The following is a 60948-nucleotide window of genomic DNA, read 5'->3' on the forward strand; positions in this document are numbered from 1 at the left end:
AGGGGGTCAATTTTAGAGAGGGCATCAACTTTTATATACTGATAGTGTACAAAATTATTACTCCTTTTAGAAATAACCACTATTTGTGAGTGCGGATTAGTAATCTAAAAATAATTAAGATAAATAATGTATATTATACTCCTGATGGATTATAAGTTGTATTTATTCTGTAAAATTATTTTACAGTGTCCGTGCATATAATTTTAATATATTTGAATGTGGCATGAAATGAGTACGTTTGAGGGATGCTCCTCATGAGGAACGTCTAAAACAGGCAGCCCACATTTATGCATGGTCAGACGAAGGATAGCACCCTAAGGGTGTAATGTAGACAGTTTACTCTAATACAAGTATGACAGACTATTTTTACGGTTCGAATCCAGTAAATATATGTCACATGAAGATCAATTTACCATTGCTCCAAAGCAATAGTGGCTCCTCGCAAGGGACTATGACTTTGTATTGCTGTGGTGGCTAGTTTACACCCAGCTTAAGGCTAAAGTAGATTCAATTGGATTCTGAGCTAGAAATGTTCTTCTATTTCTGTATTTTTTTTCATGTATATATCATTATAAATAAGAAAATGATGAACCTTATTCAGTTTCTCATTTTCTATTAATTTAAACTCTGTAAATCACTTTACAAGATAGGAAAATGAAAGTGAAACAGTAATACCTTCTTTCATTGAATTTATCTGACAGTTTTATTTTTGAAATATTTCAAAGTATTTGCCAAGTAGTACTTTTGTTTAATTTTATATATTTAAGAATTATGATTCATTAATTATTCAAATTTTAACCGTTAACGTGACATTTTGTCTATCAAGTTAATCTTCAACTAGTATTTTAATCTTTTCTTTAATGATAAGCAATACAATGTAAAAGTCAAATTACTCCATATATTTCAGTTTATGTAACACCTTTTTATTTTCGAACGGTTCAAAATATTTGATACGCACATTTAATTTCAATATGTAACTCTTAGGTTTCAAATATTAAACTATTCACTCTTTAACCATTTGAGACTTGCATCATCTGAACCACATATACTAAATTTTCGTAAATTTAGAAAATTATATGTGCTTAACAATAACAACAACAACAATCAATGTGATCTACAGATTACAAGTGAGGTTTTGGAAGGATAAGGTGTGTATACAGTCAAAACAGGGCTTGCCCTTTCGTATGACTAATCGAGACTGGAACATGATAGGCCAAGGTTCAACCTCGTGTTAAATCGAATCATGGTGCAAAGTTAGATTGCCGAGCTCGTGACCCAGAAACCGATCAAGATCGAGATCAGCCAAGATCGAAACCGAGCAAGATAGAGATCGAGCGAGATCCAGGGAAGCTTACCGAGCCAAATAACGGAAAGCCAAAATATCCGCAATCGGGCGAGAATCACGGCGGAAATCTCGGCACGTATCAAGAAGATACAGACTAATTAGCTAATCATGAGAGTTCTTACTGTATTTAGAATTGTATCAAGGGTAGGACTCCCTTACTATATAAATAAGGTCTGATCATTTGTAAGACACATCACATTAACGCAATATATACAAAGCAATACACCGCCTTTCTTTAGTTTTCATTATCTTGTTATTCTGTTCTTATATCAGTTGAAACTTCACTTAGTTCAAGGGTGATCAAACTCGAAGGCCAAGGCTGTTCGATTCGTTCGGTTTGCATTTATTTCTTTTGTAGTCAATTTCAATATTAATATATATTTTCTTAATTTGTGCCAAGTTATATCAGGTATCCTTAAAACCACTAATAAATTCAATTGTTATCCGATTTTAGGGTAAATAAGGTGTACTCAAACTTTACCCCTACTTTATTATTAGGTAGAGAAGTGGTTTTCGATAGACTGTTGATTTAATAAAAGTATTTTCAAAATAGGTTTAAAAAATATAAGAGTAAAAGAAGGTAAAATAAAAATAACAACATACAATAATATATCCACTGTAGTCCCATGAGTAAGGAGGGTAGTGAGTACATAACTTATTCCTTACTTTTACTCAGGTAAAAACTATTTTCGATAGACTGTCGGCTCAAAGCTAGCATATATAATCATAACAAAAAGCTCAAATGAAAATACTAAAAGAAAGTAATGACAAAATAATAACAATACCCAAATATATATAAAAGAAATAACAAACAGTATACTATTGGAGAATAAAACATTTACTGAAAAGATGGGAGTGCAAATTCCCAAGAGACGAATGAAATGAACGATCCCCACTATTGGCTCCAAAGCCAGCGCACAAATGATTCCACCTTCAGGAACTTTCACTCGCAAACTATGTACAACCCTCTTCCGCTATCTCCCACCTACCCGTAAAACCCCTCGAAACTTCCAAACCTCACGCGCTCACTCTTCCAGAAACTTCCACTCACTAAACTCTCACCCTACTGCAATTCACACTCTCATCAGGCCCATTTCCATCATTTCCATTACTCGACAGTCTACAACCGTCGCGCGCGGCAGACGAAGATCGAGTATCGCCGGCGTTTCAACCATGGCCAACGGCGGAGGTAACGGTGACGGTGAAGGTTCCGTTACGTTTCAGTTAACTCCGTCGAGCTTGTTGAAGATTCAAAAAGGTGATATCACTCAGTGGTCCGTAGACGGATCCTCTGACGCTATTGTAAGTATTGAGTCTCTCTGCTTTTATATATGCTTTTGAATTTAGCTGAATCATTTCTAACTCTAATTATTCGATTTTTTTTTTTTTTGATATAAAGATGTTGTGTACCACCATGTACAGACTGAGTAAAAATACAAGTTTAATATTTTGATTTGGAATGAAATCAAATGCTGCTACAGTCCAGTGGGCTGGTCCCGAGCTCGGTGTGGAAAGAAGCCTCTTTAGATGAGAAGGAGGTTGCCCAAGAGCTTTCCAGCTCGTGAAATGAGGATTTTGCTTGGAAGCCTATAATATATTATACTGATGTTTAAGTCTCCGACTTGATTGTTCTTAGAGAAGTTTAATCCTTCATAGAGAAAAAGTCGAAGATCAGATAATGAAATAAAGCAGGTTGGCTATATCGACAGCTTACCCTACTGAGCAGTATTAGCTCTAACTTGACTTCAGGTTTACCTTGTGTTGTAAATATCAGAAAAACTTTGGATTCATTTGTGACCTATGAACAATTCCAAGTACAATAGAGGAGGAAAGCAGTACCCCTATGTATTTTTAAGAAAAGTATATCCAATATAATAGACCTTTTCTCTTTAGGCTGATGATATTATTCAGTTCTGCCTATGACATTTCCTTGGGGTTTATGATATACTATTTGATTCTGTCTATTTTTCATGACACTTAGTGTAATTGTGGTCTTTATCTTTGCACCATTCTTATACAGGTCAATCCTGCCAATGAGCGAATGCTGGGTGGTGGTGGTGCTGATGGAGGTAATTCTTTAATTATACTGTGATTACAATTTCTATGGCATATGCAGTCTAATTTCATGTTTCCCCATTTCTAGCCATACATCGAGCTGCTGGCCCAGAATTACGAGATGCATGCTACAAAGTCCCAGAGGTACGTCCTGGAGTTCGCTGCCCAACAGGAGAAGCAAGGATTACACCGTATGTTCTCTGTCGCTGGCTTCAATAATTCATTAGAACCATCAGTTTTATGTAGTATGGTGTCAGTACACTTACATTGTGGGGAAAAACTATTGCAGAGGTTTTAGATTGCCAGCTTCTCATGTAATCCACACTGTTGGACCAATATATGATGCTGTCCCAAATCCTAAAGCTTATTTGACAAATTCATATAGGTTTGTGAATGATTGTTTTATATTCCTCATAAATTGGTTTAAATGTCATACCTTATTTGATTCTCTTTTCTCTTAACTATACTGCAGAAATAGCCTGCGTGTGGCAAAAGAGAACAACATTCAGTATATTGCTTTTCCTGCCATATCATGTGGGGTCTTCGGGTGAGTTCATATGGATTAACCATGCATTTTCAAGTTTATAGGGAACATCAGCTGATTTAGCTATGCTTGTGATGGTTCCTTCTCAAAGCTAAATTGTGCACCAGCTATTGAGTATGAAAGACGTATATGTTGCGACTACTACAGAATGAGTTTGCTGCATGATCTCACACTTCATTACCTAGACAATAGTTATCTTATTTTTCTTGTATGTTCTGTTGGAGGGACTGATTATATGAAACTTGTTGCTTTAATGAAGCTACAGTGCGAAATTAATCTAATTGTTATGTTAAGATCACAGCTAATTAATTCTGTCTTCTGAATCTTTTTTGTGTTTTCTTCTCGCCACCTAAAATTTGCTAACCCCTCATTTTTTTTTGGCACAAGTTGTCACTTAAAATTAGGGAATCACTTAGAGTGTTGGAATCAATTCCTTTATCTGTTTGTTTCATTGTGTATCATGCCCTAAATTCTGCACAAATAAATTTTTATATCCTGGTGATATGTGTTGATTGTTGACTGAGAAAATTAGTTCAATAGTCTTTAGTTTGAACATATCATAGAAGTAACCTTTTTTTTTGCATAACCAAATTTACACCTTCCTGTCTCTTTAGGTATTGCCACATCGTGCATATGATTGTTTTGAAACTTCTATTTTATGAGTGCTACCTGTGCTAAGTTGTTTGCATGTTAATGCGTGAGGAAAAATGATTCTGCAGTATAATCACCTTTAGGAACAATATATAATCGTAGCAGCTATGGACGGTTAACTGTGCTCAATCTTCATTTTTTTTTGTACTTTACAGATATCCTTTTGATGAAGCTGCCACTGTGGCTATATCTACTGTCAAAGAATTTGGCAGTGGCCTCAAAGAGGTATTATCTGCTTATGGATTTTGGTTTGCTCAGAACTTGATTGCAATATAGGTCACATATCTGTTGAGACTAAAATACTTCATAGTGTTCTTATCTTATGTTGGTGAAATTGTTCGCCTGAAGCAGAAATATTGATAATGGTGGATGTGGCTCCACTGTTACTCATAGTATGTTGGCATTTTGTTCCTAGTTTTTGTTTTCTTTTTTGCTGATAAAAGTGTATATATATGTAATCACTGCGATGTTTATATACATCGCAGTGATCTATATAAACGTCACTGCGATGCGGTATTGTTACAGAAAAAGGGTAGCCCGGTGCACTAAGCTCCCGCTATGCGCAGGGATCGGGAAAGGGCCGGACCGCAAGGGTCTATTATACGCAGTCTTACCCTGCATTTCTGCAAGAGGCTGTTTCCACGGCTCGAACCCGTGACCTCCTGGTCACATGTCAGCAACTTTACCAATTACACCAAGGCTCGCCTTCAGTATTCTTACAAAAAATTATAAAAAAACAAGAAAGCTCCTAATATCACGGAGTTAATTTTTCCATGATTTAGCCCTCTGGATTTCTTTCTGTTCTTGAAGTGTCACAAAAGGCACATGGGGGACAACATTCTGTTTTATCCCATACATGAAAAACTTTTGAATTCTGGAATGAATATGGTCTATCTTTGCCCAATAGATTTTGTATCCAAACAACGAGAACAGAGAAGTCCAACGATAAGCCACTACCTTGAAATGCCACCTGAGATTATTTTTATTTTCCCTGTGGTTTTTGCCCGTGGAAAACTGGCTAGGGAAAAGCCCCCTTGGGGTCTATTGGCATGTTGCTCTGCGGTGAACCTTATGAAGTTCATTGAATCCAATATCATATGTCCTTTACTGCATACTATTCTGATTGAGATGAACAATTTAATAACTTAAACGTCATATTAAAACATAATGTTCATAGCCTTGTAATTCAAAATTCATGTGGTATGAAAGTTACCAGTTTAAAAAAAAAAGTCATGTGGTATGAATTTCTCCTGCAACTTCAACTCTATTTATTCGCCATGTACTGGACTTGACAGCTTTCTTATATACTTCTATATGAATGCACGTTTGGTACGTGGAAATTCTTTTTGTTAGCTATGACCTTACATGGAAGTTCTGGAACAGCTTGTGTGCTCTTAGTTCAGCTTTTAATCCCTTAGAACTAGAAGCTGCAGAATCTGCAGGATTGAATATAAAAGAGCCATGCCTAATTGTTGAAACACTGCAATTGCTTGAGTAACCATTCTAGTTATTCTTGCTTAGTAACTATTAATTTGATCTTGACACGTCTTTGAAAAATTTGTCTGAAAGCACCTGATATCATTTTCTGATGGAACTCGCTGAGGGACTTTTTTAGTCTCACTCGAAGGTGAGAAGACATCTTGGCTGGCTTGGGTATTTAAACTGTCTCTTAGTTTGCAGTTGAGATACTTTCATAGATGATGTCCTTTATATATATAATTTTTTTTTTCTGGAAAACATTCTTTTTCTTGGGAAAGCTAACAATACTATTATATCAGCAGCACAAAGGTTGTGCAGAAACCATATTACTTTTCAAAAGACACAAAATAATATCCTTGCTCTTCTTTCAAGGATTCTATGACATTTATGAGAGATTCAGCATCATTTAGAATATCTTCTTTACACCAAGCAAAAAATAAAGAAAAGCAGTTCATCTTGGCTTTCTGTACAGAGTTGCGGCTTCCTTCAAAGCATGTTCTGTTTCTCTTCTTCCCCACAGTCCACCATACACAAACAGGTATCATTTGCCACCATTTTTCCTAACTAGCAGTACCTCCAATATTTATCCAGCATGCCAACAGCACTCGTATATTCTTTGGCATAGCCCGCTCGATTCCTTTCATGTTGAGAATTAATTGCCAAATCTAGTCAGTAACTTTTTTGCGGAAGAGATGATTTATGCTCAGAATCTTTTCACACAAAAAACATTGAGAACACAGCTGCAATCCTCTTCTCATTAAATTTTCTCGAGTCAAGAATGCTTCCTTAGCTACTAGCCAAGAAAAACATGCCACCTTGTAAGGTATCTTCAGTTTCCATATTTCCAAGGCCATTTGAATCCCTGTTGCCCACTGTGATTGAGTGTTGTATATGCTGATTTTACTGTGTACACACCTTTACATCCTAATGTGTTACCTTATAACCTACATGTGGAAAGAGTAGATCAAAATGCCCATTCCATCCACAAATGATTTTTAATATAATCCAATTAGAAGTGATATCCTCATTTTGTAATACTTTGCAAATGCTACAGGGTTACCGAAACCATTTCTATGCTGAAAATTTGAATCTATTTGTGCATATTTTTGCTTAAAGAACTGTTTTGAGCATCAGTACAAATTTTCTTGCTTAAGATCAGATTCTGATTGTTAGAGCTGAGTGCTGACTACAATTATTTCCTCTTGCATCTGTCATAATTGCAGGTACACTTTGTGCTGTTTTCAGATGAAATTTATGATGCATGGTTGAAGGCAGCGAATGAACTGTTGCAGAATTGATTAGTATGTTTTTGAGCATCTGGAAAATGAAGTTTGTGGTGATGGATATTGGAGATGCATATGACACTTAGATATTGAAATCAATGAAATGTCAAAAAGAAGAGTCTGCTGAATATGAATTACTCCATGTAGTTGTTATTTTACTACCGATCCTTGTGAAGCAGAATAACGCCATTATGGGTTTTAGCTCTTAGCTGAGGCTGATATTAGCTAGCAAGCTTTCTATGCACCTATTTACTGGACTCTGTCAGGAGAATGATAATGTGAAATATAGTCAGTTTGGCAAGACTTCAATTACGTAATTTAAGGGATATTTCTGAAGTATAGAGTTTTGATGACCCTTAAGAAACTCTACTTATAGCCTATGTGGCCGTGTTTTTTGGCCTAAAGTATTTTTTCCCAAAGTTAAGGTTTTGGTCAAGCCTTTAAAAAGAAAAAAAGAAGTGATTTTGAGTAGAAACAGAAGCAATTGTGAGATGAGAAAAAAGTAGGTTCTGTTTTAAAAGTACTCCTTAGCTCTTTTTGATGTAATCTTGGCTTCAGTACAAAATTTGTGCCGATGATTTATTAATATATTGGATCTGTTACCATCTCAAAATTAAAAAAAAAATACTTTTGAAAAAAATATATGTAGAAGTATTTTTTAAAAACTTGATAAAATATTAATTGCTGGTAAAATTAATTAGTCAAATACAATTGCTTTTTTATTAAAAGTGCCTTCTCGAAAAACACTTTATAAAATAGATTCCCCGAAAAGTTAGGTATGGATTATAATGTATAAAGAAATTTTCACGCTGTCAATTCACTTGAAAAATATTTACTTTATATAAAATGAGATTTGTAATTTTACAAGTAAGGAAGGTTTTTGCCTATTACAGATAAAAGTTACTTTATAGTATAAAAGGTTTTACATTGATGCATATTAATTAAACACATTAAACACGGGATAAAGCACTGTCTAATAATAATACTTCGCTTAAGTATTTGTCAGATTTATTCCGCACTTGTACTAGTAGAAAATAGCCATATCGATAAAATAGTTAAAGCCTGTATAAGCTGGTTCAAACATTACTGTTGTAAAAGAAGGTACTCTGCTCACATAAAACCAAACGGTTCCTGGTTATAGTACTTTTTTTTTTAGGTGAAATCCAAAAGTAGTTAGATTTACTAAATGATAATTGAAAAATAATCATAGTTTCAAAAATAATTGAAATATAGTCACTTAATTCGAGCGAAAATACTATTCAAAATTCGGATATTATTGTAGATTCCTAAATTCTCAGATTTATATACAGGTGCATCAATCTCTAGTATATTTTGTTGGAACTTTCTATGTTGCAATAAAATAGTATTATTTTTTAATAATAGTACTGACTATTTTTCAATTACTAATCCGAAAACTAGCTAGGTCGTGGTATTTTTATATTTTTTTGGGTTTAAAATTGAACTAAATCCAACCAGGAACACCTGGCTTAAAAGAAAGAGGCCATCTTTCACCCGTCTACTCAAGTAACGTCACTCTCTCGACCACATATAAAAACGCACACGATAAAGTTGAAACCTCACACTCGGTATTAGTATTACTATAATCATCTCCTCCATTACAGTGTTGAATTCGAAAACATCGAGCAACTTCCAAATGGCACTTCGAACCGTAATGACCAAAAGGACCTTAACCGGAGTACTAGGGTTCCGGCAACAACTCCGCGGCGTACAGACTTTTTCTCTCCCCGATCTCCCTTACGATTATGGCGCCTTAGAACCTGCTATTAGCGGTGAGATCATGCAGATTCATCACCAGAAACATCATCAGACTTATATTACAAATTACAATAAAGCCCTTGAACAGCTTCATGATGCTATCACTAAGGGTGATGCTCCTGCCGTCGCTAAATTGCAGAGTGCTATCAAGTTCAATGGCGGAGGTAAGTCCACTTTTCTCTCTTTTTGCTAAATTACAGAAGATTTATACAGCCCACACTAATTAATTTGGGATTGACATGTAGTTGATATTATTCCCTCTGTCCCATTTAATGAGATGTTGTTTGACTGGTCAAGAATTCGACTGTCATAGAGTTTTCAAAAAACAATAAATTTTGTAACTTGTGGTCTAAAATAACTTATAGATATTTGTATGGTCATAAATTATTTCATTAAGGTAATATGAGAAGTTTAAAGTTAAATTATTGTTAAATAAAGAAAGTTATCATTTTTGAGACAGACTAAAAAGAAAAATGCATTCACGTAGTTGATTGATAGATATTAATTGGTAGCTGTTGCATCTATTGGCAAGAGTTGTATTCACATTGTACTGAAAATGAGGGATTAAAGTTGTGGAGAAGTTCACAGAGAATGGGGGTTGGATGGTTTCTAATAAGATGGTGGATTATCTAGGAAAAATTGTTTGATTATTATCAATCATCATTTGACCCATTATTTTCAATTCAAAGAAATTTTTAGGCATCTGCCTCAGGGATTATTATAATCAACTCTAATTAAACTAGTGACTTAAATCTGAGTATCCAAATGGTTGTTTTACTTCCCACGAGAGAAGTGATTAGATACTCCAGTGATTTTGGTTTATTTATGTACAAAAGCAATTATATGGTCCCAAAAGAAACTAAGAGTTGGCGTGAACTCTTGAACTAAAATATCAACTGTTGGATTGTTTATCAGCCTGGATATACCTTGGTTTTCTCAACCGTGCTTCTTTTCTTACTTCCCGTGGTTACATGCTGTATAACTTGTGTTCATGTGATTGTGAAGCCATTTCATGTATCATGTTTGTCACCTGTTAAAAACATATTGTTCTTTTTTGGATAGTAAAAATATATTACTCATTCATTCAAGTTAATTTTCCTGGCCGTATATTCATGCAGGTCATATTAATCACTCAGTTTTCTGGAAGAACCTTGCCCCTATTCGAGTAAGCTAACTTCCTCAGACACTCTATCATTCTGTTTTGCAGGGAAATAACTTAAAAGCTAAATCATGTTGCAGGAAGGTGGTGGTGAGCCTCCGAAGGGTTCTCTTGGCTCGGTAGTAGACACTAACTTTGGCTCTCTTGAAGCTTTAATACAAAAGATGAATGCGGAAGGTGCAGCTTTACAGGGTTCTGGTTGGGTGGTAAGTCTGCACTTTTGTTTCTTCCGTAGGATTGTATACTGCAGTATTGGTTCTTCAATGGTGACTGGTGAGTGTTTGGTCTCTAAGATTTTGATTCTGTATCATGCCTTCTGTTTACATTTCCTTCTATGCATGCAGTGGCTTGCTTTGGACAAGGAGCTGAAGCGCCTAGCGATTGAAACCACCTCAAATCAGGTAATTTATCCTTGCTTTATGGTAAACTCTTTGATAGTGAGCTTCCTCTTAATAATTGAAGCTGATTTTGTCTAGTTTATTCAAATTTCTCCGCTTCTGTTGCCACTCTAGGATTATGTAATAATCAACAAAAAGGAAAAGGAAAAGGAAAATGAAAAGGAAAAGGCACAAGACGTTAATCTTTGTGCTGCTTCAAGTTTATGAACCTGCACTCATAACTTGTCATTCATGATTAGTTGCTCCATAGTAAAAGGTGATACTATATGTTTCTGATGTTCAGATGGATTTCGTATTTTAGATCTGTCCGGTAGTTGTGGCTTCCCTTTTCTTTCTGGAATAAAAAATGCATTAAGAAAAGGTTTAAAGCTCCTTTTGACCATGTAAAGATTCAGCGAAATCCATCAAGATGTCAAAACTGTTACATTGTACATCTTACAGTTACACCAAAAAAATGTGAGCATCTATATTTGTTAATTTGTACAGGCTTAAACTGTCTTTCAAAGCATCTGCCCCCGTTCCTTCTACTATTCCCTAGAATGCATAAAGAATTAGGTGCCCGAAGAGACTTCAGTCATTTCTTAATCCTCTGTCCAGTTTCCATGAGTGCTCGTCATTGTTCTTTGGATCACCAATTGTATACCAAAAAAGGTTTTAGGCACGCCCCAAATCTATCGACTATAATGACAGTGCAAAAATAGATGTGATGGAGCTTTGCAACAACTTGAAAACAAGTAAGCATCTATTGCATATGCCCATAGCCCTTGTTTGTGGAATATCTTGAGTGAAACGTGTTCATTTGCTGTTATCCTAGCAAATAGGAGCGTTTTGCTGGAGCTTTATCTTTCCAAATAATTTTCCATGTGGCTGGACTTCCTCTGTTATTGAATTGATACAAAATACAATTGTGAATTTTCCCACTTTCCCTGCCTCCCATATAAAAGAGTCAGATCCTAACTCTCAGAGGCCTCCAGTTCTCCAAATCGTGATTTCCTCTTCCTGGTTTTTCCACTGAGTTTAGTGAAATTATGTAAATTGGTTCCTTCATTATTTGGTTTGATCACATTGACATATCAGAGTTCTGCACTATGAAGCGGGGTTTATGCACTGATTAAGTCTTTGATTTTTTTATATTCTATGCGAATTGTGTATAAGATAGCACTGCATAAGAAAGTAGATGTTTCTCGAGAGAGTGATTGATGCTAGTGAAGGTTGAATGTGATAGTAATTAGTATCTACCTTTCTGCAGGATCCTTTGGTTACTAAAGGACCAAAATTTGGTTCCTCTTTTGGGCATTGATGTTTGGGAACATGCATACTACTTGCAGGTATAATTACTATGCTGTGTAGCCTAAACATGATTTATCATATGATAACGTTTCATGTGATGCAATGAATTTCCCCAATGTTTTCAAATGAATATTTTGCCTCTTTTCTCCTTTAAGGTTAGAAACTAGATGCTCTTGATGCTAATAAATTGAATAAAGTTCAGAAAACACAGAAGCTTGATGTGCAGAATTCATTATATTGAATGAAGCACGTTGAATTATTTTTGATTTAGAAGTAAATATTTTATATAGTTATTTAGGTCTCCAATGCACCCTTTCACATGCAGGTCTCCTTTTTTTGTTTTCCTTTTTTTCCTCCTCGTGCCAAATACATGGAACTATTTTTAGTAATGGGTGACAATAAGACACGATTGTAGGAACCATTGCTTTCTTAAATTCTATATTAAATTGCGTGTACCACCTAATCTAAGAGTTTGTTAGAATAGATGCTATTGCATTGAAGGCGTATACATGCGTACTCTGGACTGGCTAATTCAATTGCTGGTGTTCTTGTCATCAAGAGTTATCTAACCCCTTGCTTTTGCTCTTCACAATGCAGTACAAAAATGTGAGACCAGATTACCTAAAGAACATATGGAAAGTTATGAACTGGAAATACGCTGCTGAAGTTTATGAGAAAGAATGCCCTTGAACAGAGATATATGACGCGATACAGAGGACATGGCCCGTGTTCGTATAAATTTTGACTGGGAATTTAGTGCTTATGTAGTCGCTGGTTGATGTACTGTGTGTAGAAACTGAATAAACTCTTTTGGTTACTAGTTTTGCCCTCGCTTTCTGCAGCTGGTCATCCAATTACAATAATACATGCAAATTTGCCTGTTAAAATCTTTAATTGCCTTGTTGATCTTTCGCTATTTTCGAAAACAATCTGCATATTTATTTGATTACTGAATAAGTAGTTTAGACATCAAATCACGATTATACCATGATACGAGCGAATGAATATGTTGGATATATGCATCATTATCGACGTCTTATTATCACATTCTATTAACTTAAGCATCAAAACATAAAACTGGGCACGGCATGTTTTGATGTGTTTGCTTATCAATAGCACTAATCGATGAGTAATTAGCTAACTGTAACACTGAAAAGCGAGTTCAATCTCATTGGTTGTACTATAGCGAGTTTTTCCCCCCTAAAAACCAAATGCAACCACTATTTTTGTAAAAAGTGGTGCATAAGATTTGGAGGGACCAAGTCTGTTCATAGTGTCTCCTAGAATTTAGATAATGTCAAAAGGTTATGGAAGCGATGAGAATTGGTCACTTGGGCATTTCCTATGGGCCTATGAAATTCCAGACCCATTGGAGTCTGTAATTTTTTTTAAAACAAAATCAGCATGTATTAATACACATGAAAAAGTAAATATAATCATAAATTCGTGTTGCATGACCCAGGAAAGCTATAGAATAAACTCGAAAGTTATGTAAAAATTGCACGGGGCGCCCTATTTGGTCGCCCCCATTTAACCTATACCCATTTTTTAAAAAACTTTTAACTTGTACCCACTTTTTAAACAATTTCAGCCCCCTTTCTCCTCCTTCATTTTCTTCCTCTTCTTCTTGCAAACAACCACAAACGTTCACAAACTGTCTGGTAGTTGAATACTTGAAGGAAACTATCACAAACGTTCAAGAAAACTCTCTATTCCTATTTCTATGTAGTTGAATAGTTGAATACTTGAAGGAAAAAGGAAGAAAAGACTCTTTTTAGAATTACATGTAAATTCAGGCTTAGCAGGTATACATATTGGTCTAAGTATTTCAATATGTATGTAGAATTCTTTTTTTCTTTTTCTGCAACTGAAACTTTTGATCGACTTGTGAAATTTGATAGAGAAGGAATATTTAAGGTTCTTTATCAGATACCTATATTGGAACTCTCAAAAACTTCATCTCTAGAGCTGAAGTTCGCCAGTTACAAAACAAATACTTCAGCTCTAGAGCTGAAGTTCGCCAGTTACAAAACAAAAACTTCACCAGTTACAACAAAACTTCAGCTCTAAAGCTGAAGTTCTCCAGTTACAAAACAAAAACTTCAGCTCTAGAGCTGAAGTTCGCCGGTTACAAAACAAAAACTTCAGCTCTAGAGCTGAACTTCAGGCCCGTCTACTAGAATGCTGAAGTTTTGCGTGATTGTCTTAGCTACTTCAGCCCCGTATGCTGAAGTTATGCGAAAAAGCGGGTACACTTGCAATTTATTTTGCAAAGCGGGCACAAGTTAAAACGTGACACAAAAAGCAGGTATAAATGTAAATGCCCCGAAAGTTATGGCGAAGGAATGAGTATTAGTCACCAGGCCGTTTCTTATGGACCTACGAAATGTCAGGCCAATCAGAGTCTGTCAAGAGAATTCTACAAAATCAGTAGGTACCAATACACACGAACAACATGCATTAATACACATGAAAAATTAAATATAATCATAAATTCTTGTTACATGACCCCAAACATCAAAATATGAACCCGAAAGTCAGGGCGAAGCGATGAGTATTGGTCACCAGGCCGTTTCCTATGGACCTACGGAATTATAGGCCAATCGGAGTCCGTCAAAAGAATTCTACAAAATCAGCATGTACCAATATACATGAAAAAGCGGATATAATCATAAATTCGTGTTGCATATCCCCGAATCGCCATAGAGCAAACCCAAAAGTCATAGCGAAACAAGGAGTATTGTTCACTAGGTCGTTTACTATGGACTTACAGAATTTCAGACATGTATCAATATTTATTTTTACAAAAATGAGCATGTACTAATACAACTCAATGAATTTTCACAAATGGAGCGTGGGGAGGATAGAGTTTACACAACCTTATCCCTACTCTAGGAAGGTAAAGAGTCTGTTTCCGATAGACTCACGGCTAAAGAAAAGAAGAAAAGAAGCAGTCGCAACAAGTAGTACCAACAATAAGATATTAAGGAAGCGAATTAAAGATAGCGATCAAACTATAGATGGTAATAGCAATCTAATGATAAAAGGATACCATATTAATACTAATGCTACCGGCTTGAGAAAGACAAAATGACGTGCTCAACTACCTACTAATATTCTACCCTAATTTTCAACCTTCACACCCTCCTATCAAGGGTCATGTCCTCGTTAAGCTCCAGTTGTTCTATGTTCTGCCTAATCACCTCTTCCCAATACTTCCTAGGCCTATCTCTACCCCTCCTCATACCCACCGAGGGCAACCTCTCACATCTCCTAACTAGAGAATCTATGCTTCTGCTCTTCACATGCCCGAACTATCTCAGCCTCGCTTCCCACATCCTATCCTCCACAGGAGTCACTCCCATCTTATCCCGAATAAATTTATTCCTAATCTTATTTTACCTGATATGCCCGCACATCCATCTTAATATCCTTATTCAGCTACTTTTAACTTCTGGATATGAGAGTTCTTGACTGGCCAACACTCTGCCCCATACAACATAGTCGATCTAACCATCACTTTGTAAAACTTATCTTTAAGTTTTCGTAGCATATTTTTGTCACACAAGACACTGGTAGTGATCCCTTATTTCATCCACCCTCCTCCCATACGATGTGTAACATCCTCATCAATCTCTCATTTCCTTGATAATAAAACCAAAGTACTTGAAACTTTCTCTCCTGGGGATGACTTGTGTATCAAGCTTCACATCTATGTATGCTCCAAGGTAACATTAGCTGAACTTGCACTCCAAATACTCCATCTTGGTCTTGCTCAACATGAAATCTTTAGACTCAAGAGTTTGTCTCCAAACCTCCAACCTCTCGTTAACACCACGTCTCGTCATTCAAAACTACACCATCTACAAATAACATCCACCATGGCACCTCTCCTTGATTGTGTCGCATCAGCATATCCATCGCCAAAGAAAATAAAAATGAACTAAGAGTCGATTCCTAGTGGAACCCCATCACAATCGGAAAGTGTTCCGAGCCTCGCTCCGGTATCTTATCTACATCATACACGTCCTAATACATGTAAAAGTGGATATAATCACAACTTCGTATTGCATGACTATGAAATGCCATAAAATTAACTTGAAAGTCATGGTGAAGCGATGAGTATTAGTCATTAGGACGTTTTCTATGGACCTACAAAAATTCAGGAAATCAGGGTCCATCAAAGAAATTCTACAAAATCAGTATGTACTAATACACACAAAAAATGAATATAATCATAAATTAGTGTTGCTTGATCCCAAAAATACCAAAAAATAAACCTGAAAGTCATGATAAAGCGATAAGTATTGGTCACTAGGCTGTTTTCTATTGACCTACAAAAGTTCTGGCCAATCGGGGTCTATCAAAAAAATTATACAAAATTAACATGTATTTGTGTCCATCAAAAAGAGGATATAATCATAAATTTGTGTTGCATGACCATGATATGCTATAAATAAATCCGAAAGTCATGGCGAGGTAATGAGTATTGGTCACTAGGCCATTACCTATGGACCTACGAAAATTTAGGCATATCAGAGTCCGTCAAAATAATTCTGTAAAATTAGCATGTACTAAAACACATAAAAAAGGTGGATATAAACAAATTCGTATTTCATAACCCGAAAATACCAAAAAATAAACCTGAAAATTATGGCAAAGCGATAATTGTTAGTCACTAGTCCGCTTTCTATGGACCTATGGAAATTCAGGTCAATCAGAGTTCGTTAAAAAAATTCTACAAAATCAGCATGTATTAATATACACGAAAATAAATATAATAATAAATTCTTATTTCATGGCCTTATAACACCAAACACGAACCCGAAATTCATGGCAAAGCGATGAGTATTGGTCACTAGGCCACTTTCTACAGACCTATGAAATTTCAGGCAAATCGAAGTCTGTAATTCGTTTTTCAAAATCATCTTGTATACACAAGAAAATGGATATAGTCATAAATTCGTATTGCATGATCCTAAAATACCAAAAAATAAATCTAAAAATTATGGCGAAGCGATGAGTATTGATTACTATGTCGTTTCCTATGGACCTACGAAATTTAAGTCCAGTTGGAGTCTGTAAAAAAAATTCTAAAAGATTAGTAGTACTAATACATATGAAAAAGTAAAAATTATTATATGACCCGAAATACCAAAAAATGAACCCGAAAGTCATGGCCAAAAGCGATTAATATTCATCACTAGGCCATTTCCAATGGATCTATGAAAATTTTGTCCGATCGGAATCCATCAAAGAAATTCTACAATATCACCATGTATGAATACATACGAAAAAGTGGATAAAATCACAAATTCGTGTTGCATGACCCCAAAACACCAAAAAATAAGCCTGAAAGTTATGGCAAAACGATGAGTATTGGTCGTTAAGCAATTTTCTACCCACCTACGACATTTCAGGCTAGTCGGAGTTTCTTTTTACAAAATCAACATATATTAATACACACGAAAAAGATAATATAATCATAAATCCATGTTGCATAACTTTGAAATTCCATCAAATAAACCCAAAAGTCATTGTGAAGCAATTAGTATTGGTTATTAGGTTGTTTTCTATGGACCTACAAAAATTCTAGCAAATCGGAGTCCGTCAATTTTTTTTGAGAATATCAACATGTACGAATACATAAGAAAAATGGATAAAATCACAAATTCACGTTGTATGAACCCAACATACCAAAAAGTGAATCCAAAATCATGGCAAAACGATGAGTATAGGTCACTAGTCCATTTTCTATGCACCTACAAAATTTCATGCCTATCGGAGTCTGTCAAGAAATTTCTACAAAATCCATATGTACTAATACACACGAAAAAACGGATATGATCATAAATTCATATTGTATGACCCCAAAATGCCAAAAAATAAGTCCAAAAGTGATGGCGAAGCGATAAGCATTGATCATTTACTGTTTCTACCGACCTACAAAATTTCAAGCCAGTTGGAGTCCATCAATTTCTTTTTACAAAATCAGCATGTATTAATACACACAAAAAAGACAATATAATAATAAATTCGTATTGCTTAACTCTGAAACGCCATTAAATAAACTCGAAAGTCATTGCGAAGCAATTAGTATTGGTCACTAGGCCGTTTCTCGTGGACATACAAAATTTCTACCCAATCAGAGTCCTTTAAAGAAATTCTAGAATATCAGCATGTACGAAAAGTGGATAAAATCAAAAATTCGTGTTGCATGAACCCAACAACGCCGAAAAAATAAGGAACGATCATGGTGAATCGATGACTATTGTTGCTTAGGCTGTCTTTGATGCGCCGCAAAATTTTAGGCAATTCGGGTCCGCTCACCTAGATGCATGCAGATGGAGTAGGCTAACACACGAAAATTTGAAAATCGAGCAAAATTTCAGTTTTATGGCCCTAAAATGCCAAAAAAAATAAAGAAAGGTCATGATGAAGCGATGACTATTGTTTCTTAGGTAGTTTTTAATGGGCCGACAAAATTTTAGGCGATTTAAGTCTGGTCGCCTAAATGCATGTAGATGGCGTGGGCTATAACATAAGGAAATCTGAAAATCAGGCGAAATTTCAGTTTTGTGGCTCTAAAATGCCCAAAAAGAGGAACGTTTATAGCGAATAGATGATTATTGATCCTAAGACATTGTGGGCCAAAATTTTTAAGCGGTTCCGGTCTTGTAGCCCGGATGCATGTAGATGGTGTGGGCTATAGCACACGAAAATATGAGAATCGGGCGAAATTTCAATTTTATGACCCCAAAATACCAAAAATAAGGCACGTTAATGGCAAAACAATGCCTATTATTCCTCAGGAAGTTTTTTACGTATTGACAAAATTTTAGGCGATTCGGGTCCGGTCGCCCGGATGCATGCAGATGACGTGGGCTATATCACATAAAAATTTGACAATCGGGAAATATTCCAGTTTTATGGCCCTAAAATGCCCAAAAATGAGGAACGATCAAGGCGAATCAATGAAAATTGTCCCTTAGGCCGCTTTTGATGGGCCGGAAAAAATTTAGGCGATTCGGGTCCGGTCGCCCGGATGCATGCAGATGGCGTGTGCTTTAGCATAAGACAATTTGGAAATCGGACCGAATTAAAATATTTTGGCCCTCAAAATACCAAAAAATGAAGAACGGTCATAATAAAGCGATGACTATTGTTCCTTAGAACCCGTTTGGAATAGCTGATTTGAATTAGCTGATAAGCATTAGTTGCTGAAAAGAACTTTTAAGTGCTGAAATTGATTTAATAAATAAACAGTTACATGTTTGGGTACAAGTGTTGAAATTGATAATAAGTTGCTGCAGTATTTGATAAAGAAGTGTTGATAAGCTCTTTTTCTATTAAAATGACTTAAATAACCTTGAAACTGTTTACACTTATAAGGGCGCAATTTCTTCAAAATTTTAGATTCCAGATCCATTCAAATACAAAATATTCTATTTGTCATTTCATTTTAAATACAACTGTGCTTAGATAAGATAATTTTTATGATAAATATAATTTATTTTATGATAAACATATAATCGTAAGTTATAATAATTAATAAAGTGGCAAAAGTTTCTCAATAAAAAATAAATCTAAATAAGACAAATTATTTGAAGAGAAACAAACATTATTTTCATCACCACAACACTTTAAAAGCAATACACCAAAAATTTGATATGTCCTCATTTATTACATACAGTTCAAAGATTAATACACAATCACATAGATATAGGTATGCAAAGGAATAAAAAATTTGCTTATGTTAAATAATCAATGAGAATTGCAGACTTGAAGAGGTAGGAAGTGGAGGGGGGGGGGATGTCTACGTTGAATACTTGAGGCAGTGAAAATAGTCAATAAGAGTTTTGTTTTAAAAATAAATATTTTAAGGATAAAATAGTAAAATTTTTTGTCAAACTTAAAGTGTTTATAAGCTAAAAATTCATAAGCTGGGGGTGACCAGCTTATGGCTTTTGACTTATTTTTTACTTATAAGTACTTGGCTTATAAGCGTTTTTAACTTTACCAAACGTGTAGATAAGGCGAAAAGTGCTTATAAGCTTAGCCAAACACCCTCTTAGTCCGTTTTCATGGGCCGATAGAATTTTAGTCGATTTGGATCTGGCCACCCTAATGCATGCAGATAGTGTGGACTGTAACACATGAAAATCTAGGAATCGGGCGAAATTTTAATTTAATGGCCTTAAAATTCCAAAAAATTAAGAATGGTCATGGCTAAGTGATAACTATTGTTCCTTAGGATATTTTTGATGTACCGACAAGATTTTAGACGATTCAGGTCCGTTCATCTGGTGGCGTAGGCTATAGCATACAATAATTTGGGAATCATGTAGTATTCCACTTTTATGGCCCTAAAATTCCAAAACACGAGGAACGGTCACGACGAAGCGATGACTATTGTTCGTTACAATGTTTTTGATGTGCCGGTAAAATTTTAGACGATTCGGGTTCGGTTGCTCGGATGCATGCAGATGGCATCACCTATAGAACATGAATATCTGAAAATCGGGTGAAATTTTAATTTTATGGACCTAATACGCCAAAAAAGAGGAACGGTCATGGATAAGCAATAACTATTGTTCCTTAGGCCGTCTTTGATGGACCGGAAATTTTTTAGGCGATTCAGGTACGATCGCCCAGATGCTTTGCAGATGGCATGGGTTATAGCACACGAAAATCTGGGAATCAAGCGGATTCCAGTTTTATGGCCCTAAAACTTCAAAAAAAGAGGACGATCATGGCGGAGCGATGACTATTGTTCATTAGGCCATTTTTGATATGCTGGTAAAATTTTAGGCGATTCGGGTCCGATCACCGGGCCGCCCGGATGCATGTAGATGGCGTGCACTATAACACACGAAAATTTGGAAATCGGGCGGAATTTAAGTTTTATAGCCCTAAAATGTCACAAAACAAGGAACGGTCATGGCAAAGCGATGACAATTATTCCTTAGGCCATTTTTGATAGGCATGTAAAACTTTAGGTGATTCAATTCCCGTTGCACGGATGTATGTAGATGGCGTGGGCTATAGCACACACGAATCTAGGAATCGGGCAAAATTCCAGTTTTATGGCCCTAAAACGCCAACAAAATAGGAACGATATGGAGAAGCGATGACTATTGTTCCTTAGTTTAATTTGATAGGCCAAACATATTTAGCTTATTTGGGTCCGGTGGCCTGGATGCATGCAAATGGCGTGGGCTATAGCACACAAAAATCTAAAAATCGGGCGAAATTCCAGTTTTATGATCCTAAAACACAAAAAATGAGGAACGGTCATGGCAAACCAATGACTACTGTTCCTTAAGCTATTTTTTATAGGGCGGCCAAATTTTAGGCGATTCGGGTCCTAATGCTTGGGTGCATGCAGATGGCGTGGGCTATACCACGCAAAAATTTGAGAATCTGGCGAAATTCAAGTTTTATGGTCCTAAAACGCCAAAAAATGAGGGACGGTCATGGCAAAGCGATGATTAACGTTCCTTACCATGTTTTTGATGGACGGACAAAATTTTTAGGCGATCGGGTTCGGTTTCTCGGATGCATGCAAATGGCGTGGACTATAGCACACAAAGATCTAAAAATCGAGCGAAATTCTAGTTTTATGGACTTAAAATGCCAAAAACGAAGAACTATCATGGCAAAGCAATGACTATTTCTCCTTAGGCCGTCTTTGACGGGCTAGCATAATTTTAGGTGATTCGTGTACGGTTGCCCAAACGCTTTGCAGATGGCATGGGTTATAACACACGAAAATCTAGGAATCGGCCAAAATTCCAATTTTATAGCCCTAAAACGCCAAAAAATGAGGAACGGTCAAGGCGAAACAATGATTAATCTTCTTTTGGCCATTTTTGATGTGCTGGCAAAATTTTAGGTGATTTGGGTCTGGTCGACCGGATGCATGCGATGGCGTGGGCTATAAGCATATGAAAATCAGGGAATCGCGCAGAATTCTAGTTTTGTGGCGCTAAAACGCCAAAAATTACGAACAGGCATGACAAAGCGATGACTATTGTTCCTTAGGATACTTTTAGTGGGCCGGCAAAATTTTAGGCGATTGGGGTCCGGTCGCCCAGATGTATACTGATGACGTAGGCTATAACACAGAAAAATCTATGAATCAGGCGGAATTCCAATTTTATGGTGCTGAAACGACAACAAAATAGGAACGATCATGGCGAAGTGAAAACTATTGTTCCTTAGGCCATTTTTGATGGGCCGAAAAAAGTTTAGGCTATTCGGGTCCGGTCGCCCGGATGCATGTAAATAGCATGGGTTATAACACCAAAAAAATCTGAGAATTGGGCGAAATTTCAGTTTTATGGCCCTAAAACACCAAAACTGAGGAACGGTCATGGCAAAGCAATGAATACTGTTCCTTAAGCAATTTTTGATGGGCCGACCGAATTTTAGGCGATTCGGGTCCGGACGCCCGGATGCATGCAGATGACATGAGCTATAACACACGAAAATCTGAGAATCGGGCTGAATTCAAGATTTGTAGCCCCAAAAACGCAAAAACAAAAAATGAAAAAATGGCCATGGTGAAGCGATGACTATTGTTGCTTAGGACATTTTTGATGGTCCAGGCAAAATTTTAGACGATTTGGGTCCGGTCTCCTGGATGCATGCAAATGGCGTGGACTATAGCACACCAAAATCTGAGAATCGTGTGAAATTCCAGTTTTATGGTTATAAAATGCCAAAAAATGAGCAACGCTCATGGAGAAGCGATAACTATTGTTCCTTAAGCCGTTTTTGATGAGCTGGCAAAATTTTATGCGATTCGGGTACGGTTGCCCCAGACATGTGCAGGTGGCGTGGGATTTAGCATACGAAAACTGAGAATCGGACGAAATTCCAGTTTTATGGCTCTAAAACGCTAAAAAAGAGGAATGGTTACAGCGAAGCGATGACTATTGTTCCTTAGGCCGTTTTTATGGGCTGACAAAATTTTAGGCGATTCAGGTCTAGTCGTCCGGATACATACAGATGGCGTGGGCTATGTATACGAATATATGGGAATCGGGCGAAATTTAAGTTTTATGGCCCAAACGCCATAAATTGAGTAACTGTCATGGCGAAGAGATGACTATTATTCCATAGGATATTTTTGATGGGCCGGCAAAATTTTAGCCAATTCGGGTCACATCGTCCGGATGCATGCAGATGACGTTGGCTATAACACACGAAAATTTGGGAATCGGGCAGAATTCCATTTTTTTGACCCTGAAACGCCAACAAATACGAACGGCCATGGCAAAGCGATGATTATTGTTCCTTAGGATGGTTTTTGATGGGCCAAAACATTTTTACGCGATTCGGGTCCGATCGCCCGGATGTATGCAAATGGCGTATGTTATAGCATTCGAAAATATGAGAATCGGGAAAAATTCTATTTTTATGGCTCTAAAATGCCAAAAAAGGAGGAACGGTCATGACTATTGTTCCTTCGATCGTTTTTGATGGACCAGCAAAATTTTAGGCGATTTGGGTCCGGTAGCCCGGGTGCATCTAGATGGTGTGGGCTACAACACACGAAAATCTGAGAATCGAAAATTCCAGTTTTATAGCCATATAACGCAATTAAACAAGTAACGGTCATCGTGAGGCGGTAACTATTATATCTTAGGTCATTTTGATGGGCCGACAAAATTTTAAGCGATCCGGGTCCGATCGCCCGGATGCATGCAGATGGCGTGTGTTATAGCACACGAAAATCTGGGAATTGGGTAGAATTCTAGTTTTAAGGCCCTAAAATGCCAAAAAATGAGGATCAGTCAAGGCGAAGCGACGACTATTATTCCTTAGGCCGTTTTTGATGGGCCGATAAAATTTTAGCCAATTCAGTTCCGGTCACCCGGATGCATGTAGATGGCTTGGGCTATAGCACACAGAAATCTTGGAAGGTTCTAATTTTATGGCCCTAAAACGTAAAAAAATGAGTAACGGTCATAGTGAAGCATTGACTATTGTTCCTTAGGTCGTTTTTTATGGCTTGAAATATTTTAGGCGATTTGGGTCCGATGGCCTAGATGCATGCAGATGGCGTGGGCTAAAGCACATGAAATCTAGGAATCGGGCGAAATTCAAGTTTTATGGTCCTAAAACACCAAAAAATTAGGAAAGGTCATGTCAATGCAATGGCTATTGTTCCATAGGGCATTTTTGATAGACTGGCAAAATTTTAAGTGATTTGAATCCGGTCACTTTGATGCATGTGGATGGCGTGGGCTATAGCACACTAAAATCTGGGAATCGGGCAGAGTTCTCGTTCTATGGCCCTAAAATGCCAATAAACGAGGAACAGTCATTGAGGAGCAACGATTATTATTTTTTGGCCATTTTTGATTGGCCGGCAAAATTTTAAGCGATTCGGGTGAGGTCGCTCGTAAGCATGTAGATAGCGTTGACTATAGCACACGAAAATTTAAGAATCAGGCGTAATTCCAGTTTTATGGTCCTAAGAGGCAAAACAATGAGGAACGGTCATGGAGAAGTAATGACTATTGTTCCTTAGACTATTTTTTGTAGGCAAAATGTTTTTAGGCGATTCATGTCTGTTCGCTCGGATGTATACAGATGGTATGGGCTATAAAACACGAAAATTCAAAAATAGGCCTGAATTCCAGTTTTATGTCCCTAATTTTAGGCCATTCGGCTCCACTCACTCTGATGCATGTATATGGTGTAGGCTATAGCACACTAAAATCTGGGAATCAGACGGAATTCTCATTTTATGGCCTAAAATATCAATAAACGAGAAACTGTCATAGAGAGGCAATGATAACCATTCATTCACCGTTTTTGATTGGCCGAATAAGTTTTAGGCGATTCGGGTCAGGTCGCTCATAAGCATGCAGATGGTATGGGCTATAGCACACGAAAATCTTGGAATCAGGCGGAATTCCTGTGTATAGTCATAAGATGACAAAAATGAGGAACGATCGTGGAGAAGCGATGCCTATTATTTCTTAGACTATTTTTTATTGTCCGAAAATTTTTAGGCGATACAAGTTCGTCCGCCCAGATGCATACAGATGGCGTGGGCACAGGAAAATCTAAAAATCGGCCGGAATTTCGGTTTTATGACCCTAAAAAGCCAAAAAATGAGGAACGTTCATGGAGAAGCGAATGATATTGTTTATTAGGTCATTTTTGATAGGCCGATATAATTTTAGGCAATTCGGGTTCGTTTGTCGGGACGTATGCAGATGGCGTAGGTTATGGCGCACAAAAATCTGGGAATCGGGTGGAATTTTAATTTTATGGCCTAAAACGCCAAAAAATTAGGAACGGTCATGGCGTAATAAAGACTATTATTTTTAGGTCATTTTGGATGGGCCGACAAATTTCAGGCGATTTGAGTCTAGTCGCCCGGATGCATGCAAATGGCGTGGGCGAAATTCCAATTTATGGCCTTAAAACGCCAAAAACGAGAAACGGTCATGGCTAAGATTTCACTATTGTTCCTTAGTTTTTTTATGGTTCGACAAAGTTAAAGGAAATTTGGGTCTGGTCGCCCGGATGCATGCAGATGGTGTGGGCTATACTACACGAGAATCGAGCAGAATTCCAGTTTTATAGCCCTAAAATGCCAAAAAACGAGGAACGGTCATGGTGAAGCGATGACTATTGTTCCTTAGGTCATTTTTTATTGGCTTGAAATTTTTAGGCGATTCGGGTCCGTTGGTCCAGATGCATGCAGGTGGCGCGGGCTGTAGCATACGAAAATATGGGAATCAGACGAAATTTTAGTTTTAAGGCCCTAAAACGCCAAAAAACGAGGAACGTCATGGCGAAGCGATGACTATTGTTCCTTAGGCCTTTTTTGATGGGCTGACAAAATTTTAGGCGATTTAGATCTGGCCACCCGATGCATGCAGATGTTGAGGGCTATAACACATGAAAATTTGAGAATCGGGCGGAATTCTAGTTATATTGCTCAAAAACACCAAAAAACGAGTAACGGCCATGACGAAGCGATGACTATTGTTCCTTAGTTGATTTTTGATAGGCCGACAAAATTTTAGGCGATTCAAGTATGGTCGCCCGGATGCATGCAAATTGCGTGGGCTATAACACACGAAAAAATTAGAAATCGGGCAGAATTTCAGTTTTATATCCCTAAATGCCAAAAAATGAGGAACGGTCATGGCGAAACGTCGACAATTGTTCCATTGGCCATTTTTTATGGGCCGAAAAACTTAGGCGATTCGGGTCCGGTTCTCGGATGCATGCAAATGGCGTGGGCTATAACACACGAAAATTCGAGAATCGGGCGTAATTCCAGTTTTATGACCCTATATTTCCAAAAAACGAGGAACGGTCTTGGCGAATCAATAACTATTGTTCCTTCAACCCTTTTTGATGGGCCGACAGAATTTTAGGTGATTCGGTCCGGTCGCTTGGATGCATGAAGATGGTGTAGGCTATATAACACACGAAAATCTAGAAATCAGGCGAAATTCCAGTTTTATGGCCCTAAAATACCAATAAACGAGGAACAGTCATGGCGAAGCAATGTCTATTATTCCTTAGGCCGTTTTTTCGATCGACCGGTAAAACTTTAGGAGATCTGGGTCCGTTCGCCCGTATGCATGTAGATGGCATGGGCTATAGCACACGAAAATCTATGAATCATGCGGAATTCAAGTTTTATGTTCCTAAGATGCCAAAAAAGAGGAACAACCATGACAAAACAATGACTATTATTCCTTAAGTCATTTTTATGGGCCGGTAAAATTTAAGGTAATTCGGGTTCGCTCGCCCGTGTGCATGCAGATGGTGTGTGCTATAGCACACGAAAATTTGAGAATCTGCCGAAATTTCAGTTTTGTGGCCCTAAAAGCCAAAAAATGAGAAACATTCATGGCGAAGCGAATACTATTGTTCCTTAGGTCGTATTTGATAGGCCGAAAACTTTCAGTCGGGTCTGGTCACTCGGATGCATGTAGAAGCCATGGTCTATGACATACGAAAATCTGGGAATCAGACGAATTTCGAGTTTTATGGTCCTAAAACGTCAAAAAACGAGCAACGATCATGGAAAAATGATGACTATTGTTCCATAGGCTATTTTGGATGGACCGATAAATATTTGGGCGATTCGGGTTTGGTCGCCCGGATGCATGCAGATGATGTGGGCTATAGCATAGGAAAATCTAAAAATCGAGTGAAATTTCAGTTTTATAACCTTAAAATACCAAAAAATGAGGAATAGTCATGGCAAAGAATTGACCATTGTTCCTTAGGTCGTTTTATATGGACCGATAAAATTTTAGGTGATTCAGGTCTAGTTATCCAAATGCATTCAGATGGCGTGGGCTTTAGCATACGAAAATCAGGCGGAGTTCCAGTTTTATGGCCCTAAAACGCCAAAAAACGAGAAACGTTCATGGCGAAGCATTGACGATTGTTCCTTAGGTCGTTTTTGATGGGTCAACAAAGTTTTAGGCGATTCGAATCTGGGTGCCTAGACGCATGCAGACGGCATAGGCTATAGAACATCAAAATTTGAAAATCGGGCGGAATTTTAATTTTATGGCCCTGAAACGCCAAAAAAAGAGGAATGGTCATGACAAAGTGATGACTATTGTTACTTAGGTAGTTTTTTATGGGTTGGCAAAATTTTAGCAATTCGGACCCGGTCGTCTGGCTGCATGCAGATTGCTTGGGTTATGGCACACGAAAATCTGAAAATCAAGTGGAATTCCAATTTTAAGACCCTAAAATGCCAGAAACGAGAAACGGTCATGGCGAAGCGATGACTATTGTTCCTTAGGCCGTTTTTGATGGGCTGACAAATTTTAGGCGATTCGGATTTGGCTTCTCGGATGCATGCAGATGGCATGAGTTTATAACACACAAAAACCTTAGAATCGGGCGGAATTCCAGTTTTATGGCTCTAAAACACAAAAGAAAAAAACGAAGAATGGTTATGACGAAGCGAATATTATTGTTCCTTCGGTCGTTTTCGATGGGCCTAGCAAATTTTAGGCGATTCGGGTCCGGTCGCCCCAATGCATGCAGATGGCGTGGGCTATAACATAAGAAAATTTGGGAATCGAACGAAATTCCAGTTTTATAACTTAAAATACCAAAAAATGATGAACTGTCATGGCTAAGCGATGACTGTTGTTTTTGTTAAAGTTTTAACGAGACACATTATAAGTTGAATAGACACTCAAGGGGAGTGTTATAAATAGTATTGTATGTAAGGTGAATGTATATCTTTTAGAAAGATTTTAGAGTTTGTTACTTTGTGGCTAAATCGAGGGGTTCTATTCCATTGTATAATTTAGGCAAAATACCTTATCACCCCCTTAAACTTGTCACGTATTATTAGTTACATCCTTAAACTATTTGTGGTCTTAATTACCCCCCTCAACTAGGTTTTTTGAGAGTCATTACCCCCTGGACGCTAATGTGGCAAATTGTATGGGTGCACTCGCCTGCCACGTGGATTTTTCTGTATATGTGGCATTTTTTTTTTGAAAAATAAAATATACTTTTACCTTTTTAAGTATGTTACCTTTTTAGATAATTTTTTTCGAATACAATTTATAATAAAACTTGGATAGAACTACATTATTTAGGCTAAATTTTTTTATTTGGCTAAAAATAATAAAGTTTTAGTTAATCTTTTTTTGAATTTGACCTGAAAATAAAGATTTATACAATTGAAATAAATAGTCAAGGCATCTAAAAAGTTATAAAAGTACATAGTTTGAAATTAATTATTTTGGCTATAATTTTTTATGTAGCTCTAAATTATGGTGCTCTAAAAATATACTTTTTACATATTTTACCTGAAAAAGTAAAAATACATAGTCGAAATAAATAGTCATTGCATCAAAAGAAGAAATAAAAAGAGTGAACAATTGCAAGAAATAGCTTATTATTTATAACATACTTATTGCTCTAAAAAATGCTTATTGCAGAAATGCAGTGTAAGGCTGCGTACGATAGACCCTTGTGGCCCGGCCCTTCCCCGGACCCCGCGCATAGCGGGAGCTTAGTGCACCGAGCTGTTCTTTTTTTTTTATTGCTCTAAAAAAGTATCCATAGATTAAGTTATTTTTTTGTAATTGTACACTCTTTTTATTTCTTCTTTTGATACAATTGTGAGCACATGATTTTTGCCTTACGAAAAACTACTCCAAAATAAATCAAAATAAATTTCTTTTACTGTGTAATTTCTGAATTTGCGTGGTGTTAAATATTTGTTTATGTCCGTAAAATGTTTGCTTTGTTATAATTAAACAAAATAAAAATAAAAATACATGTTTCATTTATATCTAGGATTTAAGTATGCATTTAATTAAGTTAATTTAAATAAAATCATAAAAATATGCATTTTGTTCTATTTTTTTCCACTGTGTGATTAATGTTGTCTATGTGTTAATAGTTGTTAAAAAGGTAGTTAATATCTTTGTAAGAGTAATTTTGTTTTTATAATTTTAATTAAGATTTTGTTATTTAATAATGAAATTAGAAATTAGAAAATAAAAAAAAAATAAAAAAAAAATAATACAAGTTGCACAAAATTGGACCTAGATTAAAATCCAGGCCCAAAACATTAAATCCCCCCCACAGCCCAATCCGAACAGCCCAAGTCTGACCCAGTCCCAAGCTAAGACCAAACGACGTCGTTTGGTCACCTCGCATCAAGGGCCGTTGGATTAAATTCAACCAACGGTCAAGATCCCCTGCCCTTACCCGCAACCCATAACCCGATCCATTAACCCGATTCAGTCCGACCCCAACTTTAAACCAAACGACGTCGTTTGGTTTAATGAATTAATCCTGGCCTTTCATCTTGCTTGATCGGACGGACGATATCGATCCACCCCACCCCTATATAAATCCCAAACCCTTACCCCGGCCCCTAACTAAACACCCCCCCATCCTCTCCTGTTCATCGTCTTCTCAAACAGACCCCTAACCCTAGCCGCCCCTATTCCCCTTCGCCTGAAACCCGGCGGCATCAACGCCGCCGGTCGCCAAAGTAACACTCTAGAACCCCCTGAGCCTCCTCTATCCAAATATGTTATCTGCTTGGTTCGAATCTCCCTGAAGGTTCTCGAATCTTCATTTGAAGATTCGAGCCAAGTTCAGATCTAAACCAAACAACATCTAGTTAACACCATAGCTTCCCCTAGTCATCCCAAGTATGGATCTGTTGGTTGTTTGGCTCGAACCAGTTCGGAACTTCTCGAATCTTCTTTTGAAGATTCGGACCAAACAAGGACGAACTCAGATCCGTTTCAAACTAACACCAAATGACCCCTAGGCTACCCTCACCCTTGTGTCATGTTTGGTTCTTCTCGAATCTGACCAGAAATGGTTAAATCCCAAATCAAGTTTTTAAGAACCCTAAAAATACCAAACTTCCGGATTCTGTTCAGATTAAGTAAAGATTGAGGTTCAATCGACCTTAGTCGAAGTATTTTCAGTGGAAAATACTTCGACTAAGGTCTGTTTGATTTCAAACAAAAATCCGAAGCCGAGTTGAGTTCGAGTCTGATTAAAATTTAGAGGTATTTTTCTATTTATTTTGTGTATTCTACGTGTATTGTTGTTTGTATTAATAGCTTGTTAATTTTTTATATTTGTGTTTTGATTAATTCTGTCATTTCTGTTTCTTACCTATCTACTTGATCAAAATATGAAACTGTTTCAGTTGGTTGTGATTGTTCATAATGTAAGTAATCGACTCGATTAAGTTCGTCGATTAGTTATATTATGAATTCTCATTTATGATAAAGATAAAAAAAACAGTCTGCTTCTATTATTTTAGGCCAATTATGGACAAATGTTGTAAATAGTCTACTGATTGATACTTGCCAATTAAATCATGTTTGTTTATAAATCAGTAAGTTCATCAAGTAGGTGTTATGTATGATTTGTGAACATTAAGTTCAGGGCAGTGTCAATACTGACAGTGTTCCTGCATTTGTTGCTCTTTGTTCGATTTTGAATTTCAGTTGAAATGTTCTTTTGAGTTCTGTGTATTGTTAATATGTTTGGATGCAAGTTCAGTGTTCAATCTGAATTTAGCTCTTGCACATCAGCTATTGCATTTCCCTGTTTATCATAATATGTAAAGACAGAATGTTTGTTTGATTTAGGAATTGGTTATTAGCTGCTAAACAGGATTAATTCAGATAATTTGGTTAAGGTTTAAGCAGTTTTGGTCTGGGGCAGTAATAACAGTAGTATTAAGGGATTTTCAGTGGGTATTTGAGAAATGAAACAGTAGGGTAATATAATAATAATAGTGTGCTTATAATGGAATGTTAGTGGCTATAATTTAGGAGATAATGGGAAACAAAGGGTAATAAAATCCTGGAAATCAGGAAAAAGTTCACTCAATGGGATTTAAAGTAGTTAAAAGCAGATTTTAGATATGATTTTCTGTTTTTAAAAGATAAAAGAGGGTCCAGGCAGCACTAAAAGAAAGGAGGCATACCTATATAAATACAGGGGCAGATTTCAGGAACAGGGGGGGGAAGTTAGAGAAGATTTTAAGAAAGAAAAAGAAAAGGAGAAGGAAGAGATTTTTAGGATTAAGATTCTGAAGAAAGGAAAAGAACTCAGATTTTGTTTAAAAGGAAAGAGAGGAAGAAAACAGAAAGAGAAATAGAAAAGAGAACATTCACACACACACACACACAATCTGAAACAGAAAAATCAGAAATAAGGAATCCGCAACAGAAAGAAACTGAAATCTGAAATGCATTCTTTCTGGAATCTGTCCGTTGTTTGCCTGTGAATGTTATTCAGAAAATCTGAAATTTCCTTAAGTCTCTGTCACTGTTCATCTGGTTCAACGGGTCTTATTCAGACTTGCTGTGTCATGGGTATATTCTACTGATTTTGTTATTGCTGCTACTGCTGAAATTTACTCCTTCTACCTTCATTTTCAGGTATATATATCCTTTTAAATTCTATGTTGGAAAGAGTTTTAGCATGACAGATAAATGAAGTTTGAATTGTAATAATGTCTGTTATTCATTGGAGCTCTTTAATTAAAAATTCAGTTTTGTTTCTTGATCAAATAAGAAATATATGTTGATAGGATGATTGTAATTTAAATATCCTTCATTGAAGACTGTGTAAGTGTTGTAATAAGATTAATTTTCTAAATTTTCATTGAAGTATAGTTATGATTGAATTGTTAAGGTAAGGAATATGACAGAAAGTTGGTTATTAGTTAAGTTCTATGACATTGTTAGTCAGGTATAGAACATTCTGAAATATCAAGAAAAATATGCTATCAGTTTATTTTGTTAGTTAATTCAATGTTGTTTAAAGCTAGATGATGATTGGTTGCAATTAATTATCTTTTGGCATAACATTGGTCGTGTTCATAATCTATAGTTGAAAGACGAGTTAGTATAATCCATTATGTTTATGATGTCAAATATGATAAGTAATATTGTATGCAATATTCATTTTTATTTAGTCAGTTAGACTTGTTCTCGTTCTTAATAATAAAAGGGTTTATGAACTTGTACGATTCGAAAGTTAATGGTTGTAATAATTCATATAGATCTAGAATCAAATGGGTTTGATTACATATATAATTCAATCATAGGCATAATTGATTAAGTCAATTTCGTCTATTGGATCAAAACAAGTATATAAAAGTAAGATATAAATTGCAAAACTTTATATCAATGGTAATTAGAATAGAACTTGCACTAATTAATAATAACAAAAGTTCTTAAAAATATTCTTTCCTTTATAATTCATTTCAGTTTTATATACAATTCATTCGTTGGCATATATATGTTTTATAATTGTCACAAATAGTGTTAATCATATTTATCCTTTCAATAAGAGTTTGAATAGTCTTGGGATGAACATAATTAATACTCGGAAGTTATAGTCAACAGGCAGCATAAAAATTTTTTGTGAATTTCTTTTAAAAGAATTTAAAGACACCCCCTTTAATATGAATTTCTTAGCATTTTCATATAAAATGTGTAGATACAACAAATAATTTGTGGAAAAATCCTTAATATCATTGCAAAATATTTTTGCGCAATTAGGGATACGTTCGCGTACCTTGATTATATTTAAAAAAAAGAGCAAAAATTCGGATTATGCGTACGCGCAATTTCGAGCGAATATTTAATAAAAGGATTTTTTTTAAGGTGTCAAGTTAATTTCATAAAAACCCGCGATGTGCGGTTCAATATTTAAGAAAAACAAATATTCTTGATTCAACACAATCTCGAAAAAAAAATGATTGCTTAATATATTATCAAAAGTTATTGGGTACACGTACGCGTGACACAATTCCGCATTTTTAAATTTGTAACACGAATATACGTACGCGTAATTCGATTCAAAGAAGGGTCCTTAATCATAATAAGTAAAAGCGGTAGAAAAATCACGTAACAAAAATGTATTTAATAAAATCAAGATAATTAAGTCAATAATAAAAACAGTTAAGCGACCGTGCTAGAACCACGGAATTCGGAAATGCCTAACACCTTCTTCCGGATTAACAGAATTCCTTACTCAGGATTTCTGGTTCGCAGAATAATAAACAGAGTCATATTCTCCTCGATTCAGGGATTATAATTGGTGACTTGGGACGCCTTAAAATTCCCAGGTGGCGACTCTGAAACAAATAAACAAATCCCGTTTCGACTGTCCTTCAATTGGAGAAAACTCCCCACGCGCCCCGCGGGCGCGGCGAAAAGGAGGTGCGACAACAATGACTATTTATTTCAACTGTGTATTTTTATTTTTTTTAGGTAAAATCTATAAAACAAAAAATATATTTTTAGAGCACCATAATTTAGAGCTATATAAAAAATTATAGCCAAAATAATTAATTTCAAACTATGTATTTTTATAACTTTTTAGATGCCTTGACTATTTATTTCAATTGTATAAATCTTTATTTTCATGTCAAATTCAAAAAAAGATTAACTAAAACTTTATTATTTTTAACCAAATAAAACAATTTAGCCTAAATAATGTAGTTCTATCCAAATTTTATTATAAATTGTATTCGAAAAAAATTATCTAAAAAGGTAACATACTTAAAAAGGTAAAAATATATTTTATTTTTTTAAAAAACGCCACATATACAGAAAAATCCACGTGGCAGGCGAGTGCACCTACACAATTTGCTATATCAGCGTCCAGGGGGGTAATGACTCTCAAAAGGCCTAGTTGAGGGGGTAATTAAGACCACAAATAGTTTAAGGCTGTAAATAATAATTTGTGACAAATTTAGAAGGGTGATAAGATATTTTACCTATAATTTATCCTAAATCAATAAGAATTTTCTCTCTACTTTTCTATGCAATACTCTTCTCTTCTTTTAATGTTTTATAACACCGTCCTATTTGTTCAAGAAAGCTTTGCTTGGTATGCATTGCCTACGTACCTAAAATAAATAAATAGAAGTCTTATCTATTTAATATTTGAACTTTTATATGAGGTATTTCATACAATTTAACGTATTTTACCACGCTACAGATTCGGTTGAAATCTCATCAAACCCATCAAAACAAAACAAAATTGTGTTTAGTCAAGAAAAAAGTTTCAAAACATACGCGCGAAAACATAATAAAAATGAGCCTAGTGCACAAAGCATCTCACATTCACGTAAGATCCGGAGAAGGACGGTACCTCAAGGAGTGTGATGTAGGCAACCTATCCTAATGCAAGTATCAATAGCTAATTCCACAACTCGAACCTGCGGCTCCCCTGCATTATGCTAGAACATATTGTAGACATGAAATATATAGTCAAACTTCATCTTTTCTTTAAAAATTTAAAATTTTGAATCAGGAGGAAATAAGTTCTTTTCCGAAATTTTTGTGTATTTAACAAGAACCATTACGATCTAAATGGTCATTGCAATATAGATTAAAATCAACTTCCTTTAGGGCATGGAATTGGAAGGAAGCCATGGTTTTAGCCAAACATCCAATGATCCAAATATATGTATATATAGCACCCTTCTTATTGCTTTTGTGGTTGATTAGTCTAGAATTATAGAAGCAGAAATCGGACCAACATAGAAGTGGGAAAAGAGGAAGTAGAAGAGAAGAGATTACTCAATGAATTTAAATCTTATGTACTAATAGTTTAAAAATATTTATATAATCAGATCACTTAAAAGGTAATTGATAAATTAACAAAAATAATCACTAACTTGATATAGAGGCTGATCCAGAAATTTGAATTAATGGGTTTTGGATTTTAGAAAAGGTTTGTTCTGGATAAATTATTTATACATATTTAATAGATTTCTTAACATAAATACAGTTTTTGGCAAAAGTTATCAAGTCCTACCCAATTTGTAGCTAAAACTCTAGCATCGTCTCTGATATAATAGATTAAATTATACTGATAGTACAAAAATAATCTAAGTGTGCTTGTCAAAAAAGGTCATGCAATGATGCACTAACATCATATATGTCTATGGCTAATACACCTTAATTATAGGCTAAAGTATGGCTCCTTAAGCTGTGATTATGACCTTCGCATGTTCATACTTTATTCAAATTACTATGATTAAGCTGTTTTAATCATTCCTACAACAAAATATCTGTATTAATTACAAGCTTCCATTATATTTGCCTAACCTATAGTTCTTCACTAAGAATCAAACATTCTCTTCTCCATTTTCTTGTTTTCTCTTCAGTAGAAAAATAATGGATGAGAGCAGGAAAATAAAACTCAGTCCACTGTTTTTCACAGTCTTGTTTTCATTTTTTATATTTTATGAACAATTTGTGATGGTTAAATCAAGAGGGTGTTGTGGAATAGGCTGGGCCAGCCCAATAACAAGAGGTGAAATAAAGCCCAAGAAATTTTTTGGTCAGAAATTTGAAGGAATATTTTCAGAGGATATCAAAGCTAAAGAGGATTATGGTGGAGAAGATGATGATTTTGATAATTTTTATAGACAACATGAAGATATTCCAAGCCCAGGTGTAGGCAACTGAAGTGAAATATATATATATATATATATATATATATATATATATATATATATATATATATATATATATATATATATATATATATATATATATAATACCTAGTTCAGCTTCTTGAAAATGCACTATACTCATATGTGCATTTACAAAATTTTGCTTTTTACTAAGCTTAAAGTCATGACTGCATAGAAATTGTACTTAATGCTCATCTTATTTTATATTTCTGCCACCATATTGATATTGTGTATGGTAAGTTGAGAATTTGAAAATGAATTGGTTCTTTTGTTTTGGTTTTCCACCAGTCTCCGCTACCCGCATTGGGGCCTTATTAAATTCGGATTCGCGCCCGAAAGTCTCATATTGAGGGGTAAAGTGCTCCCTAACAAAGGCGATTCCATACTCAGTTCTCGAACTCGAGAACTCTGATTAAGGATAATACAGTACTTACCGCTCCACCACAACTCTTATTGTTGTCGAAAAAATTCGGTTGGATTGGTCTGACCAAGAAAGGCATGGGGTTGGTACTGGATATTCCCAGAGTCGGGACTTTATGTAGGTTTTGCTTCACATGTTATAATTTAAGCTTTTTCAGATTATATTCGTACATATCATTAGATTTCATAGTTAAAAATATAAAGTTTTGATCTAGAAAAAATCTTAAGCTGCCCTTAGGAAAAGGTTTATTTCTTTATACATTTCACTTAACCCCTTAAAAGACTTGATCTCAAATGTGTAATAATATTCTTTTGCTTTTCCCCTCTTTTCTTGTTGGGCAAAATACAAAATTGTCCAGTCGGCCAAAACTAATTGTATTCGTTAGCAAGAAAGTGTATAAAATATGTATATAATATACATATATACAAATAAATATAGTATATTTTATCAGTATTATTTTTTGGAGTGATATATATATATATATATATATATATATTTTAGTGTTACAATAATGTTGTGATATGTCACAACATTTACAAATATTAGTATATAGTCAATTAACTTAAAGAGATGCTTGTCAAGGGACTTATCTATTTTGCCAAATTTGGTCATGAAGAGAATGCCTTCCACTCAGCAATTGAACAAGTCCTTATTTGGACTTTTCTATTAACTTAGTGGGCAGCCATAAAGCCATTAGACAAATATGTAAAAGAGTTGTCATGTTGCTATATAAAAACAAAGGTCCTTAACTATACAACACAAGTCTTAGTTCTTCCCTTCCCTTCTCCAATTATAGTTGGTTTGCAAAATCAAAATGACAACTTCTGGGATATTGGGACAATGGCCCCTACTTGCATTTACTTTGGCAATTTGCTTAGTAGCAACTACTGTTGTTGCTGATTACTCTTATGGCTATACTTCTCCTTCACCTTACAACTCTAACAAGTATTACAAATCACCATCTCCGTCCAAATATCATGTCAATATTCTCTTACAGACATTATCCTTCACACTATTACAAGTCGTCTTCGCCATCAAAGTACCATAGCCATTCACCAAACGTTTACAAATCACCTCTACCTTTGAAGCATGAATATTACAAAGCACCAAAACCAACAAAATATTACAAATCGCCTCTACCTTTGAAGCACGATTACTACAAAGCACCAAAACCTACAAAATATTACAAATCACCTCTACCTTTGAAGCATGATTACTACAAAGCACCAAAACCAACAAAATATTACAAATCTCCTGCTCCTTCAAAGTACAACTACAAGTCACCGTCGCCGACTAAGTATTACAAGTCACCTACTCCTTCAAAGCACTACTACTATAAGTCACCATCACCAGCAAAATATTACAAATCACCTGCTCCATCGAAATACAACAAGCCAGTACCACCAACAAAATATTATAAGTCACCAGTTTACTACAAGTCTCCACCACCACCAGCTTATTATGAGAAATCGCCTTCTTATTACAAGTCACCTCCACCCCCTCCAAAATACTATGAACATTTACCCTCCTATTACAAATCTCCCCCACCTCCACCAAAATACTACGAGCAGTCATCGTCTTCTTACAAATCTCCCCCACCTCCACCAAAATATTACGAGCAGTCACCTTCATACAAGTCTCCACCTCCACCACCAAAATACTACGAGCAAATACCTCCAACTTACAGTGCACCACCTCTACCAAAAATCTCTGAACAATTACCATCATATTATAATTCACCACCACCACCATCGACAAACTACAATAAGCAAACTTCTACCTATGCATCAACTCCCCCACTTGAAAAGTACGATCAATCTCCCACCTACAGTTCACCTCCACCTCCATTACCGTCACCTCCACCAACCTACTACTAATTAATATTCAAGTCATTCGCCTCCAAAATAGCTATCATTTCCTTGCTTTCAACTTCTTAGCAAACACTTGTTTGGAGCGTCTCCCATTATTGTTCTACCTCAGTCCTAAACTACATGTATGCTTACAGAAATGATCATCTTTCATTGGTGTTATTTTACAATTTGTATTTGATATCTAATTAAGATTATTGAGAGCTATATTGATTCGGCTCATTGTATTAAGCTCTTTTTGAATTTAATCTCTTGAGAATTCTACTTTGCTTCTTATATATTCTTTGATAAGAATGGACCTTGGACCTAACTCAACCCCAAAAGCTAGCTTATGAGGTGAGAATTACCCAAGCCATATAAGGAGACCAAGGACCTCAAATCCCTCCGATGTGGGGCAACTCAACATTCTTTACTTCTTTGTCTAATACTGTTTGTCTCAATAAAGTTACTTCTTTCACCGGCCTACCAAAAAACATCCCGCAATAATGGGCATGGAGACAATTTTCGAAATCCAATCAAACTAATCTACACTCTAATGAAATCAATATAACAGTAATAAGACAATTAAAGAGTGGATGATATCAACTTGAAATGTCATACATAATATAATAAAGAAAAAGAACAAATATGCTGGCAGAGGACCCTACTCGAAATAAGTTTTAAATGTTTTTCCTTACGGGAAGTTTCGGATTAGAACTTGTTTTGATAGCCTTTCAGAGGAGTGAAACATCAGGCAGAAGGGATATACAGTTCTAGCCAGCCTTATCTTGCAGGTGATGTCGACGTCGAGTCTTGCAGGTGACATCGACGTTGAGTTGATGGCAGAAGTGAGCCACTCGGTGGTGCAGTACATAGTGGGTTTAATAGGTCACACACAAACAAATGGCTCTGAAACAAATAAAAAGGTGCAACAATCTATACCCGGACTGAAAAATTGTTGAAATTTTAATTTGGCTCTACCATAACCATAAGCATGCATAAATTAAGGAGATGTATGAAAAAAATATCAAATAGCGAAGAAATGCATTAATTTCAAAAAAGAAATATTGCAATACTCATTTTACTTAATTGGAAATACAAGTTGCTAAATGTTTCTCTAATCCCTTTGGACAACATTTGGTTGAAGATGAAAATACATTATTCAAAATTGAAGTTGAAAAATAATTACGTTTGTTTTGTAAGCACAGCTTTCCTCTGGATCTTATATATGCGTTAAAAAATCTACTAGATATTTAAAAATAGGCCAAATACATCGACAACCCCTTAAAGTTGTCCGTACTTTTCACTTAGACACTTTATCTTAGGTCCGTTCCATTTGAATATTTCAACCAAGTCTTTACTGTGTCATTTAGACACAATATGCTGGCATGGCAAGGTAAGTGTTTCTCACATTTTCCAAGTGGTGAAATCATTTCAAAAAACAAACTCCACATACTTCTTGTCGGAAAATGTACAGCTTCTGCGGGGAAATTTTCCGACCATCTTCTTAGCCCAATTTTTTTTAGACTTGTTCACACCAATATAAGTATATCCTTCTTTAGATCTGGGCACACCATCACCACCTTTAAACCTGGCCACCTGTGAAAAAATAAAGTAAAGTGATTTTTTGAAAAAATATAGAATTCTCTAGAATGTCCTAGTGAAGTATCCTTGATATTTAGTAGACATATCTAGATGTTCTAGAATGTTGTGGGATGATAAGGTTATCTATTAGAGACATCTAGATATTCTAGAGTATTATGGAAAGATAAGGTTCACTAGATTTTTCTTGTACATGTTCTAGAATATTATCTAGAACCATCCTTAGAGAAGTATAAATAGGGGTGGTCTTAGGCATTTGTAAGCAAGCCAAAATCAAGAAAGCCTTCTTTCCTAAATAAGTTCTCCTATCTAAAATCTCTCTTCTCTTTTCAAGCTTCCTCTTCTTTAGTTGAATCCTCCAATCTTGATTAACGATCTTGGGCTAGCAGAAGGTCTCCGAATAATACTCTTCTTCTGCTATTCTTTACATGGTATCAGAGCCATAAGTCGGCTTCTGGATTTCAAGGTCGGGTTAGTGGTTGATTCAACTGGTTTCTCTAAATGGATTTGGGTGGTCGTGCTAATGGACTGGAGATGGAATTATTGAACCAGTCCAACTACAAGGTATGGAAGAGTTGTATGGAGTCATACCTTGTAGGTGAGGATTTGTGGGAAGTTGTCAATGAGAGCAACACAAGTCCTCTTGCTGACGCACCGAAAAATAGCAATGCACGTAAGAAGTGGAAGCAGATTAATGCTAAGACGGAGTTTGTCCTAAAGAGGTCCATCTCTCCTAATTTATTTGATCATATTATAAGGTGTAAATCAGCTCATGAAATATGGAGGACCTTCGATCGGCTGTTCAACAAGAAGGATGAAGCTCGGCTACAGATTTTGGAGAATGAGTTAGCTAACACCACTCAAGGTAATCTCTCGATCGCTGAGTATTTTTTGAAGGTTAAAAATCTGTGTTCTGAATTTTCTCTATTGAATCCGGACGAGGCTATCTCTGAAGCACGAATAAGAAGAATTATTATTCGTGGCTTAAAGCCAGAATACATTCCCTTTGTTACTTCGATTCAAGGATGGGTTCAACAACCATCTTTGGAAGAATTTGAGAATTTTCTATCGTCACAAGAGCTATTAGCCAAACAGATGGTTGATGTATCTATCAAAGAAGGGGAAGGAAATGTTCTAGTTGTCGATAAGAGGAACTTTAAAGGGAAATCAAGAGATAGCATGCACTTTCAATCCTCAAGTGGTTCGAGCTCGCCAGGAAAGAAGGGGGAGTCTTCCAGCAACGGTAAAAAGCCTTTAAAATATTACCGTTGTGGAAAAGTCGGGCACATAAAAAGATATTGTCGAGCCAAAGAGTGCAATATAGCTCAAATCAAGAAAGTTGTTGAAGAAGAAGAAAAAGAAGAAGACTGGGGAAAGTGCTTCACAGCAGAGACTCGAGCAATAAATGCCATGGCTTCCATAAATTTTGAAAGAAACTGGATTGTGGATTTAGGATGTGGGCACCATCTCACTAGAGATCAATCCAAATTCTCCACCTTTCGCGAATACAACGGCCATGATGTCATTGTTACAGCAGATAATACAGTAAGGTACTGTTGTGATCAACGAGAAGCAAAAAGGCACTATCACCCTCAACAGTGTCTTTCACATTCCAGGTATGAAGAAAAATCTATTTTCAGTTGCAAATGCTGGAAACTATTTGCTATTTAGCCCACGTGATGTGAAGTTCCTCGAAATATCAAGGTACTCAAGACAGATATCGTTCACTCAGGTAAGAGAGTTAACGATTTATATGTCTTATCTGCCTCTAATTCATATATTGAGAAGATGAGTAGCAATAATAATACACATCTTTGGCATGCTAGACTTGGACATCTAAGCATGGATAATTTAAATGCCATGGTAAAGTTGAATCTAGTAAAAGGTTTGCCTAACTTAAGAAATTTTGATGGAGGATAGGTTTGTGAAGGATGTCAATATGGAAAGGCACATCGTCTTCCATTTGACAGATCCTTATCAAGGTGCAATGCCCCACTAGAACTTATTCACAGTGACTTGATGGGGCCAACGAGAACTCCTTCATTTTCAAGCTACTCTTATATGCTAATTTTCATTGATGATTTTACTAGATTCACTTAAATTTATTTTGTGAAGCACAAGTCAGAAGTTTTCAGTAAGTTTGTGGAGTTCAAAGAAACTGTTAAAGGTGAACTAGATTCCAGAATAAGGCGGCTACGAACTGATAATGGCGGTGAGTTTATATCAGATAAGTTTCTTTCCTTTTGTCGTCAGCATGCCATTAAAAGAGATCTGACATGCACTGATACGCCACAACAAAATGGAGTGGCTGAAAGGAAGATCCTACACTTAACTGAGACATGTAAGAGTTGGCTTCATGCCAAGAATTTTACTAAAGCCTTGTGGGCTGAAGGTATGAAATGTGCAGTGTACGTGATTAACAAGATGCCGCTTTCTCAAAATAATATGAAGTTTCCCTATGAATTAATGTTTGGAGAAAAGCCTAGCGTGAAGCACCTCAGGGTTTTTGGTTCTATTTGTTATGTTCACATTTCGGATTCTCAACGGAGCAAGTTAGATGCCAAGGCAAGGAAATGCATCTTTGTCGGATATGATGAAAGGAAAAAGGGATGAAAGTGCATGGATCGTAAAACTCATCTCTTTGTTGTTTCAAGGGATGTCATATTCGACGAAGTCTCTTTGTATTATGGAGTTGCGCAAGAAGGGGCAGGTTATAAACCCATGAACCCTGAAACATCAAATCTGCCTAACACAAGTACTTCTTTAGATAATACAGTTGTTGAGGAGCTAAGAGAAAGTGGGAGCCCGAGAACTCAACTACATGAAACTCAACAAGAAGATGATTCATGTGGTTCAGGAAGACCAAAACGAACTATTGTCAAGCCAGCTCGTTTCAGAGATGAAAATTTCGTCAGCACATACTCATGTTCTTTTGCAAGACCAATTGAAGAACCTTCAGTATTTGGGGAAGCAAGACGAGCCAGAAATATAGTGCTGAGATCTTCACCAAGACACGTCTTAAAGAATCGGTTGAGTTCTTCCGCGACAAGTGTGAGATAGCTTCCAAAAAATCACTTTAAGGGGGAGTGTGAGAAAAATAAAGTAAGTGATTTTTTGGAAAAATATAGAATTCTCTAGAATGTCCTAGTGAAGTATCCTTGATATTTAGTAGACATATCTAGATGTTCTAGAATGTTGTGGGAAGATAAGATTATATATTAGAGACATCTAGATATTCTAGAGTATTATGGAAAGATAAGGTTCACTAGATTTTTCTTGTACATGTTCTAGAATATTATCTAGAACCATCCTTAGAGAAGTATAAATAGGGGTGGTCTTAGGCATTTGTAAGCAAGCCAAAATCAAGAAAGCCTTCTTTCCTAAATAAGTTCTCCTATCTAAAATCTCTCTTCTCTTTTCAAGCTTCCTCTTCTTTAGTTGAATCCTCCAATCTTGGGCTAGCAGAAGGTCTCCGAATAATACTCTTCTTCTACTATTCTTTACACCACCATCATAAAGTTCTCATTTTTCCTCTCATTTTGAAGATCTAGTTGGCCGCTGCAATTCTGGTCATAAAAGTAGCAACGTCCCTACCTGCCTACCTCATCTTCACTATTATCTTCCACCATGGATGGCACAAACAAGAACTGTGACAAGAGCCCTCTCATTTTCACTCGTCCGGCGGAATTTTATTTTTTCCGATGAAGTTTCATTTTTTTCTCAACAGTTAAATGTTACTTGAATCAGAACCGGCTAGATTCAGGCTGATCTGGCCGGAAATAACAAGTTTTTGGCAACCCTTTTGCATTGGTGTCTTTTTCTCCTCGTTTTTTCTTTTTATTTTTGTCTATAAGTTATAGATCTAAAGGACTAAAAACATATGGTGAAACTCCACCATTTTTTAATCCGGTCGGAATTTTATTTCCGGCAACTTTGTGGTTTGGTTGGATATTCGTTTTTTCGGCAACCTTCATGCTTATGTTCGTTGATTTTTATGATTGAGTCCCATCTTTGGTACATTTAGATTGGGTTTGATTTCACTATCCTCAACTATTGCATTATATTCTGTTTGTTTGCCAATGATTTTATTGGTCGTTTGATGCTGCATTTTGAAGGGGAAAAAAATGACCAAGGGTCATTGGGGAAGATGACAGACGGGTGGGGTTAAGGTAAAATACACGTGTCTTTGTCTTATTCGTCAATCTAGCATGTGAATTACACGTTCCTTTTGTGTTTGGCGGCCTAAGAATTTTGTGTTCAAATGACATATTTGACTTGTGCTTGGAGTTTTCAAATGGAACAGACTTAAGATAGAGTGTCTAAGTGAAAAGTTTGGACAACATAAGGAGTTGTCGATGTATTTGGCCTTAAAAATATTTAGCTTTAACATGAGTGAGCTTACCGGTGGAAGCGAAACAGTACCCTAGCCTTTTTGATCCTTTATTATGGATATCAAAACAAGGGATTACTTCGCTCCTGTTTAACCAAAACAACAACAAGAACTCTTCAAATCCAAAAAAGTTAGGATCGGTTATATGAATCCTCACTGATCATGCCACTATCTGTATTGTGAAGATACATATTAGATTGACTAATTTTAAGCTAACAACTTCCCTCAATCCGGACCAGCAATATGAGCTTGCTTACATAGGCACAGTTTACTTTTCAACGAAAGTTAGGAAAGAGAAAAAGGCACGAACATCTTCTTTCTTGACAAAGGATAAAATCAAACTTTGTGGTCTACCATAACTTTGTGTATACAACTCACAAATTAGCAAATGATTAATTATTTGGACTTTTGTATTAACTTAGTGGGCAGCCATAAAGCCATTACACAAATATGTAAGAGGTTGTCATGTTGCTATATAAAAGCAAAGGTCCTTAACTATACAACACAAGTCTTTAGTTCTTACCTTCCCTTGTCCAATTATAGTTGCCTGCAAAATCAAAATGAGAAGCTTTGGAAATATGGGGCAATGGCCCCTACTCGCATTTGCTTTGGCAATTTGCTTAGTAGCAACTACTGTTGTTGCTGATTACTCTTATGACTACACTTCTCCCTCACCCTCTAAGTACTACAAATCACCTTCGCCGTCAAAGTACCATGCCCAGGTAACGGTCTCTTACAAACATTATCCTTCACACTATTACAAGTCGCCTTCGCCATCAAAGTACCATAGCCATTCACCAAACGTCTACAAATCACCTCTACCTTTGAAGCATGATTATTACAATGCACCAAAACCTACAAAATATTACAAATCACCGCTACCTTTGAAGCATGATTACTACAAAGCACCAAAACTAACAAAATATTACAAATCGCCTGCTCCTTCAAAGCACAACTACAAGTCACCATCACCGATTAAGTATTACAAGTCACCTGCTCCTTCAAAGTACTATTACTACAAGTCACCATCACCAACAAAATATTACAAATCACCCGCTCCATCGAAATACAACAAGCCACAAACACCAACAAAATATTATAAGTCACCTATTTACTACAAGTCTCCACCACCACCAAAGTATTACGAGGAATCATCTTCTTATTACAAGTCACCTCCACCCCCACCGAAATACTACGAGCAGTCATCGTCCTCTTACAAATCTCCCCCGTCTCCACCAAAATATTACGAGCAGTCACCTTCATACAAGTCTCCACCTCCACCACCAAAATACTACGAGCAAATACCTACAACTTACAGTGCACCACCTCTACCAAAAATCGATGAACAATTAACATCATATTACAATTCACCACCACCACTATCGACAAACTACAATAAGCAAACTCCTACCTATGCCTCACCTCCCCCACCTGAAAAGTACGAGCAATCTTCCCCCTACAGTTCACCTCCACCAACCTACTACTAATATTCAAGTCATTCGCCTCCAAAATAGCTATCATTTCCTTACTTTCAACTTCTTAGCATACTCTTGTTTGGAGCGTCTCCCATCATTGTTCTACCTCATTCCTAAAGTACATGTATTATTTATTATATTTTATGTTTTGCATTTGATGTCTAATTAAGATCATTGAGATCTATATTGATTCGGCTCATTGTATTAAGAACTTTTTGAATTAATCTCTTCAGAATTCTACTTTGCTTCTTATATATTGTCTACTTCTTTGTCTGATATTGATTGTCTCTATAAACTTAATTCTTTCACCGGCCTACCAAACAAAAACATGTTAACATGTCAACACATTCCATTACGAAAACAAAGAGACATCATGTTAACATGTCCTTTTTCCTTTTGGAGCACACTACTTTGGGAATTTTGCACGTCATAGGGGCGAATCTAGTTCTTTTGACTCTATATTCATTCAAATCCAGTATTTTCAACCCAAAGTATAAATTTTTTATGTGAAACCTCACAAACATTTCAACAACTATAAAATCTGAACCCATTATTTTTGAATATACAATGAATTCATTCAATACAAAAAATCTTAAAGGTCGAATCCGTCAAGTTAATTTTGAATCCGTAATGATGTGCACGTGATTTTTCTTTTTCTTTTTGATGCTAGACTGCATTTCATTTCATTATATGGAAAATTTCTGGTTGACTTCAGGGACGGATGTAGTGTGTTACCAACGTTTTCAATTGAATCAATAACTTCCGACGCGGAGTAAAAATTTATATGTAAAAGTTCATTAAAATTGCTAAAATAGTATATAGATGAACCCACAAATTTTAAAATATAATGGGTTCAATGCTCAAAATCCTTAAAATTAAACTCATAGAACTTAAATCCTAGATTCGCTTCTGGTTGACTTGTCGCATTGCCAATTTAATGGCGAGATGGATAGTTCAGTTTTTCAAAGAAGAAAATAGGAAAGACGAGAAAAAGGATAAATTTAAGTTAGAATCTATGGCTCGTGTAACAAGAAGGCGATTATGAGTCTCCACCATAAGGCGATTCACCTTAAGGCGATTTCATTGAAAAAGGATAAATTTATGTTAGAAGTCTCCACCACCACCAGCTTATTATGAGAAATCACCTTCTTATTACAAGTCACCTCCACCCGTTCCAAAATACTATGAACATTCACCTTCCTATTATAAGTCGCCTCCACCCCCATCGAAATATTACGAGCAGTCACCATTTCTTACAAATTTCCCCCACCTCCACCAAAGTATTATGAACAACCATATTCATACAAGTCTCCACCTCCACCACCAAAGTACTATGAGCAATCACCAACTTACTATAAATCACTTCCTCCACCATACTACAAATCTCCTCCACCCCCACCCAAATACGTCAAGCAATTACCTACTACTTACAATGCACCACCTCTACCAAAAATTGATGAACAATTACCATCCTACTACAAATCACCACCAATAACAACAACAAGCTACTACAAGCAAACTCCCACCTACGCATCACCTCCCCCGCCGGTAAAGTACGAGCAGTCTCCCACCTACAGTTCACCTCCACCACCAGCCTACTAGTAATTGATATTAAAGCCATTCTCCTCTATAATTTCCATCATCTCCTTGGCTTTTAACATCTTTGCATCTCCATTTATTTTTCTACCTTGTTCCTAAGTTGTATGTATGGCTTTAAAATGATCAGATCTAAGTGGTGTGTTTTATTTTATTGTATAAGTTGTTTTGATATCGAAGATCCTTGTGATCTTCATTGATTTACCTCATTGTATCAATTTTTTTAATGTAATTCCTTGAGAATTCTACTTCGCTTCATACATTACATCCTCATACTTATGCTCCTACTTTCCTTCCAGTACTACACCATTCTTGATGGCTCCAACAATTGTCATCTTCTTGTTTCGTCGTCCTCTATATGGTTTTTGGACTAGTGATTTGTTCGCTCGATGAGTGACTATATTTATCATGTCAAAGTTGACATTTTGAACATCCTTCAAACAGCCAAACTAATTCATCAACAAAAGCAAGGATTGAACTATAGTAGTATGATGTCTTAACTAGTAGAATGAAGTATTCCTGCTTATTGTTCAGTTAAAAGGATAAAGTCAAGATACCTTAAGACCATCACTTTACCTAGACGTAATAGAAGATAGCACTTCACAATTAATCAATAGAAACCTAAACTTATTGCAGGTAATCCAAGTTACACTGATTGAATCCCTTACCAAAAAAGTTGCTCCGATTTAGGGCTGGCAAATGGGCGAGTCGGGTCAGATATGGGACTGGTCGAAAGCGGGTAATGAAAAAACAAATAAATAATATGACCCAACCTATATTTAATACGGATAAAAAACGGGATAACTGGCAGATGACTTCTTGAATATGATCACTTTTGGGAGAATTTCTAGTCTCCCAAACTTGAGAAACCCCCAATTTGAGTCTTTACAAATGTAAAAGTTAAACTCATTAGTTATCCATTTTCTAAATGGATAATATGGTTCTTATCGATATTTGACCCGTTTTTAAAAATTTCATTATCCAACTCATTTTTTAGTGGATAATATAGATAGTTAACTGCTTTCTTTTAACCATTTTGCCACCACTACTCTAATTGAATAAAGATAAGGTTTTTCTAATCACAACCTAAAGGTCTGTTAGGGCTCAATTGTACTAAGAAAATCACAAAATAATAAGTAAGATAAAGTACCAGTTGCTACAGAAAGGGGCATTCAGATGTGCACCAGATACTTTATTTGTGAGTTAAGCGATAAGCTAAGTTGCTCGACTCGGTTGCGGGTATCCGATACGGGCATGGATCTGAGTGTCGGATTCGGCAAAATCTAAATTTTAAGATTCGGGGGTGCAGATCCAGGTTGGACACGGGAGCAGGGATTCGGCTAAGAAAATTCAAAATTATAAAAAAAAAATAGAACTATAAATATTTTATAAATTTTGAGAGATATTTTGTGAAAAGCTTATATGAATATTGTAGAATTGAATTCTTGGTTTTTCTGAAACACTAGGCAACAAATATGAGACAAAAAAAACTATAATGTAAAAGGTATGTCATTTCTCATGTCTTAAATCTATTTTATTTTTAATTTTGACAAATCAAAATCTCAATTTTTCCTTCAAATTTGTCGATGAACTCGGGTCAAAGTATCCGAAGTTAGTTGACCGAATCCGGGATGTATCCCGTGTTGAAGTTTGGCAAAATGCCAAAGTCCCACATTGGTTGGGAGTTAAGTTTGGGGGGGATTTTTCCCCTATAAAAGAAGGCCTAATGTTTAGGATTGAAATACACCTCTCATTTGCCTTCTCATCTGTTTAAGGCATTTGTATCTTCTCTCTTTAGTATTATTTCACTTGTATTTTTGGAGTGAAATAAAATATTGGTTGTGTCCGAGGAGTAGGCAAAATTAGCCGAACCTCGTAAATTCTGGTGTTCCCTTTATTGTTGTTTTATTGTCTTATTTATTATTTGGTGGCTGTCATAATTTTTGGTATAGTAGTTGTGACTTATTCACACTATATACATTTGGCTTCCGCAACAATTGGTATCAGAGCCAAGGTACTGTCTAAGTATGCTCTGTGGTTGCAGCATAGTCTGATCTTCCACATCAGAAAAGATTTATCTTGGTAACTGAGTCAAGGTTCTGTCTGAGTATGCTCTGTAGTTGCAGCTTAGTCTGATCTTCTACATCAGAAAGGAAATAATCTTGATTTGTGTCGTCAGCTATTAAATAATATTTGTGTCAAATATGGGGGACAATAAACAAGAAGAATCTACATCAAGTGTCAACAATACGTCATCATTGGCATCTTCGCTTATGACAAGAATTGTGTCAAATGCGAAATTTGCGGTAGAAATTTTTGACGGGTCCGGACATTTTGGGATGTGGCAAGGCGAGGTTCTAGATGTCCTTTTTCAACAAGGGCTAGATCTGGCCATTGAAGAAAAGAAACCAGATGTTATTGGAGAAGAAGATTGGAGAATTATCAACCGTGTTGCTTGCGGTACCATTCGATCCTACCTTGCTAGAGAGCAGAAATATCCATACACAAAGGAAACTTCTGCAAGTAAATTATGGAAAGCACTGGAGGATAAATTTTTGAAGAAAAACAGTCAAAATAAATTGTACATGAAGAAGAGACTGTTTCACTTCACCTATGTTCCTGGTACCACGATGAATGAACATATCACCAGTTTCAATAAGTTGGTCACAGATTTGCAAAATATGGATACAACTTATGATGATGGTGACTTGGCCTTAATGTTGTTGGCGTCACTTCCTGATGAGTACGAGCACCTTGAAACTACTCTACTCCATGGAAATGACGAAATTTCTCTCAGAGAAGTTTGTTCAGCTTTGTACAGCTATGAACAAAGAAAGCGAGAAAAACAGAAGGGCGGAGAAGGAGAAGCACTGTTTGTGAGGGGTCGTCCTCAAAATCAAACGAGGACAAAGAAGGGAAGATCCAAGTCAAGATCCAGACCCAGTAAAGATGAATGTGCCTTTTGTCGAGAAAAAGGGCACTGGAAGAAAGACTGTCCGAAGTTGAAGAATAAGGCCAAACATAACAATGGAAAGGCTATTATGGATTCAAATGTAGCTGATTGTGATGATTCAGACTTCTCATTAGTTACAACAGAGTCATCAACATCATCAGACATATGGTTGATGGACTCGGCTTGTAGCTATCATATGTGTCCCAACAGGGACTGGTTCATGGAATTTCAAGAAGGAGAATATGGAGTCATCCACACAGCGGATAACAGCCCTCTTACCTCATATGGCATTGGTTCAATACGATTAAGGAACCATGATGGAATGATCAGAACATTGATAGATGTTCGATATGTACCGGATTTGAAGAAGAATCTCATCTCTGTGGGAGCCCTAGAATCAAAAGGGTTCAAAATCATTGCAGAAAATGGAGTGATGAGAGTATGCTCCGGTGCACTAGTGGTAATGAAGGCTAATCGGAAGAATAATAATATGTACCGCTATCGTGGCAGTACAGTTATTGGGACAGCGACAGTAACATCCAGTGACGACAAAGAGGCAGAAGCAACCAAGCTATGGCACATGCGCTTGGGACATGCTGGAGGAAAATCCTTGAAAACTCTATCAGATCAAGGATTGTTAAAAGGAGTAAAGGCTTGCAACTTGGAGTTTTGTGAGCATTGTGTTAAAGGGAAACAGACAAGGGTTAAATTTGGTACAGCGATCCATAATACTAAAGGCATTTTGGATTATGTACACTCTGATGTTTGGGGTCCTTCCAAAACACCTTCATTGGGTGGGAAGCACTATTTTGTAACCTTTGTTGATGATTTTTCTCGAAGAGTGTGGGTGTATACAATGAAAAACAAAGATGAAGTGCTGAGAATTTTTCTCAAATGGAAGACGATGGTGGAGAATCAAACAGGCAGGAGGATCAAGTGTATTCGCACAGACAATGGAGGTGAATACAAAAATGATCATTTCAATAAGGTCTGTGAAAATGATGGCATCGTCCGACACTTCACTGTTAGACATACACCACAACAGAATGGAGTGGCAGAACGTATGAACCGGACCTTGCTGGAGAAGGTACGGTGTATGTTGTCCAATGCTGGCTTGAGCAAAGAATTTTGGGCTGAGCCAATTACATATGCATGCCACCTCATTAATCGTCTACCATCTGCTGCTATTGATGGCAAAACACCATTTGAAAAATGGTACGGAAAACCTGCTGTAGATTATAACTCTTTGCACGTGTTTGGCTCAACTGCATATTATCATGTGACGGAGTCAAAATTGGATCCAAGGGCAAAGAAGGCTATTTTTATGGGAATTACTTCTGGAGTCAAAGGATATCGCTTATGGTGCCCTATGACAAAGAAAGTAATATTCAGCAGAGATGTTACCTTTGATGAATTTGCTATGGTAAATAAGGTAACAGAAGATACCAAACAAAATGAAGGTGCTTCTAAGCAGGTGGAGTTTGAGGGAAAATTTATTTTTCCTACACAAGAAGCAGAGGAGGAAACAAATGAAGATTACCCTCTGGAAGGAGAGCCAGTAGAGGAGATTCCAACTCAGGAATCTCAACAACAACTTGAATCAATAGCAACCAGCAGGCCAAAAAGAACAATAACGAAACCTGTTCGTCTCATAGAGACGGTTGCTTGTGCAACCTCAATTGTAGCTGATGATGTTCCTACTACTTATAAAGACGCTGTTCAAAGTTCAGAAGAAGATAAGTGGAGGATTGCCATGAATGATGAGATACAGTCCCTTCATCAGAATCATACATGGAGATTGGCCAATCTCCCGAAGGGAAAGAAAGCAATTGGGCGCAAATGGGTATTTGCAAAGACGGAAGGATTTCCTAACCAAGTAGATGTTCGCTACAAAGCAAGATTGGTGGCCAAAGGATATGCTCAAAAGGAGGGAATTGATTACAATGAAGTGTTTTCTCCAGTTGTAAAACATTCCTCCATTAGAATTATGTTGGCTTTGGTAGCACAATTGGATTTGGAACTAGTTCAGATGGATGTAAAAACTGCGTTTTTACATGGAAACTTGGAGGAGGAAATCTACATGACTCAGCCAGAAGGATTCAAAGTTGCTGGAAAAGAAAATATGGTGTGCAAACTTGAGAAATCGTTGTACGGATTGAAACAATCTTCTAGACAATGGTACAAGCGATTTGACGAGTTTATGTTGCAGCAAGGGTACAAGAGAAGCAAATACGATCATTGTGTGTATTTGCACAAGCTTAAAGATGGTTCCTTTGTATATCTTCTCCTATATGTTGATGATATGTTGATAGCTTCCAAGAATTCGGAAGAAATTGATAAGTTGAAGATTCAACTGAAGAAGGAGTTCGAGATGAAGGATTTGGGTGAGGCAAAGAAAATTCTTGGCATGGAGATAATTAGAGATAGACGTTCAAAGAAACTCTGTTTATCTCAAAAGGAATATTTGAAGAGAGTACTTCAACGTTTTGGCATAGATGACAAGACTAAGCCAGTTAGTACTCCACTTGCTTCCCATTTTAAGCTAAGTACTACTATGTCACCAATGGATGAAGCTGAACGAGAGTATATGTCAAAGGTACCATACGCAAATGCTGTTGGTAGCTTGATGTATGCAATGGTTTGCACAAGGCCTGACATTTCACAAGCTGTTGGAGTTATTAGCAGATATATGCACAATCCAGGGAAGGAGCATTGGCAAGTTGTGAAGTGGATTCTACGGTATATTCATAATACTGTAGATGTCGGGTTAGTTTTTGAGCAGGAAGACAATCAGTTTGTAGTTGGATATTGTGACTAAGATTTTGCGGGTGATATGGACAAACGAAGATCAACTACTGGTTATGTGTTTACTTTTGCAAAGGCACCAGTTAGTTGGAAGTCTACTTTGCAGTCAACAGTTGCTTTGTCTACAACAGAGGCAGAGTACATGGCTATTACAGATGCTGTGAAAGAGGCAATTTGGCTTCAAGGATTGCTAAAGGAGCTTGGTGTTGAACAAAAAGGTATCACAATTTTTTGTGATAGTCAAAGTGCTATTCAATTAGCGAAGAACCAAGTTTATCATGCAAGGACGAAGCACATTGATGTTCGGTATCATTTCGTACGAGAAATCATAGAAGAAGGTGGAGTCACGGTGAAGAAAATTCATACTACAGAGAATCCTGCTGATATGCTGACAAAGGTGGTGACTGCGGTCAAGTTTCAACATTGTTTGGATTTGATCAACATTGTTGAACACTGAAGATTGAAGATGAAGACACAACCAAAATTTGTTATTGAGAGAGAATTGAAAATGTGGAATTTTGCCAAGGTGGAGATTTGTTGAAGTTTGGCAAAATGCCAAAGTCCCACATTGGTTGGGAGTTAAGTTTGGGGGGATTTTTCCCCTATAAAAGAAGGCCTAATGTTTAGGATTGAAATACACCTCTCATTTGCCTTCTCATCTGTTTAAGGCATTTGTATCTTCTCTCTTTAGTATTATTTCACTTGTATTTTTGGAGTGAAATAAAATATTGGTTGTGTCCGAGGAGTAGGCAAAATTAGCCGAACCTCGTAAATTCTGGTGTTCCCTTTATTGTTGTTTTATTGTCTTATTTATTATTTGGTGGCTGTCATAATTTTTGGTATAGTAGTTGTGACTTATTCACACTATATACATTTGGCTTCCGCAACATCTTTATTCTATATTATAGAATAACTCTGTAGGGTCAAAGGAATTAAAAGAAAAAAATTGTAAGACTTCGGGGTTAGAGGAAACGCTCACTAAAGTAAAATGTGTGTAACCCTGTGAAGGTCACTTGTAAAGATTTGTTAAGCTATAATTTTTTTCTCTAAATTTAGCATGTTTGAAGTCCAAAAATCCATTACGATTAGAGGACGGGGAGGGTAAGATGTACGCAGCCTTAACCCTACCCCGGAAGGGCAGAGAAACTGTTTCCGATAGACCCTCGGCTAGAGAATCCCTTTATGTGTCATGTGGAATATTTGTCTTGAATGAAATAAAAGATGTTTTGAAGGAGAGAAGCGACGTGTATCTTTTGTTAAGTATAGGTGTTCACAGAGTGTTTGTTTGGTGTACGGAACAGGTAGTTGGAGAGGTGATAAGAGCCAAATCACCATATTTCCGAACAAAAGACACATTTCAAGGTCAAGCTTCATGAGTACGACCATTATGATACTTCCCTGTGGTTATCATCAACTTTGGCATTGACTGGAAATACTTGTGCTACTATTCCTAAATTTCATGAAGAGTGCAATAGAAGCCAGAAAAATGTAGATCACTCATGAATTACAGCAGTAAAAGAAGAGCAAAAGAACTTGAAAAAATTAATGAGATAAGTTGTCTATAATATGCTTAGACAAGTGCCTAAAACAAGCTGATACATAGTAAAATTGACAATTAGGACAAAAAAACAAACAGACAAGTACTACTGTAAAAACTGATTACTAAAGTGAAAATGACTTACAGAGTGAATATCAGGACATCAGAAGTTCTTTTTAGTGTCTCTACTAACTATTAGTTGGCTGCTCGCCTTGCCAAGACCAAACAATTTCCTCGAGAGCAGGTCTTATAACTTGTCTCAGCATCTTTTGGTACTCCACCTTATCACCATATGACCTTTTCAGCTCAACCAAGTGGAAGGACGGTGTAATTTCAAAAATTTCCACATCAATGGACAGAGTCCCATATCTAGCCACATTCAATCCCTCTAATCTTATAAATCCAGCTTCTTTTATTATTGTTTCCAGTTTTAGGTTCCGGCCGACTTCCTCAATTTTGGACAAGATAGCAGATGCAGGCTTCACTGAAATGAATTGCAGTTCCTCCTTCTGATCCTTTCTTATGAATAAACCAGATAAGTCAAATCCACTTGAAAGAGCGATTATATCAAATGCATTTAGATTTGCAGGTTTTGGAAACTCTAATTTTGATGCAGAGGGAGAGATACTGTTATGCGTACACGCATCGACATTAGCATTGGCATCTAAGCTAAAGTTTTCCTTCTCTTCTAATTTGATTCCTGCATTTCTTGAAGCCAACCCTTTTTTAAACCAGGAGTTTTCCTTTATTTTGGCTATTGAAATCCTTGTATGAGGGTTCGGATCAAGGATCTTCGAAATTAATTTCCGCACTTCTAGTGGGAACCAATTTGGGCATTTGAACTCCGCCTTCTTTATCTTCGTATACATCTCCATAAGATTTGAATCGTGGAATGGAAGATAACCAGCCAACAAGACAAATAAGATCACACCACAAGACCAGATGTCAGCTTTGGCGCCGTCATATCCTTTTCTGCTAATCACCTCAGGTGCAACATAAGCCGGGGTTCCACATGTTGTGTGGAGTAAGCCATCCTGCCTCTTAGACTCGGTCAACGCACTCAATCCGAAGTCTGATACCTTAAGATTTCCATTCTCGTCCAGCAACACATTTTCTGGTTTCAGATCACGGTGATAAACATCTCGGCTGTGGCAACACTCAACAGCACTAATCAATTGTTGAAAGTACTTCCTAGCTACATTTTCCTTGAGCCTCCCCTTTGTCAATTTTTTGAAAAGCTCACCACCTTTGGCATGTTCAATCACTAAGTAAATCTTAGATTTAGTTGCCATAACCTCGTATAGCTGTAGAACATTTGGGTGTTCGACCAGTGCCATAACAGATATCTCTCTCTTAGTCTGTTCGATCAGTCCGGCCTTGAGAACCTTCTCTTTGTCAATTACCTTGATGGCTACACTCTGTCCCGTTTCAAGATTCCTTCCATAATAAACCTTAGCAAAATTTCCTTGACCTAATAATCTCCCCAACTCATATTTTTGCATCAATACATTTCCCTTCTTCTCCTCCATTTGAACCGACAATCCTAATAACAACTACAAGTAACTTTCTCCTGCTGTAATGATGCTCGTTTATAACAGGCAGGAGGCCTTGTTACGGAGCTCAACCGTCTCCGACAAGACTGTGCTTCAGCATGACGAGATGTATAAGGGTTGTTGCTTCATTGTGCATCTGGCACGAGAAGTTAAGTGTGCCGTGAGCTGCATATTTGAGATCATGAAGGACGAGGAAGACTAACAATAATGCACACGGAAATTTAGTAGTCTCCAAAAGATAATCGCTGCTGTATAACCCCATCCTTCTGCATCCCAATTATTTTGCTTCAACAAGCACTGATCATCAATAAGTAAAAGAGAGAGAGTCAGGAACTTCCAATGCAAGCTCAGCAATTATTTCCTCAAACACAAGCAAAAATCTATGACTATGAAAACTGAGGTGTGAATTTAAAGTAGTATCCGTTGTATTAGGATCAGGGCAAAATCAAAAGAAAATTACATCAAGATGAATATCGCTTTTTTACTTATGACAATCTCTGCTTCAGTGGCGGAGTGAGGAAATTCTACAAGAGAATTGAAAAAATACTACAATGTTACACTTCGGATTTGCGCCTGTGATACACCAATTTTTTAACCCCCTTTACCACTATAATAAAAAAACTTTTTATGTCAAGGGATAAAACATTTTATACATACTAAAAAAACTCGTTTTTCTCTACTTGTGTAGTATAATTTTTCAACAAAGGGGATTCAAATGAATCCTTACTCCTACCTAGCTCCGTCCTTCTCTGCCTAAAGAATACAACTGCAATTAAAAAGGTCATTCCAAATTTAAGATTTCTTCATTAGAAACTATAATTTTCAAACTAAAGGGCATCTTGTTCCAGCACATTGGACAAATTTATCTCATCAAGTCCAATATCTAGCTAGAAAAGGAAGGGATTCACAAGCCATGGGCGGAGCTAGGGGACGGAAGGGGTTCATCCAAATCCTCTTCGCCAGAATAGCATATTGTGTATATAAGGCCAATTTTTTTTTCTACATATATATTCCACTGATGTTTGCATCAGGGCTGCGTAAATCACACCCTTGTGTGCGGCGCTTTCCTGGACCCTGCGTGATCGCGGATGTTTTGTGCACCGGGCTGCCCTTTTATATATTAGGTGTTGAATCTCCTTAACTTTTTCAAGTATTTTTTTTTTTAATTTCCTCGGTAAAAATTCTGCCTCTCTTGCTAGAAAATTCAAGAATACATATTTAGGTAGAAAAACATCATATGTCAACCAAAAAAAAAGGGGCAAAATGGGTTTAACAAACATCATATATATGCAAAATGGACGAAAACTAAAATGCAAAATTACCCAAAAACACAAACAAACAAACAAAAAGAGATAAAGGAAACTAAAAGGGATTGAAGAAAGAATAATACCTTGTTGGGGATTAAAGAACTTCGGACGGATCCGAAGTCGAGAGAGACAAGAAAAGCTCTTCGTAAAGATTGAGATTGTGAAATCTGTTTTGTTTTGAAAAAACAAGACACTTTTAAATACAAAGGTTGTTTGGTAGGAATTGGCCGTTAGGTTTGATAGAAATTTTGTGCAAGTGAAAATTAGGTAAAGCTTCTGCAATCGGCCAAAAGAGACCAAATATGTGACACGTGGTAGGTATCTCGGGAAAGGGGGAGAATTTTCTATTAGGAATCAAGAGCATCTAATAGTTTATTCCTTGGGACTACTCTAGAATAATGTTTTTCGTTTTTGTTTTGATACACTCTTTGATTGGATCCAATTTATATGGTTGTGATCTTGTCTTCTAGTAGCAAGTGCACATATAACCATTTTAGGGATATTTTTTAAGAGTTATTCAGTATTTATTTTGCCTTAAAATTTTAAATTAAAAATTTTAACTTCAGAATAATTCAAAACATTTTTATTCTGAAAAATTGAAATTCAGGACTGACTAATTTTTAATAGTAGCCCCTTAAAGTGGCTATCTGGTGTCATTTCTACAATATTCCATACAGATTTCTAATAAAAATTTTAAGAATCAAATGTTTAAAACTATTTACATTTTTCACTTGATTCGGTCTTGTTACGTTCAAATTGAACTTTTAAACATCACTTCTATATTTTCTTCCATTACTAGTTGCTAGTAATATGGTATACATGTTAAATTAATATTTTAAGTTTTGTATCTAACCAACGGATGTGATATAAAATGAATTTAAGGTCATATTTTTTAAGGTAAGAGGTGTCATATAATTAGGTGATCGTGAATTCAAACCACATAAATAGCATGCATCTAGAAAGAGATAGCAATATTGTCCAAATATGGTACAGGTAGATTTCTCTATAACAACCTCCAAGGCGTATTTAGGGGGCGGGAGGGTGTTCATCTGAACCCCCTTCGACAAAAAATTACATTGTGTATATATGGCAAAATTTATTTAGTTTTCCCCTTAACACAAGCCAAAAGCATAGCGTATTGGTCAAGGGGGTTCAAAACCTTTGAGAGGTCACTGGTTCAATTCCTCACTAGCCATAATCTCTTTTAATTTTTTAACTTTTTCCTTGTTTGAACTGTGAGCACGTGATTTTTGTTTCGCACGACAATCGCTCCAAAAAGAAATAAAAAATAATAATTGGCCCTGCTGTACAATTTCGGATTTCTGTGCGGCACCTTGTTGATCTATTTGTGACTTCGGCCCATTTTTATTTATTTACTTTAGTAAAATAAAATTCAAAAAATATATGTGTCCTGCATAATTCAAACCGTAATCCGGTCGTTAAATAGGAAATCATGAATAGGCATTTTCGTCTGTGATTTTATTTGGTTTGACTGTACCTGTTTTGAAATATTTTAGTGTGTGTGCAAATAATTGTATTGAGTGTGTATTTAATTTTAATTTAATTTTTTGGCTTAGTTTTGTTTTAAGATAAATAAGAAAAAGGAAATAAATAAAAAAAATAATAATAAATAAAAAAAGAAAAAAAGAAAGGACTTCCGGACTTGGGCCAATTTTAACAAAATTGGCCCAAACAAACAGCCCAAGACCCAGGCCTGCCCGGTCCAGGCCACCTGATGCCCGGGACGTCCAAACGACGTCGTTTGAGTCGTGCCTGATCTGGGCCGTTGATCTCAGAGTGATCAACGGCCAAGATCAATTCCCCATAACCCATCAACAAACCCGACCCGTCTCACCCAGACCAAACTCAAACCCTCAAGACGACACCGTTCCATGCAAGCCTCCAGATCCAGACCGTAGATCTAGATTGATCTAACGGTCGAGGTTCACCCACCCACTAACTATATAAACCCTTTACCATACCCTACCCCCCCTAGCCAACACCCCTGCCTTCGTCTTCACCAAACCCATCCCCTTCAAACCCTAGCCGCCCCTGCACACCTTCACCAGAAACCCGGCGGCCTGAACGCCGGTGACCTCCACTTGAACACCACAGAACCCCCATGCCATCCTGAACCTAAATCTACCAACCACACACCTCGAATCCTATCCCACCTTCTCGAATCTTCATTTGAAGATTCGAGTCGGAACCTAATCTACACCGATCTACCGTAAACTCGTACCAGACACTCCCCAGACCCCCCTCGTGACCAAACCATACTTGGTTTGGTCCGAATATAACCAGGGAAGCACGAATATTAGATCTGAGTTTTGAAACCACAAGGTCCCTCGTCACTGGTTCAAACCAGTTCAAACCAAAGAGGTTAAGGTCTAATGGACTTTAATCCAAGTGTTTCTCATCGATTAAAGTCCGTTCAGCCTTAAGAAAGGCCTGGCCAGGTCCGAGTTTAAGGTCCTGATTTTCAAGGTTTAAGGTGAGTTCTTTCTTTTCTTTATTTGTTTTGGTTCGTTTGATTGTTGTAAGGGTCTGTTCGTTTCCTGTCCTTGACTTCTATCAACTGTGCTTCAACCGCTGTGCCTGAACTTCTGTTTGTTTGTCTAAGATCCCCCCTCTTATTCTGATAAGACATATGTATTTGTTGTACAATAATTGAGCTTCAAATGTTGACTGAGCAATTGGTTCCTCGAGTACCACTTTGCTCAGTCAGTATAATTCGAATTATGGGTCGATACTGTTAAATGTCGGATTTTTGGTTACGATTGTGTATGTTAATGCTAATATAGTCGAGTCGACATGTGTCGTCAATTAATTTCAACTGTCCGAACAATAACAAATCGATTTACTTCTGCTAAGCATTTGTTGAGTCAATTAAGAACCAGTTTTTGTTTACTTATAGTTGTTTGAATTGATCAGTAATGTAAAAAGATTTGTTTGGTTTAAATTCTGAATTGGAAGGCATGTGCATTCGTGCACAGCATGTGCATTAATGCACCTCATGTGCTTTGTGCACAGCCTGTGGCCTGCATAAAGGCCTTTGTTAAGTTAAAAACAATTTGACAGCATATGCTGTCAGATACATTCCACTGCCCATACTTGGCTTTAGTTTAAAGAAGTATTTAAACCTTTTAAAAGTGAAATCTGCCAGGGAATGTTGATGGGGTTTAATACTTAATTAGCTAAAGTTGGAATTGAAAATGGAAGGCACATGGGAGGGGTACTGGGTTGTTCTGAAAAACAGGCTGTTAAAAGAGATAGTTTTTGAGGTTTATAAGGGGATGGACATACAGAATTAGAGGGGGATTGAACCTTAAGAGCTGAAAAGGAAAAACAAACAGACAGACATAGAGGACATCAGATAGACTAGGAGATACAGGATTGAGAGATAGAAATACACACACACACACAAAAGGAGGACAGAAGGAGAAGGGAAAAGGAAAATAGATAGACT

General features: G+C 36.6%; 4 protein-coding genes and 2 pseudogenes across 6 annotated transcripts in view; 5 read left to right on the forward strand and 1 right to left on the reverse strand.

Moving 5' to 3' along the window:
• The window catches only part of LOC107804642 (expansin-A10-like), a 3523-nt gene extending 3102 nt beyond the window's left edge, over window positions 1–421 (forward strand). Inside the window, exon 3 of the mRNA XM_016628562.2 lies at window positions 1–421. This exon is cut by the window's left edge and continues 288 nt beyond it. Within this exon, the coding sequence (XP_016484048.2) occupies window positions 1–16 (16 nt within the window). The 3' untranslated portion in view covers window positions 17–421.
• A 1748-nt stretch (window positions 422–2169) lies between these two features.
• Window positions 2170–7693, forward strand: LOC107804643 (uncharacterized). Of its 2 annotated transcripts, XM_016628563.2 has the most exons (8): window positions 2173–2647; window positions 3366–3414; window positions 3489–3591; window positions 3690–3785; window positions 3873–3947; window positions 4751–4820; window positions 6547–6612; window positions 7298–7693. In XM_016628563.2, exons 1-8 carry the CDS (start codon window positions 2267–2269, stop codon window positions 7370–7372), a joined length of 915 nt encoding a protein of 304 aa, XP_016484049.1. In that variant the 5' UTR covers window positions 2173–2266; the 3' UTR covers window positions 7373–7693. The 2 variants fall into 2 exon arrangements, with proteins under 2 accessions (XP_016484050.1, XP_016484049.1); XM_016628564.2 differs by lacking the exon at window positions 6547–6612 and having other exon boundaries at window positions 2170–2647.
• Window positions 7694–8884: 1191 nt separating this feature from the next.
• On the forward strand, window positions 8885–12906 carry LOC107804644 (superoxide dismutase [Mn], mitochondrial-like; annotated as a pseudogene).
• Window positions 12907–37196: 24290 nt separating this feature from the next.
• Window positions 37197–38510, forward strand: LOC107817332 (uncharacterized; annotated as a pseudogene).
• An 865-nt stretch (window positions 38511–39375) lies between these two features.
• Window positions 39376–57790, reverse strand: LOC107810628 (CBL-interacting protein kinase 2). 2 transcript variants are annotated; one of them, XM_075225713.1, is made up of 3 exons: window positions 57563–57790; window positions 54765–56469; window positions 39376–39860 (listed from the first exon to the last, which is right to left on the reverse strand). In XM_075225713.1, the coding sequence occupies exon 2, from the start codon at window positions 56146–56148 to the stop codon at window positions 54808–54810; it is 1341 nt and encodes a 446-aa protein (XP_075081814.1). In that variant the 5' UTR covers window positions 56149–56469; window positions 57563–57790; the 3' UTR covers window positions 39376–39860; window positions 54765–54807. The 2 variants fall into 2 exon arrangements, with proteins under 2 accessions (XP_075081814.1, XP_016490908.1); XM_016635422.2 differs by lacking the exon at window positions 39376–39860 and having other exon boundaries at window positions 54616–56469.
• Window positions 40365–42476, forward strand: LOC107817324 (uncharacterized). The gene is made up of 3 exons (XM_016643129.1): window positions 40365–41479; window positions 41535–41595; window positions 41979–42476. The coding sequence occupies exons 1-3, from the start codon at window positions 40365–40367 to the stop codon at window positions 42474–42476; spliced, it is 1674 nt and encodes a 557-aa protein (XP_016498615.1).
• Window positions 57791–60948: the final 3158 nt, after the last annotated feature.

Source organism: Nicotiana tabacum, chromosome 11, assembly GCF_000715075.1.
Source record: "Nicotiana tabacum cultivar K326 chromosome 11, ASM71507v2, whole genome shotgun sequence".
Lineage (NCBI taxonomy): Eukaryota > Viridiplantae > Streptophyta > Magnoliopsida > Solanales > Solanaceae > Nicotiana > Nicotiana tabacum.

Coding starts and splice junctions, on each gene's coding strand:
- LOC107804643 (XM_016628563.2), top strand. CDS start 2,267: ATGATTCCACCTTCAGGAACTTTCACTCGCAAACTATGTACAACCCTC. Junction 3,415..3,488: donor TGGTGGTGGTGCTGATGGAG/GTAATTCTTTAA, acceptor CCCCATTTCTAG/CCATACATCGAGCTGCTGGC. Junction 6,613..7,297: donor AGTCCACCATACACAAACAG/GTATCATTTGCC, acceptor TCATAATTGCAG/GTACACTTTGTGCTGTTTTC.
- LOC107817324 (XM_016643129.1), top strand. CDS start 40,365: ATGGATTTGGGTGGTCGTGCTAATGGACTGGAGATGGAATTATTGAAC. Junction 41,480..41,534: donor CAGTGTCTTTCACATTCCAG/GTATGAAGAAAA, acceptor TTTGCTATTTAG/CCCACGTGATGTGAAGTTCC. Junction 41,596..41,978: donor GACAGATATCGTTCACTCAG/GTAAGAGAGTTA, acceptor TATTTTGTGAAG/CACAAGTCAGAAGTTTTCAG.
- LOC107810628 (XM_075225713.1), bottom strand. CDS start 56,148: ATGGAGGAGAAGAAGGGAAATGTATTGATGCAAAAATATGAGTTGGGG.